Source organism: Myotis yumanensis, unplaced genomic scaffold, assembly GCF_028538775.1.
Source record: "Myotis yumanensis isolate MYYU_CA2020_CCGP unplaced genomic scaffold, mMyoYum1.0.hap1 SCAF_4, whole genome shotgun sequence".
Lineage (NCBI taxonomy): Eukaryota > Metazoa > Chordata > Mammalia > Chiroptera > Vespertilionidae > Myotis > Myotis yumanensis.
Window position 1 is genome coordinate 55,975,650 of NW_027223755.1, and position 62,127 is coordinate 56,037,776.

Sequence of the window (62,127 nt, forward strand, 5' to 3'; positions counted from 1 at the left end):
TAGAATAATAGATACAAACGATGTGGAAGAGTAGTACTGGACATGTACTGATCAAGGCAAATATTCTAAGTTGATTTTTAAGTTTTACTCCCTAATATCAGCTTTGTTGATTTAATTCTTTCTCAGAAAAAAAGACAGTTACATTTTAAAACTCTCATTCATTAAGAATTCTGACTAAAGTCAGTATCTTATTATAAAAAAACTCTAAGCAAGATTAAGCCTGCACTATTTTAGTTCCATTGTACTTAAATGATATTGTAATATATTAAAACAAGTATAATTAATTAGACAGTATTTATACAGGCTCCTAAACTTAAGCAGAAGTTAGCTATAGATATTTCTTATGCTATAAAGTAAAAACTATTCTATGAAAAATAATATTAACAATGAACCAGCCAATTTTTTCAAAAAGAGTATATCCAATAGAAAATATTATGTAGCAAAGTATATGTGACATCTAGATCATTTCTAGTTAGAATTTTTAGTATTCAGGGCATTACATAATTTTACTCATGTCAACACATAATTGGAAAATTTATTTCTCATGTTGTAGAAAGATAACAAGAAAGCCTTAGTTAACATTTGGAATCAAAGTTTAAATACATCTTCTAATACCACTGGTCCTGCTCTAGATCTTGCTCTTTTTTCCCTTTATATGTTCACTAGAGGCCTGGTGCACGACATTTGTGCACTGGGGGTGGGAGGAAGGGTTCCTCAGCCTGGCCTGCGCCCTCTCGCAGTCCGGGACCTCTCAGGGGGATGTTCGCCTGTCGGCAGTCAGACATCCCCTGAGGGGTCCTTAGCACTGCTGCCACCACCGCTGTGCTCACCACCCGGTAGTCCAGCTTCTGGCTGAGCGGCGCTTCCCCTGTGGGAGCACACGGACCACCAGAGGACAGCTCCTGCGTTGAGTGTCTGACCCCTGGTGGTCAGTGTTCATCATAGCGACCAGTCATTCTGCCATTTGGTCCTTCTGCCATTCTGCGATTTGCATATTAGCCTTTTATTATATAGGAGGATAACTCAGCTTGATCTCAGATTGTCTTGAAATCAACAACTTCTGCACAATCAGAAGCAAAATTGGGCCTTTGATCATTGGTATTCATTCTCACAACAGGAGCGACTAAAAGAAAAGCAAGATCTCACAGCTCTCAGAGGGAAAAGAATTTTTAAATTCCAAAAAATATGTTTTTAAAAATTGAAATAAAACAAAACAGTTTGATTCTTTTTTTTAGACTCATAGTTATCATTGTCAGATCATTACTGAAAAAGTACTGAACCAAAGTATTTTTAATGCATTTTTATTGTTAATTCATATTGAACCACCCAGGAGAAAAATCCTCAGAAAGTTCTCCTTTCCTGCTTGCTCAGGAAATACCTGGTTGAAGAAAAATCAACTTCATCAATAAACATATATGTGCATGTGGCAACATAAAGGTGGCAAACTATTAGATTCTCTCAAATCTGTACAAAAACAACAGAGTTAGCAACACACTGAGCCTCCTAGCAGTCTGAGTTTTCCCCACTGGGGTTCTTTTACTGACAAGAAGCTATGATTTGTGTTACCAAAAAATGTCAGGTCCTAATTTGGATGAAGCTGAGATGAATTATACATAGATCATTAGAAACAGTGTGGTCCACAGTGAATGAGGGATCTCAACAAAATTCAACCACTGATGTGCTGAGTGCTTTGAATAAGTCAATCATCATCCATCTGCTCAATTTAAGCATTCAAAATATGCGGGTGTGCAGAGAACTAATTATTAATGTATGCCTATAAATTATTTTGAAATTCTATTTTAAAACATGGAACAAAGAGAAAATATTCCTGTTTATCTATAATTATCATCATTTCTATTGTCTATAAGTATCATTATTTTGTTTTCTTTCGGGCCTACATTTTTCCTGGCTCCTTGAGTCCTGTTGCCCAGCTGTTTCTGCCTGATTTATTTTCTAAATGATCATTTCTAATGATTTTCTGGTCATCTCTTATAGGAGAATTTTTAAAAAGAAGCTGGGGGCAGGGGGTGTTTACAGGTGTGTTTGCATCATTATAACATGTATGTCAAGCAGTGGGAAAGTTCCAGTTAAGGAAGGTACAATTACCTCTCTTTCCTGGCGTGAGCTGAGCAAGTTGGCAAATGAAAGACTTCAGATGTTCTCATTCTCAATGGGAGATAGGTGGATTATTTAATATTCATATTGTATTTGACAGCCATGTTTTTAACACTGAATATTTTAAACATATCTTTTTATGCAGTAAGTATTGCAACCGTACCCTGAAAATACACCTTAGAATAAGTTGAGTTCAATAAAAAAAATTGCTGAGCCTGATTGGTGGAAAAGAATTGGGCTTGTTCCCTGATCCTAACTGGGAGCTACATGGCTACAATTGAAATTAAATTCCGATAAGCTCTCAATATGTGAATTCTTATACTCTTATAAACAAATTTGGGCACAGGCTAGGACTTGGACTAGGAATTTTTTTAAATGACATAGAGCAATTTAAAACCAAGAGATAGCCCAGCCCGTGTGGCTCAGAGGTTGAGCATCAACCTATGAACCAGGAGGTCACAGTTCAATTCCCTGTCAGGGCACATGCCTGGGTTACAGGGTCAATCTCCAGTAGGGAGATGCAGTAGGCAGCCCATTGATGATTCTCATTATTAATGTTTCCATCTCTCTCTCCCTCTCTCTTGCTCTCTCTGAAACCAATAAAAACATATTTAAAAAATAAAACCATGAGTTAGACAGTGGTAGATAGTTTAGCTAAGAATAACCAAGTATTACAGAGTTCTTTTTTAAATATATTTTTTATTGATTTCAGAGAGGAAGGAAGAGGGGAGAAAGAGAGAGATGGAAACATCAATGATGAGATAGAATCATTAATTGGCTGACTCCTGCATGCCCCCTACTGGGGATCGAACCCACAACCCGGGCATGTGCCCTTGACTGGAATCAAACCTGAAGGCTGATGCTCTATCTACTGAACCAAATCAGCTAGGGCAAGTATTACAGCGTTCTTAAGTTCTAAGTGCAGGAACCACTGAGCATTTCAAAAAGAAGGAAAGATGTTTGTTTTTCAGCTAGTGTAAACTAGTGTATTGTTCACCAGAGCTCAACTATACAGTCTTTATTTTTAGTGTGCAAATACACAAATTGAAAAGAACATCTTAATTATATGAATAGTCTTCACTATGTTATGTTGAGTGGCAAATTTAATTCATTAGTTTAAATCATTTCAGATTTAAATGGTTCTATTCACACGTACTCATCATAAAATAACAAAAAAAATAATTGAATTTTTTTATTGGATTTAGTTTGCTTTTTTTTCCAATCAAATTTAATGTGGGTCAAGTGCTTATAGGTGCTATTGTGAATCTAAAAATGTTTATCTTAATGATTATCCCTATTATATTTAAGAAAATAAAGAACCCTGGGAATGATGTATCTCCTTTTTCTATTCCTCCAAGCAGTATTGAGAAGAAGGAAGTCTCAAACATATAAAAAACAATCTCACTGATACTCTCCAGTCTGAAGGATGTGGTCTGGTGAGGAGGAAAGTAAGATTATAAGGCAGAGGATGTAGAATTTCCTTCCAGATTTGAAATTCCTCACTGCCACAATAGAGAGATCATAACACATCAGAAGCCAAAAACCTCCTAAATCACCAATTTGTTTCTGTCTCACTTAAAGGGAAGAGAAACCCAGTAGTGACTTTCCAAAAATAATTGTACCCACTGCAAATGCTCCACAAAATTGAATAAGGGTTAAAATAAAAACACACTAAAAGATTAACCAACCTGGTGAAAAAATATTAGAAAACCTTATGTGAATATCATCTGATTTTTTGCACTTAAATAGCACCAGAATTATCAGGAAGAATTTCTAAATTTACTTTTCCACTTCCACAGACAAAGGAAGAAAAGCATAGAAACAACTGGGAAGAGAGAGGTAGATGAGGGCTATGGACATGAAGGCCTGGCAGGACAAATTCTGGAATCCAATGACATCTTTCAAGGGGTTGGGATAGATATTTGATGCCAATGATCTCCCTGGGGTACATTGAAGGGATAGAGAGATAGATAGATAGGTAGATAGATAGATAGATAGATAGATAGATATAGATATAGATATAGATATAGATATAGATATAGATATAGATATATATCATGGCCCTGTACACTTCCCTGACCCAGGATCTTCTGCTGGATTTCTTTTGTACCAACACTCAATCCCATTGTGCTGGATCCTGAGAAAACTCAAGCCTAACTATCTTTTCCATGTGCCCATTTGGTCTGCAGGAACACTCATGAATGTTTGACTCCCACCAGATTAACGGAGTACAGCTTAACCAACTGCTAGCTCAATCCTTGCCTCACCAGCAAAGGAAACAGCCTAATTCCTGCCTGCAGAGCTTTCCAGACAAGAGGTAAGCACAGAGTTCAAGACAAGAGGTAAGCTCATTTTGAAAACAGCTTTTAATTTTCTCGATGGTTCTTTTGAGCACCTCCTCACTTGGCTTGAGGAAAAGGGAATGGACTAATTTCCCCTATCCTCCACTTTCTTTCCCCTGGGTGAAAGGAAAAGAAATGCCATAGTATTCTCTACTCCCAAAAATTCTCTTCAAACAATCCACTTTGGAAATCTCCAGTCCCCTCTAATGTAGACTAAAGTTGAGTGATGGTCACAGATTTGTATGGTTGCCTGTAGTGCATGCTGCAAAGATATATCTAACATATCTATTTAGATCATGAAGTACTTGTCCATTGATCTCAACTTTGAGGTTCAGCCAATGTTCTGAACTATCAAGAAAAATATTATATGTTTTATAATATTTGAAATACTTTGTTTTAACATTTGTTTGTGGCCACATATTTTGGGTTGGTCTAACTCACATTTGCTAAACTAGAATGCCTTGCTTTTCTTTGAAGACTTGGAAAAATAAAGCATCTATCTACACTTTATTATCACAGAGGGGCCATGATTTGAATCTTTTGTTTTAATGGTTCACTGAAATGTCAAACAAGAAGTTCTCTATTTTTGTTAGTTAAAACAGCCAATTATTACTAACTTCAATTTTAATATGATGTAAATTATATCTCCCATTTTTCCAGATTTTCTTTTAAAATGCCAAATGAAGTAAGATATGGTTAGGCCTGTTAAATGTATCTTCTAAATGCCGTACTTTCCTTTTAAATCCAAATTAAAAAGTCAGCCCTTATGTCTGAGAGTATGGATGCTCAATTTCATAGACTTGCAAATAGCTTAGGAGGCAAAAATTAAGTACATCATTGTAGGGAGAACTTGTACTCTAAGCTGTGTACAGCTTTTGTGTGACCTTTAACAAGGCACCCAATTTCTCTAGACCTTATTCTCTTAAGTACATAGCAGATATGCCAGATGCCTCTCAGAACATATGTTTAACTTTTCTTTCTAGTTATACAACTATTAGGAGCCCAGCGCCACCCACCCACCTGCAGCCCTGCCTTGACACACAAACCTGTCCATGCAGAGCTCCAGCGTGCCTGGCCCAGCCCCCAAACCCTCTGGCCTTCTCTGGCCGCTTCAAGCCCCACCCTCAGTCCCTCCAGTTGCCTCAGACTGGTCCCTCCTTCTCTGGGTGCCTCCAGCTTCCACCCTGTCTCCGGAGCAACACAGTGGCTCCGCCCCGTCACTGCCAGAGGAGAGCATGGAAGCCTCCTGCCTGCTGCGCTGTGCTCCTTCCCCTGGCAGGTGGGCCACGGGGCACTCAGATTGCCAACGGTGGGTGGCGAAGGACTGGTGAGGGGGGCACTATGGGCTCTCACCCCTGCCCTCCCCTGCACAGGATGGTCCTGCGCCCAACCTGGTCGTTACCCATTACGGCATATCGACCATTAGCATATTAGCTCTTTATTAGTATAGATACTATATTTCCCAGCCTCCCATCAGTAAATGTGGCCATGTGGCTGAGTTCTAGTCAATAGAATGTGAGCAGAAGTAATGTTTATCTTGGAGGCCTATCTCATAAAAACCTCCCAGATGGTCTCCCCTCTGTTCTATCTTTCTCTGGCTGGCCAAGAGGAGAAGACCCTCAGAGAGACTTTGACAGCCCTGCTTATTGGACACAATCCTATGTACCATCTCAAAATGCCTCATTGCTTCATTCTTTCCAAAAATACCAATCACTGCCTGGACCACTCCACAGCTGCCTTTACTGGTACCATTGACTAGTTCCCCACATTTGCTCAAGTCCCAGGTGAATCCCCATGCCTGCCTGGCCCTCATGGCCCACTCATGCCTCATACTGCTCTGTGATTCTCTCCACTTCCACATTTGCATGAAATGTTACACTGAATCTGTAATGGCTGGCTTTCTGAGTGGCCGCTGCAGGGAAGACCACATAGCCTAGAAGTGCCCTGTAACATGAAACTTGACCACTGAGAAACATGAATTAGGAAGAGTTACCTTGGTTGGGGAAATGGCTCCACATTTAGAGAAGCCCTCTCTGCTGGGCTCCTTTTCTTCTAGCATGTGAGGCAAAGGTCCAAAGGGGGATTTTCTACTTCATCCCTTCCCTCTCCTGAACCCAGCTGTCTTATGCCTTTTCTACTTACCCATTGTATTTAATATCCATTACTCTATTTTTTATGTTATTAAACTCCTGCCTTATCATATGGGCTACTTCTATTCCAGAGTGGAGATACTTCAACTCGTGTATATTTTAGGGAGAAAGTTTTCATCATGGAGGCAAGTATATCACAAGGTATTATATATTAGTTTTCATGAGTTAGCTCTTTCCCTTTGTTTGAAGAATCAATCTGGTTAGCAGTAAAATAATGGATAATATATTTATCTTACTACCCAAACTATTTGAAGTAGGAAGAATGTGATGACAACTCTGGGTCAATAACTTTAAAAACATGACCTTTAAATGAACAAAAATTTCCCCTGTTGTGAGAGGGGAACAAATTTAGTAAAAAGAACAAGGACAGCGATAATTGTACACACCTGATCCTGCAAAAGAAGAGACCGAACTTTCCAACAGGACTCCATGCAGGTTTGATTCCTCTCAAGTGCTGTACCCTCTGCTTCCTTCCTAGGCCCTCTTATGCCATGCTTTTGTCTTTATTTTGAGCCCAATTATAGCAACCATCTACACTTACTAACCATATCATTTTTGGCAAATAACATAAATTGTTTTGAGTTTAAACTTTTCACCATAAAATGTGAGTACTATTTACTTCCATAAGTTGTTGGACAGATCAAATATGATAATGTACTTAAAACAGTCACATGGTAGAATTCAGTAATATGTTGGATCCCTTCCTTTCCTTGATCATCATCTCTCTGTAGAAAATTGAAAGTGTGAGTCAACGCTGAGCCTGGAAAGGTAGACCACATCTGATTGCAAGTAAGAAAGTTAAACTATTCTTGCCATTTGTGAGGGAGGGTCCTGAGGCAAGAGCGATGGCTATCAAGAATAAATGGACTGCTTACAAATGTCTGCTTCGATAAGTCCCAGGCTTCTATTAGAAAATCAAATCCTGCATTAATGGGTTTGCCCTCTTTCTAGGTCACATAGGGGAAGTATAGAATCTGGCCTGAAAGTTTCTCTATTCCTTTAATAATTGCAAATTTTTTCACTTATCTTTCAAAGACAACGCAAAATGCATTAAGGGAAGTCAGGCGAGCAGAAAATAAACTGTACTGCAGGATGCTTTCTCTTTATTGACAACTGAATGGAGATTGAAATAAAGCAGGGAGGTAGACAATTTAGTTAAATGATGAGTGTGATTAATGTTCTAAGCAATTTCTAACCAAGTCAAACCTTGTATTTTACTATTTTTTAACAGCCCCTATGGCCCTTGATCCAGTTAGTTTTGACAGGCTCTAACCAGAATGCTTAAGAATAAACAAAAAGCCACTTTCTAAGCTGGAAACAAAGGAGTTAGCTAAATAATAAGGGAAAACGAGATCTATAAAATGAGATCTTACAGTTATATTACTGAAAGGAGCTCCCAAAGACTCTTCTGTGTGTGATCCTGCCTCCCAATGGATCAAAAGTCCCAAACAGGCCCGGCCGGTGTGGCCCAGTGGCTGAGCATCAACCTATGAACCAGGAGGTCACAGTCGATTTCTGGTCCGGCCATAAGCTCCGGTTGTAGGTTCAATCCCCAGTGTGGGGCATGCAGGAGGCAGACAATCAATGATTCTCTCTCATCACTGATGTTTCTATCTCTCTCTCCCCCCCTTCTTCCCTCTCTCAAATCAATAAAAATACATATCTTTTAAAAAGAAGAAAAAGTCCTAAATAAACTAGTATCTAATCCGTTCACATAGCTAACACTTCATTGGTCACCCAGTCTTGTATCTAATAATCCAAATAGCAGCAAATAAACAAAAAAAATAGTTTCATAGTAATGGGCATTTACTTAAAGTAATATATTTGTAGGTCAGGTGGTTCTAAATTGTACATTTCAGGTTTAACCAACCTCATTAGAACACGGAGGGCAGCTGCATCCGCATATTTTGATTACATGATTATTTCTTTGCCCATTCTTCTTTCTTTTCGTTCTGACTAACCTCTTTCAGATATGGTCCAAAGTAGAATTTATCCTCCTCATATTGTGTCCACTGCTCTTCAGGCAAGATCTGCTGCCTCTTGGAAAGGCCCAGTGCTCTCTTAATGCTAAACACCCTGTCATTATACAGGTTCTCAGGAAACTTTCTTACAGCTTCTTTAAGAAAAGAATGCATCGCCAAAACCGGTTTGGCTCAGTGGATAGAGCGTCGGCCTGCGGACTGAAAGGTCCCAGGTTCGATTCCGGTCAAGGGCATGTACCTGGGTTGCGGGCACATCCCCAGTAGGGGGTGTGCAGGAGGCAGCTGATTGGTGTTTCTCTCTCATCGATGTTTCTAACTCTCTATCCCTCTCCCTTCCTCTCTGTAAAAAATCAATAAACTATATTTAAAAAAAAAAAAAAAAAAAAAAACAAGAAAAGAATGCATCTTCCACATGCATGGTATTATCTCACATCTACCCCCGTGTATTGGGCCCTGCAGCATTGTAATACCATTTTTGGACACTCTCCAGCCACCGGGCTGCTGCAATGGCTCACCATTTTGACCTGAGATTGAAGTGTTTCCAAATAATTTGTTTTGTTTTAATCCATATATTGTATTCACTTCAATTTATGTCAACGAATATTTATTGCTTATACTTTTGACCATGTGCAGACAAGAGCATTAGGTGCTGCATTGAGTTTATTCAGGTCAAGCTTAGTGCTAAGGAGGCCACATTTATAAAATCAAGCTTCCAAATGGTCTAGTTAATGTAGCTTTATTATCTATATTATATCCCAGAGTGTTTTTCTAATCCTGGAACCATAAAATTAAAGACATCCATTCCTTGGAGAAAAGAAAGACCAAGCAAGAGATTATGGCTCCATTAGACAAAAGAAGGCACAAACCCTACAGAGTGAGCTAGTACCCACTAAGGGAAAGACACCAGTCATTCCATCAGGTTATTTCCTTCCACATTCCTGGTAGAGAAATGCTGATCACTCATTAGGTGCCTATAAACCTGAGTTTTTTAAAGCTTTAGTCAGATTAAAAATTCTTCTATTTTTTAAAATATATTTTATTTATTTTTTACAGAGAGGAAGGGATAGGGATAGAGAGTTGGAAACAACTGTGAGAGAGAAACATCTATCAGCTGCCTCCTGCACACCCCCTACTGGGAATGTACCTGCAACCAAGGTACATGCCCTTGACTGGAATCGAGCCTGGGACCCTTGAATCTGCAGGCCAATGCTCTATCCACTGAGCCAAACCGGTTAGGGCTCTTCTATTTTTTAAGACATGTTTTTATTGATTTCAGAGAGGAAGGGAGAGGGAGAGAGAGATAAAAACATCAATGATGAGAGAGGATCATTGATTGGCTGCCTCCTGCACGTCCCACACTGGCAATGGAGCCCCAACCGGGCATGGGGGAATTGAACCACGACCTCCTGGTTCATAGGTTGATGCTCAACCATTGAGCCACATCGGCTGGGCAAAAGTTCTTCCATTTACTACCACATTCAGACAGCTGCCCATGCACAGGACCAAGGCGCTTCATTAAAATGCAGTCACTATCCAATGGTCTTGTGCTTACTCTTTTGCTGACAGTGTATAAAGAGGCCTCATTACATCCTTCTGTGCAGCTTACCCTACTGATACCACATGTGTTTTTTAAATAAGTCTTACCTGATGTAAATAATATTTATTGGATGAATCATGGTTGCCCAAGAATAATAAAAGGGAAGGAGTGATGGAGGTGCCAAAACAGTTGATAGACTGTGGTTGCCAAAGTTTGGAAAAACATAATTCTTTTTCTGAAGATACCTAAAATTATCTTTTTTATCACTAATGTCTCTAAATTGTTTTTTGATATAATGTTACATTTTTGTTCCATTCAATGTAGTCTGAATTGTTGAGTTAGGGAACTGTTTGACTTACTTTGAAATTGAGGGTATGAAGGAAGAATCTTTAATAATTGCAAATTTTATGTACTCTGTTAGTAGTTACTGTAGTTTCATAGATGTTTTAAGTGCTCAGATTTTAAAAGCAATTGGGACTTTTGGAAATATAGAGTGAAATTGATTTTAATGGATCAAATTACTCCAAATCTTTCTACAATTTTTACTCAGAAAGAACTCATAGAGCTATAAACTACTGAGCTTTACATTTTTTTTGAAATTTGTTCCATCAATTTTCTGAAGTAGATGCATATTTTGCATGAAAGCAAAACCTCTAAAAGAAGCCGAGTTGCTAGTCTTTTTTCTCTAACCATGTTTTAAATAGAAGTATATAATTAAAAATCATATTCTAATTTTTCATTTGTAATATTAGAAATGGAATTGAAGATTTTACTCTGGCTGCCAAGTCCTAGGCACATACTGATGCAGTCAGTCCTCATTATTTATGGATTCCATACTTGAAAATTCATCTACATGCTAAAAGTTTTGTAACCCCCCCAAATTAACATTTGCTATGCTCTCACAGTCATTCACAGACCTGCACAGAGCAGCAAGAAATTTGTCATCCAATGGCCACATTCCCAGCTGAGGTGGAACAAGGAGACATTCTGCCTTCTTGTCTCCGCTCCTATTATAAACAAGTGTCCCTTTTGTGGTCTATTTAGTGCCACATTTTTCACATTTTGTGCTTTTTGTTGGTTATTTTTGCTGTTTAAAATAGCCCCCAAGTGAAGTAATAATGTTCTATCTAGTGTTCCTAAGTACAAGAAGGCTTGATGTGACATACAGAGGAAATATACATGTTAGATAAGCTTCCATCAGACATGAGTTTTAGTACTGGTGGCCATGAGTTCAGTGTTAACGAATCAACATTATACACTAAATAAGGTATCTTTAAACAGAAACACACATAAAAGAAGGTTATATATTCACCAATCACAACACTGATCAATGTTGTGATCAGAGGCCCACAGAGATCTCATCCTGCTTTCCCCTGGTTCAGCATTCATTAACTCAGTGTTTAAGGCAACTTTAAAGAATACCAGTTCTGTGAATAATGAGAATCTACTGTAAATACTGTAGTCAGAATTAGTCTACAGATGATCAGACAATGGGTATACCCTCAAGCTGCATGTCAGTATGATTCCACAGATGCCTAAAGTTGATCTTTTACCTCCTCCCACTTAAACAAGAGCTTAGCTCATTTTTTCTCCCACCCCCACCTTATTTTTTAACCACTTGTTAATTTGGGGTCTCCTAATTAATATCATAGGCTCAAATCCCTCTAGAAATCTGAAGCCCTGCTTGGGATTTCTACAAATACCCAAGGATTGTATGTTTTCTTCATCACTCTGTCTCATTCTACCAGTTCTGATTATTTCATTCAGTCTATGGACTGCCTCACCAACCCATTTCTATTAAAAACAATAATAAACACAAAAATCTCACACTAGCCACTGACAAGTTTAGTGATATGGACTGAAGTTTTGGGGCTATGGAAACAGAACAGAATCATAGTTCAGGAAAATAAGCTATTTGACAGTGAACATTATGCATTTTATTCTTTGTGCCCTTCAGCCACACCATCTCTGAAGAATTTTCAGTGCTTAGTCCCCCTTCATCATATCTTGACCTCACACCACCATGTTCCTTAGAGAAGTAAAAAAAAAAAAAAAAAGTAATGAGAATGTGATATAGAACTATAGTTACAGGAGGTTAAAAAAAAAAGGCCAAGTTTAGGAGATGACATAAAATAAAAATAAATTTTGGCAAAGGACTAAATAGATGGAATGAAGAACACAGATAATTAAATGTAACAGAAGATTTGAGGACTAAGAGAGACCACTGATGATTCCATCATGACCCAGAGGACTTCTTAATGTTAATTAGTTAAGAAGTCCTCCTCCAAAGTTCTAACAATGTAAATGGTGGTAGCAAGGATAAACTATAACTGAACTGCTGTGAACACATTGATTAGTCAGATTCTAATTCTCTGTTAGGGCCTCCATCAACCATTCCAGTAGTTAATTGCCCAAATTAGCTGTAAGCATTGAGCTCATTGATAAACAATTTAATGATAACACAGCATATAGAAACAACAACAAAAAAAAACAGCTGAATATCCAAAGTGAGGTAGAGCTACCTTATAGAAATTATTTGAGTATTTAGTTGGTACAGTTCTCTCACTAGTTACTTAAGGCCCCAGGCCTTCCTATGGAATTTCCACTCAACCCTTCTGATGAAATATGCTAATTGGAAACCTCAGGAATAAATCTAAATATCAAATGAAGTGCAGGTTAAAATATCTGTTCAATACATGGATACTCTACAGGTCAATGAGTGAAATCTCTTAGTCCACTAATCTCTTTCTCATTACTAGGAAAGACTTAAGCTTACTTATATCAATGCATTTCCACTGATGGCATGAACAGTGCCAATAAGGCCAATGAGATTATATGTAGATTATCTACAGTATTAATTACATTTCCATTCATTCGATATGAATCCATGTACACACATTTAGACAAAGAGTATAGTTATGGAACCCTTGACTATGGAACCCTTGGTGAATGGATACTTCTAAATCACTTACTTGCCTGACTCCTGAAACAAAAAATATTAATGACTCATTTATCATTAAAAATAACAATTATTAAAGCCTGAAATACCTGAAAACCCTTTAAACTAATATTTTTATTATTGGAATTTACTTTATCATAAAGGTACATAAAGATTTTACTATAAGGATATTCATATACAATTGGTTTCATAAATGATTACTTACATAATATATACTCAAAAGTCATTAAAATAAATATGCAGCATTTACAATATTTTTCCAAAAATAAAAAAATGACAGTGAATATGTCACACTTTTAAGAATGAAAAATATAAATGTTACTATAGAAATATTAATTGTGATATTGTGCAATGATACAGTGGTGACCTTAAGACCTACTGATGAGTGTAGAGCTGTTTGCTCTAACACACACATACAAAAAAGCAGGCTCCATTGTTCTTTTCCCGTCTTGTCCTAACCTTTTGAAATGTTTCTGTCCTCCATTGCTGTATGTCTGTCTGCTCTTTCTTCTCATTATTGACAGTGCACCTGTCCTTAGCAGCCCTCCCTCATTTTCATTCTCTTAGAGTCATGAGATTGAATAGGACGTTAGTGACCATTAAAACAAAATGCCTTCAAATGCTCAAGTCCACTCACTGCCAACTCTGCCAAATGCCATCCAGCTCAATCTTGTACCTATCCACTTATGACAAGTTGCTTCTTCCTGTTACTGCCTATGGCTCCTTTCAATTTTATGAAGTTCTTATCTATGTTCCCCTTTTGATTTTAGTGATAGCCCCTGAGGCCATTCCAATCTACACTCCTTTCCAGTTACAGTTCTTTAAATACTTGAAAATAACTATTATGATATCTAAAGTCTTCTCTTTTCCTTCATTTTTCATTCATTCAATGAGTCATCATTTACTCCTTACTTTGTCCTGGGCACTGCTCTAGACACTGGGAATATGATCCCTGTCCTCATTAAAGTCACATTAAATGAGAAAGAGAGAACTCAAAGTAGCACTTTCCTGTGGAGTATATACATAACAGTGTGCCTAGATGAAATTCAGGGGACAATAAAAAGATATGAAAAGCTTTCTGGGTAATGAAAGTCAAAATTAGAAAGTCTGTGCTGCAAACATCAGAGACTACAGTTCATGTGTTTCCTCCTCATTGGAGAGCCCCGTGGATCTCAAAGTGTGGTCCCTAGACCCGCAACATCAGCAAACTCTGAGAGCTTGTTAGAAATGCACATTCTCGAGCCCCACCTTAGATCTATTGAATAAGAATCTCTGAGGGTGGAGTCCAGCAACATGTGTTTAACAAGCTTTCCAGGCAATTCTGGCACATGTGATTCAAATTTGGAGACTAATCCCTCCTGGTTCTTAAACCAGAAGCAGAGGTATCTGGTTTACCTGGAAGTTATTAAGAAATTCAGATTCTTGGGCCCTGCCCCAGACCCATGGAATCAGAATATTCATTTTAACAAGATCCTTAGATGATCGTCTGCACCTTAAAGTTTTGGAAACACAGGGCTTGCCATTCTGCCATGGTTTTCAGCTTTGGGTAACCTAGTGAAACCACCTGGGGATATTTAAAAGACTACCTCCAAAAATTCTGAGCTTACTGGTCTGGGCTGTTGTCTGGACTCCAGGGATTTTTTCAAAGCTCACCAGGTGACTCGAATGGGCAAGCAGTTGAGAACTACTGTTTTAAGCGCTCAGAGTTTACTTACTTTCATTTCTAACAGGCTTCTTCATATGATTTCCAACCTTGCAGGAAATCTTAATCTTCAGCTACATTAATAGAAGAAGACCATCCCAGGTGAGAGAGGTCATTATTTCACTTTCTTGTAAAATGACGAGATCACGCTCAAAACACCACCTTCAGCTCTGGGCTGCCTTCTGGAGAAGAATGTAGAAAAACTAGAGCATGTTTAGAGGGGCTGGGATTCAGGGAAGCAATGCAATTCATTCCTGTTAGAAATGGTTACAGGAATTTGTAATGTTTAGGCAGCCAGAATGATCTTTTAAAACATAAATCAGATTTTATCACTGTGATGCCTGTCACTTGCATTTGGAAAGAAATCTAAGTCTTTTACCAAGTCCCCACATGATCTGGTGCTGCATACATCTCCCACCTCAACTCCTATCCTTTGCTCCTCTCATTCCTCACCCTCTCCAGCCACCATTGCCCCTTTGTGTTCTCTGATCACTGAGAGTTTTCTTATTAGAGTGAATTCACCCTCTATTCTTTCTGCCTGTAGTGCTTTTCCCTTGGCTCTTTTCCATGAGTGAAGCTTCAACTCTCATGTCTCAACTCAGAAAAGGTGCCTTCCCTATCCGAGTACCTATCTGGAACAAAAGCCTACAGTACTTAGTAGGTATCTTCCTGATACCTACCGTAATTTGTAATTATCTTCTTCACTTGTCTAGTTTTTAAAGAAATTCAGATTCTTGGGCCCTGCAAGATTCTTATCTTCCCTATAACGTAAACTAATAAAAATACATGCTACTAAAGTGAGGAGAGTTGAGTACTATGTAGAGAAAATAAAGTGAATTGTTCTTCCAGCACCAAGTATTTCTCAATAGCATTTTTCTGAAAAAAAAATTTTCCTTCAGGCTCATCTACATACCAACAAGTTGACAGATACATTACACTTCATCAGTTACATATATTTCTGATGTGATATTATTTATTTCCTGTTTATATGTATCATTTGAGAAATGATTATTTAAGAAGTTTGATGGTAAATATTTAAAATATTAAACCAGAAAGTCTCCATTTTCCCTATATAAATACTTGTTTATTCAATACATAAAATTTTTGTTGATGTCAAGGAACTAAAAAGTAATATATTATTAATTGTCTATAATGTAGATATTAAAAACTACCAAACATAGCACTCTTCTCTGAATCATTTAAGAATTAATGCAGTTCTGATATAATCAAAAGTATTTTTTTTAAATCCTAAAACAATTGTGGCACAACTCACTTCAAAATAGCATGTATTCTTACAGCTCTAAATTATAATATGAAGATGCAAACTGTATTCTTTTCAAACCAGACATGGGAGGGTGGATGATTGGAAAGCTCCAAGTGTTCTAGCAATTACCTGTTATTCTCAGAACAAAGGACAGTAATAAAAGGTACATAACAGGTTTCTTTCTCCTTTTCCATTTAAAATGTCAGATTACTTTATTTTTTAATCATCCTTATTAGAAACATTCTTTTAAGGGTAACAAAAAAAAAAAAAGAAAGGAAAGAAAATTCTTCTTTCAAGCTCCATTTTATTGAGTTATTTTTAAGAATCAGAAGAAAAAGATTGACTTGAGGACTTACTCATAATAAGTCTATTCTGGCAGAAACCCAAACAGAAACTAGAAGTTTCACATTGGGAAATGGGATTTGATTGACATCTTGCTTGACAGCAGTCTTGACAATTTAAGGACATCAGTGGGTTAACATGGAGTGCCATGCAAAGAAGTATAGAAAAATCAAAGGACATATCAAGATTTGGGCAGTGAATTCAATGATATGCTAAATTTTGAATTGTCTTTTTCTCAAAGATTTAGCTCTAGCATGCAACCAGCTTCATAATTTCTTTATTGACTAATTTGCTGAATTATTCAGTATTGACCAGCTACAGGATCCATGGCTGGAACTGCATTCCTGGAGTCACCAGGTTATTAGTAATGCAGGTGCACACAGTGTTATTTTTTCAAAGTGAGTGAGCTCTTGCAGGCAACCCTGGGGGGCAATTAGAATTTTGGCAGCTGGGAAGTCAAAATGACCAAAAGCACCTGTAACCAAAATAGCTCTACCTAGGAATTATTATTCAAGCCAATACTGAGTGTGTGTAATTTCTTCTGTGAAAAGAGATGGGAGAAACTAAAATTAAATTATTGGTCAGACAACATTGCTTTATAAAAAAAATGCCATTTGGGGAAAAAAATCAAGCCAAGAAATTAAATTAAAAGTGTAAGATATCCTGATTAGAAGAAAATACTAGTTATAATGCTACAGAAGTCCTTTAGAAGCCAGTGTCATTCAACTTTTTGATTAAAAGTTTGGAGTGAAGGTTATAATATTAATCAAATTTGTAAATCATTAGGAGAATTACAATGTTTTTGAAAATTAGGATTAAAATAAAATATGAGCCTGAGAAGTTGGGAAAGTGAGTTAAAAACAATAAAAATAGTTCATTCAATAAAGGAAAAATGTGAAGTGGCTCACATAGAAAACAATAAGTACTGTAAAACGCTAATGAGAACAGAACACCAAAGAGCATGAAAAGAAATGAAAGGTGTCAATAATGTGGTACTAATACAAAAATTTTATAATACATTTTATTCATTAAATACAGTATTTAACACAATTGAGTGAATTTCATTTTATTGTTTTCATTTAGTATCAAATGAAGTTCATTCTAGCAGTATTATGTAATAAAAGAGACAAACTATATCTTTCAGAAGAGAAGAATAAATAAAAGGTTAAGAAAGAAATCCCTTCACTGCAAAAGTTACAGGGAAACAAAAGAGGGCAAAGTAAAAATGATGGAATGTGGGGAAGCACCGGACTTGGTTAGAAAGTCTTTAAGGAGGGTTCTCCAAAAGTTCAGGGGCCTCTAGGGGGACCTTGCCGAAGATGGCAGCCCCTGCCTTGATTTTTCCAAACAAGTCTGAGCCCCCAGGGGTTTTACTGGAATCTCTATGTTTACTCTTTAGACACAACCTTATAGAAGCATGTGCTTTCTCAAGGATACTTACCCTGCTGATAGTATCTAATAGTTAATTTTAGTTCAAGCTGTTGTTATAATAAAAGCCTAAGAAAGCAGGCTAATGAGGCTGTTTCGTTGCTATAGCCAAGCAACCCCTTAGCCCTCTCTTTCACAGAAACATGTGTCAGTAATCCATTTATCTGTTGCTCAGGGCTTGCTGTTCAGTCCTATCAATGGAACTCTTGTATAATACCTACATATATAAAATCCTAATATGCAAATAGACCGAACGGCAGAACAACTGAACAACCGGTCACCAGGGGGTGCTCCAGAACATGACAGGCATTAAAGCACAGAACATGGTGGGCATCAGCCACTGCGGGATGGTGGAGCAGGTGAGTGGGGGCGCCAGACCAAGGCAGGGTGCCGGTCGCTATATTGGGATGAGCCTCTGGTGGTTACTGAAAATTATTTGTTCCTGCACACTGCAGTCCTGCCTGGCGCTCACACCTGCTGCTGGCACCGGCCCTGCTCGCACCCACTGCTGGCGCCAGGCACTGGCCCCGATCGCTCAGCACTGTCAGTGGGTGTGAGTGGTGGCTGCTGGCCTTGATCACCCCTGAGGGCTTCTCCACCTCTCCCGGCTCCTGAGAGGTGATTGGGGCAGCAGCCGCTGCTCGCACCCGCTGCTGGTGCCAGCCCCAATTGCTCTGCGCCGTCAGTGGGTGCGAACGGGGCCAGCACCATCAGTGTGTGGGAGCAGTGGTGGCGAGAGCAGGGCTGCCACTCCTGGGGACTGGGGCCACAGCAGGAGAGGCTGGGTGGGGGCATGGAGGATGGGCCGAGATCCACCCCTGTGCCCACAGCAGCCTCAGGGCCCACAGTTCCTTTCAAGGTGCACGAATTCATGCACTGGGCCCCTAGTATAAATGGAAAGTATGAGGTGTAATGGTTGAGACTTCAGAGTTATAGACCTGGGTTTAAATCCTACTTCTTCAACTTTCTTCTGTCCACAAAAAAAAAAAAAAAAAAGACTTGATAAGGTATCTCACCTTCTAAATTTCCTCATATGCATAATTCAGAAAATAATGATATCTAGGATTATAGTTTTAGGCAAATTTACTAAAGAAAGGTATGGCTTTTCTAATTCACTGGACTTCTTCATGCCTAAAGGAGAATGATACATACGGGTAGGTGTGCATGTGAAATCAATCATGGCCCACACCCAGCAGTCTGTCATGAATCCTCAATCCTATCATGGAGACATGGACTATCTGAAGTGTCAGAGGAAGGAAAACCTGGCTCTGTGTTATTAAAAATAGATCATGTAGTAATATAAATGATGTTAAAAACAAAAATATTTATATAAGAAAAAAGAAAACAATCCAAACTTCATCTGCAAATAAATGAAATTGATTCTTCAAGTCATATATTTTTACATACAATGTGAGAATTTGGGGCAGGATACAGCAAACATCTTGATATCAGGCAAGGGAATGTTGAAGGGATTTTCCCTAGGAAGTTTAATAGAAATAAATCCAAACTTAAGCCTATTAAGTCCAACACTAAATTCTTGCCTTTCCCTCTAGACAAGGTTTAGCTTTATGGGAGCCCTCTGCTCCCATTAAAGAAATGGCTAGCTGCAAAGCACCAACTTGCCCTCATATACTCCAAGATAACTCACCTTCGCCATTCCTCAGTGGCTTGGGTAAGAGCTCTCTCCTTCCCTCCCTAGGAATCCCATAAGACGACCTGATGACTCCCCTGCCAACCTGCCTCCTTCCCAAGGCCCCTTCTTTTTCTTTGAGATGGTCCTCATTAATGAACATGTTCCCTATTGCAACAGACTGAATAAAATCATCTCCTTAATTGTCTGTTGCGTTTTGTCTTTCACATACCAAAAACCCGTTTTAACACTTAGCTCAATAGATGGTAATCCATCTAGATGGTGATCCATCTAGATGGTGGCTCAGGCCAAAAGCCTTCGAGTGACCTTTATCTCTTCTCCTCCCAAATATCCCCATCTGATCTATCAAGAAAACCTTTTGATTTAAATGTCAAAATATATCCAGAATCTAACCACTTCTAAGCCAATGCTACTATCATTTGTCTGAGCCACTGTAATCTCTTACATAGATTATTAATATAACCATCCCACTGGACTCTCGGTTTCCACCCTTGCCTGGCTGTAGTATATTCTCAACAAGCAACATGAGTGAACTCCTAAAATTCAGTCCCTGTCAATTCCTCTGCTCAAAATTCTCCAAAGGTTCCCAAATTCAGTCAGAATCCTTACAATGGCCTCAAAGTTCTCTGTGATCAGGAACACCATAATGTCTCTAAACTTATACATAACCTACCACTCTCCCCTGGTTACTCTGTTCTGACCAAACTGGCCTCTTTCGTCTTTCATGAATATGCCAGCCATGCTCCCACCTCAGAATCTTTGTATTGGCTGTGGCTTCTGCCTTCAACTGCCCTCCTTCAGATAGCTACAGAGATCACTCAATCAACTCCTCTAAGTGTTTGCTCAAATGTCACCTTCTCAGTGTGACATTTTAAAAATTGTACATACTTGCCCTGACCGGTTTGGCTCAGTGGATAGAGTGTCGGCCTGCGGACTCAGGGATCCCGGGTTCGATTCCAGTCAAGGGCATGTGCCTTGGTTGTGGGCACATCCCTAGTGGGGGGTGTGCAGGAGGCAGCTGATTGATGTTTCTCTCTCATCGATGTTTCTAACTCTCTATTCCTCTCCCTTCCTCTCTGTAAAAAATCAATAAAATATATTTTTAAAAAAATTGTACATACAAACCAGCATTCCACATCTCACTATCATGCTCTACCTTTCGCAGAGCACTTTATTCCTTTTAATATACTGAATATCCTCATGTTTATGTTTATTGTCTGTCTCTCCCTGTAGGAGGGAGAAAGATTTTTATTTTTATTCATTGACATATTTCTTAGTTCCTAACTCCTTTCCCTTCCGTTGATATATCCCTAGTGCCTAGAAGAGTATTGACACATAGTAGGTAGTTCAATAAATATTTGTTGAAAGGTTGATTGGCCAAATAGCAAACTGACTGACTGGATGAAACAGTGGCTATCTATTTAAAGTAATTATTAGTGCAGTAATCAAGCTGTGCACTGATTATCTGTACTATTTTCCATTCTGATTCTATTGGACTTTCTCCACATCATTACTCCCAGTTCTCTTTCCCAGCTCTGAAAGGGGTAGGAAACCACTACTATTACTGTGTACCTGGCACCATGGACACCACTTATGCATTACCATAGGCACACAGCTCTAAATAAGGAAATTGCACAATCTAAGTTGTGAAATAGGCAAGAGTATGTCCATAAGATAATTCTGCTTGTGAATTCATTAGAAACTTGGAGGCCTCCCATTGATGGAGTCTGTATCAAAACCTGTACTCCCACGATCATGCCATAGGCTACTGGGCATTTCATCAAGCCAAGAATGGCCATTCAAGTCTTGACAAGAGCTGTAGAGAGTGGCAGATAGTAACTTGATGAAATAAGATACTTCAGCTCTCTGTACCATTGAGAAGAAAGTCTTGATTAGGCTAGAAGAGGATCACAGATTTAATTTAAAATTTCTAAAAATAATTCTTAATTTTTTTTCCAACCAGTTCATTTTCAATTCCCTTATTAATCACACTCATTTTATTTATCAGTGACTCAAACCTGTATGATGACTCTCTGTGCATTTTAAGGCCAGAATTTTCCAATAAATGAAATAGAGCAATGAAGACTAAGAAACAACTGGACTTTCCAATCAGAAAGACTGTTCAAATCCTGTGCCAACCATTTCTTATGTATCTTTGAGCAGGTTTTTAAATCTTTCAACCTAAATTTTATTCTCTATAAAAAGAGAATAATCTGTGCTTCAGGGAAAAGTTGTGAGAGTGAAGTTAGATCTCCATTCCCACCCCTCCCCCCACCCCCGCCCTTCTCTGAGCTGGACACCAGGTGTCACTCCTGATAGTAATTAAATAAATGCTACTTCCTTTTCTTGCCTTTCTGAGGTTTGGAAACAACCAAGAAGTCTCCTTCATTCAAATGCCAACTGGGAATTAAAGAACTGCCTTAGATTGCTACAAATGCATGCAGCAGGTGCTTTTTGCCAGAGTTTTTTCAGTTCCTTGAACACTCAAATACTATTTGTACTGTTAAAAACAAACATAAATGAAAACCAGACTTGAAAATTCCCTCAACAGAAAAAACAGTTTAGTCATACAAACAAAGCTTAATTTAGCTTATTTTGCAAGACAAGGGAAGCTAACCTGACCTGGGTCATTTCTTACGCCTCTGAAAATCATAAGCTGAAATTTAAATTGTTCCCCAAAATTGACATAAGGTAAACCACTAACCAATTCTACTTCATATAAGAAAATTCTAATATTGTAACCAATCACTGTAAAGAATAAACAGTCACTGCCATCTTACTATATAAGCTGCTTAAAAACAATATACCTCTGAGCCTCGATAGTTCTCTGTTTTTGTTTGAGTGTTCTTGGTTTGCCAACTGTCTTCTAAAAATTTATGCACAATAAATTTTTACCAATTATTACTTCAGTGATCATTGATTTTATTTCTTTTCTTTTTTCTGAACTGTTGACAATACCTTGAAACCTTGATCTCTACCTGCAACCTTTTCTCCATTTCACAGGCCTTAGCATATCTTGGAAAGTCCTTCCCATTAATGGTGTTTCTTCTCATCTTAAACTTTGTAGCATTATTACAGTTATTTTGTTTATTGACCTGTTGATTCTCCCACCACCAGAATGTACATTCTTAAAAGTCTTTGTCTGATTGTTTACAGTATCCCCAGGACTTAGAAGATTGCCAGGCTCATTAGTGGGTGCTCAAAAATTTGCTAATGAAAGAATTAAAACAAAGCATTTGTATTTGAGAATGGGTCAATATCAGATTCTGTCACAAGGAGTAAGTATCCTGGATGATGATTGCTTACCAGGGGACCTGAGAGGCATACCCCCATGTCCCTCAAGGGGCCCCCCACAGGGGACAAGGGAAAAGGAAACTTCATCTATTTCACATAGAGCCCTGCACTAGTCAGGCATTCTTCACATTCTTTGTTGATGGACAGTCCCAACTGGGACAGCTGAAGAGCACATTAACAATTCAACATCAAGAGCCTGACCTCTGAGAATACTTTCCTATGCTTATGCTATATTACTCTTCTTTTGAAACAAGTCCTACTCTCAAATTCAGCTGGATTTGTTTCATTCAAACTTCTGATGAACATGCACTGTTATCATTCTGGGTCCATTCTCAGGCTTGAATCTAACCTTGCTTCTGGCATAAACATTACCTGAGCCTCTGTATGTGGCTTGGACAATTTGAAATGATAGGATGATGAAACATGAGAAGATAAGAAAAAGGAGAATACTTATTATTTTTGTACTAGTGATTATCTGGACACTGATTTCTTTGGTCCCATTATTGTTTCAATTTATTAAAATGAGTTAAAATATATCTCCTTGGAATTTTATCTAATACTGGTAAGATAAAAACATACATCACCTATATATTATAATACACTTTGTTTTTTATTATTTAAACTCTTAATTGGTACTATTGGCTATTAGAATTGAGGGTATCCAATTTCCCAAATATCTTAGATTTCATGGAATTTTAAAGATGGTGGTGTATGTATTGCATTCTGTCATGTTTTAATAATGTTCTTTTCACTGTGTTTACAGATGACTATGAGGAAAGAGATTTTGCCTCCAAGAGAAACTATAAATTGTCTCACAGAAGAGTAACTTTACAGTTATTTACCTCTCTAAAGAAGTTCTTTTCCACTTTCTTGAAGTTTATTTTTTATAGAGCAAATGTAATGTAAAAGAATGACTATTTTAGGGATGCATATTTTGCCTTTTAAAACTTATAGCACAGATATAGAAAAGATAATGTGTGTGTGTGTGTGTGTGTGTGTGTGTGTAAAATGGCTACAATTGAAATAATCAACAAATACAATAGAGAAACTTTTGGGATTTCTTTCTTAACATTTTATTTATTCTTCTCTTCTGATGTTTCATGTTCTACTATTTTATACTGTCCTGAACGCCTAAAAGAATCATGACAAGAGCTTCTCTAGTAGCAAGCAGACAAAACAAGAGCTTTTCTCCTGGCACTTCAAGGAGATTGTTATCTATTTTCTTTTTTAGCACATATTTTTTTCATATTAACTTTATTAATTTAATATGCATTCACTCACCTATTTTATTATGTACATGTGTAGAAATACTTTAGAATTGCAAGGTCTCTCTAGAAAATCAGGCTTTCATTGCTGATGGAATGTAATAATTTTCATTTGCTAAAGAATATTTAATTATCCTTGTTATTAGCTATCCAGAGGTATCATTTTTAAAATTTAAAATTTACCAGAATTATTTACCTTAACCATCATGTGATCTGATGGTTCAAGACAGCTGTCTTACATCTATGTACAGAGGGAAAGAAAGCCAAACAAATTCTCACCATTTTAAAAGTAGAAGTAGATCTTAGATCCTTTATATTTTTACTCAACTTAAACACTGATTCTATAAAACAAAAAAAGAAAGTAGCATTTTCTCATAGTATTATTTTTAAATAGTACTACTAATAGTTAAAATAGTGTAATTTGGCTCAGCTGGCGTGGCTCAGTAGTTGAGTATCGACCTATGAAACAGGAGGTCCCAGTTCGATACCCAGTTGGGGCACATGCCCAGCTAGTGGGCTCAATACCCCATGTGGAGCATGTAGGAGGTAGCCAGTCAATGATTCTCTCTCATCATTGATGTTTCTATCTCTCTCTCCCTTCCTCTCTGAAATCAATAAAAATATATTTTTTTAAAAAGAAAAAATAGTGTAATTAGAATAATAATTCTCTGACAATATGAGTAAATAAAAGAATTATTAAATTGGGCATCAATCTGAAACTAGATAAGAATTTCAACAGAACATGCAAGAAAGCCGAAATAAGAAATACTAGAAATCAGATTCATATGCTGCTAGATAATTGAGTTGACTCCCCCAATTTACAAAAGGAGAAACAGAAACATCAAAAGTAAGCAAACTATGACTTTGACAACTGGAGAGTTGGATGTATACATTAGCTGAACATTTTAAAAGCTGAAGTTCCTATCACCTTTACGTGGAAATTCAGAAGATGGTGTAAATACACATTGTGTCATCAGAAGGTTTCTTTGCAGTCAATAGAGAAACGCTAAGTCAATTTTACTAAAGAGTGATTTCTTGTTCCCTTTCTATCCCCATCTTTGGTTTATTTTGGTTGATATGAGAAAAAAAGAAAGATTAAAATGAGATAAGAGAAAATTTGGGAAGCATTGAACAAGATAAAGAATTTTGGGAGGAAAAATTAAGCACATCTTTTTACAAATGGAACACCCAGGGCTTAATTAGAAATATAAACGTTTTGAGCATTTATCAATGGCATAGTGTGTGTGTGAGTGAATGTGTGTGTGTGTGTGTGTGTGTGTGTGTGTGTGTGTTGGGAGGGGGGTGCAGATTAATATAAATGAAAGCAATAGAATTAGACAAGCTCAAATATTTTTGACCACTATTGTTTGAAGAAAATTTTTCCCCCAATAAAAGTATACTTAAGAATACTCTTTAATAGACAATTTTTAAGTAAGCATGGCTGTGAAGCTAAGCATTTCTGAAATTCTTGTTTTGAAAGTGAAGAAGAGATTTGTAGCTTAAAAATTAATAATTCATTATGAAATATCAATCATTTTTGCCTTGGTTTCAAAAAAGATTCCACAGAAAACAGAGGTTTCCCCGAGGGAGAACTAAGGCTCCAGGTTCCACAGTGAGAAAGTGAGTAGTGAATCAAAAACCCTGGAAAGTATCATAATGCTAAGGAAAAATTAAACCTATTGATTTGATGAACTCATTTACGTGATGACTGACAAATTATCCTCCAGGTTCCACTGCCCAATTTTTATGGGGAGGAGGGAGAAAGGAGACTCTGGTAGCTTGGCCTACTGTTTATGTGCTGCCCAAAGCCAGCGTAGCAAGGGAGTGGTGAAGGACTAGGGCTGCGTTAGAAAACATCCTCTGGGCTGGCTCTCTAGCTTGCTTTGAACTCTTGTTCATTGTTGTTTTATGTGGCAGCTTGTCTTTGTGTTGGTGGGAGGGAGAAGAAAAACAAGACTGCCTTTAGGTTCTAAACCAACTTGCTGCACTGCAGATTGCTGGAGAGGCTTTTCAAAGGCAAAGCAAGTAGGGACTTTACAATTCTTTGTCTCTGTGGACTAGGAACTGAGGGGTTTGTTTTTTTTTTGGAGGGGGGTAAATTCTCAGTAGCAAAAAGAGCTTTTTTTTTTAACATATCTTACATTCTTCCTAAAATATCCTCAGTATTATTTTTTTCAATTTGACTGGCAGTTGGAGAAAAGTAGGAATCTACAAAGGGTGCGAGGAGGCCTCCCTTGTCATAGAATTTCATAACCGGAAGAAACCTGGCCATTACCCCTAACACACTCTTTCTTGTTTGTGACCTCAGGGTCCAAAGACATTAAATCAGTTGCTTAAGACTCCAACTCAAAGTCTGTAGACCCTCCTTGCTGGAGCCCCACTGCACCTTCTTTACATTGCCCTATGCTGCCTCTAGCGCTAGGCTGAGAAACTGCAAGAAAGAGCGGGGGCGAGAGAAAGCGAAGAAAAGCTGGAGAGGGTCAGAGATACTGCTAAGAGGGCAAAAAGTAAAATACCTAAGTCAGGATGCTTGAACATCTGCTTGGACGAAGAAAAGCAGCCTGCTCGTCCCAGGCAGTGTGCGCATGGATTAACAGCTACCACTGAACATCTGTGATGCTTATTTTCAGCTTTGGAAGATCAACCTAGGGAAGAAAGCTCATCTCTTTCCTCTGGCTCTCCACGCCTTCTACTTTTATCCAAGTCACTCTTTCCTCGGACATTTCGTGGGCTTGTTCCTTATAACACACTTCCTCACCTGTGTCTTAGGTGTTTTTCAGTCTTCTCTCCCCTCATATTTCCCAAGTTGTTATCCTGGGCTTTCTTCTTCTTTTTTTTTTTTAATATATTTGTATTGATTTCAGAGAGGAAGGGAGGGAGAGAGAGATAGAAATATCAATGATGAGAGATAATCATTGATTGGTTGCCTCCTGCATGCCCCCTACTGGGGATCAAGCCCACAACCCAGGCATGAGCCCTTGACTAGAATGAACTCCGGACCCTTCAGTCCGCAGGCTGATTCTCCATCCATTGAGCCAAACCAGTTAGGGATATCCTGGGCTTTCTTAAACTGTAAACTCAAGCTGGCACCTTAGGTGGATTCCTTATTTCGGGGAAAGTCCAGAGGACCATGCCTGCCACCCGCCTACCCTCGTTTAGACCCAGAAGGAAGACCCGCAAAGAGCATTTATGGAGAAGAAAGGGTGTATGTTGTGGCCGCTGGTGGGCAGCTAGAGAAAGTGGTAGAAACGGGGCAGGGGGCGCATCTGTGCCGGTGCGGAGGCGCGGAGTGGCGACAGCCTGCGTGCGCCCGCCCGGTGCCTTCCTGCCCTGGCGAAGGCTGGCACAATCACCGACCGGGAATCGGTGGTGCCGCGGGCGGACAAAGGCAACCGGCAGGCCTGGCGGGCGGCGCAGAGGGTGGCGCTGGCAGCGTGAAAGGTGTCTTTGTGCAGGACTTGGTGGGGTGAAGGGGTGGTGAGAGAGGCCTGAGCCAGGACCTGAAGGCTGGGGTTCTGGGACTCCGTTACTTGCCACTCCTTAGTCGCGCTGGAAAGATCCGGGTAGTGCCGGCAGGGGGCGGCGTGGTGCAGACGGGGGTGGGCGGGAGGCCCCAGGGTTTGGTCTTTTTTTTGACACTGAAGGGCGAGAAAGCAGGATGGAATAGAGGGATTTGCCTCCCCGCCCCCTCCCCTAGGTGTCAGCGAGTTCGCGCTGATTGCAAGGGTGCAGCCTCTCACCCGGCGCTCACTCGGTGTCCGGGAGCGGGGAGAGCGGTCCCCAAGGCGGAGCCTCCCTCCGGGCCCCCGAGTACCAGTGCCCCCACCGAGAGCCGGGAGGCGGGCACCGCGCTGCCCTCCCTCTGCGCCCCGGCCGCGTGGCTTGCGGCTTATTTTCCCAGCTGGCAAGCGTCGCGCTGCAGACAAGGGAATGCCTGTGGTGAGTTGTTTATTTTGTTGAAGTTTGCGGTGGGCCCGGGGACGTGGGGGGCGAGCGGCAGGCAGCGGCCGGGACTGTTGTGTTTAGGTCTCCGTCCACCTGTGTGGTATAAATCTGCCAGCCTCGGGACGGCAGGGGGCCAGGGCGAGAAAACCCCAGCTGCTCCGAAAGGCCCCCCTTTGCCACATGCAGATCTAGAACCACATTTGATTCTCCACTCCTGGGATCCGCTAGATCCTAGCTTACACTCCCGCTCTCCCCAAGTCCCGGATCAGGGCTTCCAGCACCCGCGGCGCACAGGACTGGCGCTCCTCGGGGCAGGCGGCAGCCGCGACCCGGCAGCCATGGAAGTTCCTCCCCTAGAGGACAAGGGAGCTGAGGTTGTGATCTGAGGAGCGCTCGTGGAATTAGCGGGAACTTGTTGGGGCGGCTTGTGGCGTGAAGTCCATTCAGGGTCTGCCCAGGACTACAAAACAGGGATCCGGGTTGGCCAGAGTTTCCCAGACTTGAGGCTGCGGGGAGGTCTGCGGTTGGCTCCCGGGGGAACCCAGAGGCACCCCGGGGGCTGATGGCAGTCACGGCCGTGGCTGCGTTTGCCTGGAAGAAAAGCCTAAACACATTAGCGAGCTGGTAAAGCTTTTAAGGCCTTTTCGGGAGCGAGTGGCTGGCTAATGAGAGGTTAATTTTGTTTCGAAGGGAAGGCTGCGCTGGTTTCCTGAGATAAATGGACAGGAAGCGCATTACCTCCGCGCGCTGGCAAGCGGCTCCCAAATGCTTTTTGCACCTGCCGCTTTGAGCAGCGCGAACAGTGGCGGAGCCCGCGGGGATCGCGGGGGCCCGTGGGGTACGCCCGGGTGATGCGCTTCACGCACGCCCCGGGCCCTCTCCTTCCGGGGGCGCAGCGCTCATGCTGGGCTCTGGGGCCCTTCTCTCACACCCAGGTCCTGCGTGTTCCCGAGCTCGGCGGCTCCCTGATCCCGCCAAGCCCCCTCCAGGAGCGGAAGGGTTAAAAATGATGTAAGTACAACCCAGGAGCTGCTTGCCACTGGGCAGTCTGACTCCCGGGCTATTTCAGCCCTGCTTTTCGTACACTGTGGACTGGGGATGGGGGGTTGGGGGGGGGGGTTGGCTCACTCTAGAATGGGTTGCACAAATCGCAACCCCGGGTCTGAGTCCTGGTTCCTCTGCCCCAGTTGATCTGTTAAGCAGACAGCGACCCTCGTGTTAGATTTCTGGAAATGGAGATATATTAACTGGGGAACAGAAGAAGAAACCGCATCTTGTTTAGAACCCATTGATGTTGCTGGCATGCGTTTTAATTCTAGCCACTTTCCACTTGCACATTCATGCCGTTGCTCTGCTGAGTCCCCTATTTGTACTGTTTTGGCTTCATCTTTCCTTCTTGAAAACAAAGAAGGGAGAGAGAGTACACGTGGCAAGAATCGGGGAGGATTTATGAGTTGTACAAGCTGTCACTTCACGGTATTTTTTCTTATTAAAATGTAAAACTTTCATAAGTCATCAATTTTATGTCTGTGTCCCAGCTCCCTCCCTAGATTTTTCTTTGTGGAGTCTTAATGTCCTGCTTAGCTTGCAGCATTGGAGCTGGAGGAGTGGATGCTCTATAGGCGACCATTCACCACGCTCTTGCTTTCCAAGAGGATTCGGGATCTTGCTAGCAGGCCGAATTTACCCAGCGAGTGTGTCAACTGACCTAAAGTTTTGAAAATAGGAACCAACTTGCGGTTTAATTGTGAAAATTAACATTTTCCTTTAGCCGGCTGAACACTTATGCAGCAATTAAAAAAAGTGAATTGTTAGGCTTATAAATCTTGAGCTTGTCAAATTTTACAACAGAGGAGCAATAAAGCACCTTAGAAGAAATGAAGTTTTTCCTCTAGAGCAGTTCCATTTCACACCAGGATTTGCAGTGACTGGAGGGCGCCCTCTATTGATAAGAAAATCAAGAGCACTCATGTACTTAAGGAACAGGATGGTGTCCGGGTGGGGGGAGGGAATAAGAGTAAGGGGGTAAGTCATAGAAATCACGGGTGAAAAGACACAAACTAAACTGAATTTGATCCTTATCTCTTGGTTGTGTGTTTTTGAAGCATGTTCGATTAAGTGGGATGCTTCTTTATAGCGGTGGGATTAAATCTTGTGTTAAAGAAAAAGAAACATTTTACTCTTAATTTTTTTAGCAAAATACTTTGAAAAACAGTGTTCACATTTTATTACTTTTAAAAGACGTTTACCAATATTTCATTAATTTTATTTCATTAATAATACGTAGTAATTCCAAGAGAGTAAATTTTTGGCCTAATAGTATTTACTCCATAGTATTATCTAAAAATTATAATAGCTACCCCCCCCAAAAAAAAGTCATTTCTCCAGTCAACACTGAAAGAATTATTTAGCATATTGTGGATGTATGCAAGGCTTGGATTATATCATGGGCAATGAAAGGTGTGTTTACCACTTGTGTCATCATAGTATGTAATAGGTAATGAAAAGTTACAGTAAAAAGATAGGCATCCTTCATTAGGGATCTAGTGGTTTGTACAATTCGTAATGTGTCTAATAAGTAAGCTGGGCTCAATTATCCTGGACCATTGATTTGCACATTGTTACGTGTGGAATATTTACATGTCCACGGTTGATAGGCAATCCCTAATTAGAGATTCTGAGTAATGTATCGGGTAGAGTTGCCTACTGCGATTTGGATATACTGTAAGTGAATTTAAAATGGCAACCTTGAGCTATTTGGGGAAAGGCAAAGGCGAGGACAGTAGGAAGTGGCTCCCAGACTTTGAGGCCATTCTAGAGATTAGATACCACTTCACACCTACTAAGTTAGAGCCTATTATAACCTGTTCTGATAATTAGCTTTTCTCCTCATTTCTTGATCCATCCAATTGCAAAAGTAGAAACTGAACTGTCATTGAATTAATCTGCTATTAGATTATGAATGTGTGGAAAAGCCACTCAGCAACAAATGATGGCGTAATTACTCTACACTGCGTTAAAAGCTGCCTCTCCTCATTAATCTAATTACACTGTAACCGAACACGGTGAAGTTCTCCAGCTCTCAGACCCCTCCCAGCCGCTTTCAGGAAGGGAAATGTCAAAGGAGCCAAGAATACCGGAGCCACGCACAGCTGCCTGCGAATTTCGCTGGGAGCTGACGGGTACCTTCCCAGTCTGCCCGATCCGTTCCGCACCGCGGGTCACTTTCTGATTTCCAAAGTGGCTGGATGCTAGCTTTACCCGCAATAGGTTCGAAACGCGGTTCTGCAGAGGTGCTTAGATGCGAAGGAATTTGCCACGTGGCGCTGGATAAAAGCGCCCGCTTCCTCCAAAGAGCTGGAGGTGGAGGCGCCGTGTGGGGTGATTAAAAAAAACAAAAAACAAAAAACTAGGAGGGAAGTTGAACCCAATAACATTAATTCAAGGAGCGGTCAAAGGCCGGTTCCTTTGTAACGGCGGCCAGAGAGAGCGGCTGACACCTCTTTCTATTTGATTCGAGGAAACAGGACATCGCGGCAGGGGTGGATGGGAGAGAAGAGAGAGTGAGCCAGAGGCTGGGCCGGGCGCGGTAGACAGGACCCGCAGCGGGCGGACGCGGAACTCACGTTACACTAAACCGCAGGAGGCAGGAGGCGGCGTGGAGGGGCCGGCGCTTTGGGCCCAGCTAGCGGCGGGCTGGGTCCAAGCGGCTTGAGCTCGCAGCCAATGGGATGGGAGCGCGGGGGTGGAGACGACGCCGATTGGCGGGCGGAGGGCGGGCGGGGCAGCAGTGCGGGGCTGAGATTGATTGATCCGGGGCCGCCGCGTAGAGAGATCCGGGCGGCAGGCCGCTGCTCGCCTGGGCTGGGTGCGCCTCCTGTGGGTCCACGCCCGCGCTCCACGCCCGCAGAGCCCACGCTGGCCCGGGCCGGGCGCTCGCGCACTCGGGGCCGCACTCCGCACTCGCTCACGGTCTTTGTGTCTTCTCTCCCGCCTCCCCTCCCTCCGGCCGCTGCGATGCTGCTGCGCCCCGTTGCCGTCGCCGTCGCCGACTCGCTCCGCCCGCGGCGCGCTGCTCGCTGCGGCGGTGGCGGCGGCCCGTCTCCGACGCGGGCCTGAAGGAGGAAGAGGAGGAAGCGAGGCGCGTCCCCCGGCCCATGCCGCAGCCACGGCCCCGGACCCGCCACGGCGCCCGCACCGCCGCCCTCGCCGGAGCCCACGAGACCTGCATGGACGGGCATGGGCTTGAGAGCAGCACCTTCCTGCGCCGCCGCCGCCGCCTCCGCCGCCGTCTCCGGGGCTGAGCAGCGCCGCCACCCCCGGCTCTGCCCGCCTCCCCTGGCACTGCTGCTGCTCCTGCTGCTCAGCCTCGGACTGCTCCACGCAGGTACGAGGCGCGTGCGCGCGGGGGCCCGCCCAGGGCCAAGCGCTTTGTTCCCAAACCCCCCGGTTCCGCGGGCGCCGGCCGGGGCGGGAGGGCGGCGTGGCGGGACGGGAAGGGCCTCTCGAGCCCCTGACATGCACCTTAGCCGGGCTCGCGGCGCAGCAGCGAGAACACACCCGGGACGCCGGGGAGGCCTCCTCCCCCCTTCCCCCCTCCCTCCCCCTGGCCTTCCCGGCCTGAGGCTGGGACCGTTGATAAATCTCCCCTCTAACAGCCGCTTATCAAAGATTTCGGGGGCGGGGGTGGCGGGGCTGCGCGCCCGAGACAAATGTTCCGGATGCTTTATTGCCCCGTGCGTTGGTGTTTACTGAAAGTCGGGCTGGGATCAGGTTTCCGCCGCCGCCGCCTCCGACGGGAGACAAGGAGCCTTGTGCTGCTGCCCTGCAGCTGGGGGTGGCGGCGAGACGGAGAAATCGCGCCAGATGGAAAGATTTTCACCAGAGTTTGCAAACTGGGAGGTTAATTTCGAAGTAACTTAGACTTCTTAAAAACGGGTTTCTTTCGTGTTTGCGAAAGCTGCTTCTAATTCAGCTTTCAGCCTCTTTGGAAAAGCTCGTGCTTCCTGGCCAGCTGCACGTTCAGGAGGGGCTGACAGATAGGCTGCTTTCTGGAGCTCGGCGCTTCCCCAATGGAAGCAGCAGTGAGGAGTCTGTTCTAGCCGGTGATACTATAATTCTGTTTAAAATCCTCTCCCTAACACAATGTTAAATCTCAGACTTTCCCAATAAAACTGTGTGTGTGTTGGGGGGGGGGGGGTGAATATCTAGGATGCTCTTTGCAAACAAGACCACTTCTAGGAGTTTGTCTAGACAAGTTTTTAAGTGCGAAATGGAAATTATTGTTTAGTTTGAGAACAACTTGGGCGTTAGATCATTTTTTTCTTCCACACCTTTTTGCCCTGTATTTGTATGATAACAGTCAACAATGCTCTGATCTGGAGAATCCTGAACTTTAAAGCCACCCAAATGTGTGTGTGTGCGCGCGCGGGAGGGGGGGGGGGCGTTAATTTTTACTTATTAAGTCATACTAGCCCGTGCTAACAACCCTGGAGGTCTTCTAAGTAATGGGGGGGGGGGGGGGGGGGGGAGGATGTGGCCTTTGAGGAGAGGGCTGAATTTACTTTGTGTAACTTTGCATTGTGATGTAACAGCAGTTGCATTTTAAGTGTCACTTGGGAAAACAAACTGAAATCTTACTGAAGAATGTAGTGATGAAGGCTTTCAATTAGTGACTTTAGAACCTTGGGAAGCAATGTCAATCTGCTTAACAGTTACATGGAAAAATTTTCATGACATGTCACACGATATATTCAGGGTTGTTTTGTGTGAAAATATGTGTCTGTAATGTCCAAGCGTGGGTTTCTTGAAATGGAAATTGAAGTGCTAGGTGGGACTGTGTCCCTCTTGACCAGTGGGATATTGTTTCCCTTATCCCTCAGTTGCTGTAGGTTCCCGTGACAGGATTGGAATGTGGTCTTTGAAGATTTCTTTGCTGGCCCATGAAAGACCTAAGAAGTTGGTTTAAAGGTTTAGAAAATTATGGTGCCTTAGTTCAAGAACTTGGAATGTGAAACTCGTCTCAGTATCTTAATATGCCCTCACTAGAGTCACCATCAGCTTCTACCCAGAATTGCTGTGGTGAGTGATTTCTGTGGACAGCTTGTCGGAGTGGAGCAATTAATCTGGCTATAGAAAGGAGGGCTCCTTTTGAGAGATTTCTTTGAAGAGCGGTGCTATTGAAATGCAGGGGCTGTTTCTCAGAGCAGGGAGCCTAGCAAAGTGCTCTCTGCAGATGGGCTACCATATGTTTTATGCCTGGATCCATATAATTTGCCTCAGCACCCCATATGGCTCCATATTTCACTTAATTCAGCCTCAGCGTATCTTGTTTCTTTTATTATAAGCTGGTGATTGTGCTGCAGATTCACACGTGCAGTCCTGGCATTGAGGAAGCTGTTTTTAAATGATGAGGTCTTTATGTCTGAATCATTAAGGAAAGCTCTACACCTGAAAATCCTTTAGCACTTTCATTAACTAGAAGGAAAATACTGTCACACTGATCACAGATGATCTGACTCAAAGAAACAGATATCTGTAACTGCAGATTTTGAACTCTGCCCTTGAGAAATGAAAAAGAGTACTTTTATTTGCCTTTTCTTCTCTTAAGCAAACCTCTGCAGTTCCTGACTGGCGATCCAATATAGGAGTTACTTGCTTACTCATACACTTCATGGCCTTCTTCGCCACATCCTTGAGATTGTTTCTGCTCCGCATTGTCTTGGCATTTTGACAGGAGGCTTACTTTACCGCCTGCAACAGGCAAAGTGTGCATTGTCATTATAAATTCATGAAGCCTGGATATTTCTGGGTGTATGCTGCAAATTAGTCATTCTACAGGAGCCTGCGATGAGGCTCAAACTGCTGACCCAAATGCACTTTCACTCTCATTAGCTTTTCTCCCTCCAATCATCTCTACCCCAAAAGGCTGTTAGAAACCTCATCCAAACAAAAGAGCTCAAGGAGTTCTGTGTTATGTGAGATTTCTCAAAGGAATCAGCACCTGCCTGCTATAAAGAAGGAATGAGGAAGGAACGGAAAGAGGAGCTGGCATCTAAATTCTGCTTCTTTCCCCTTCTGAACAATTGCATCTGCATTGCCATGCTGTTCTGACTTCTGATATTTTATGACTATTTGAAATAATTATAAGTAAATGTACGCTCAGATATATTTTATAGACCATAAAAAGAACAAATAGGCACTGCAAGTTTAGCGGAAAGTTCTTGTGCTGTCATTTATTTGTAGTCTGAGGGCTCTTCATTACTGAGTGATTTTGGCCCAGTTTTTATTTCCTTGCTTTCTGCTTGCTGTGAATCTGATTTAAAAGGGAAAAATGTGCTACAGTAGTTACTTACACCTTTTTTTTTTAAAGCTATCAAGTACCATTTTGAGAGTCAGGAATTTAGGGGACATGGTGTGTAGAGGAAGGAAAATGGATTGGAGGAAAGGCCCACCTCCTGGGCTTCATACAGCTGTGTATGATCTGCCAGGACAAGGCCTTAAAATCCCTTGGCCTTGGTTTTTCCCATCTGCTAAATGGCTTTAATGACTTTGGGGTGGTTTTTTTGTTTGTTTGATTTTTTTAAAATTTTGCTTTTGTTTTGTTGAGTAAAAGTAGTTGAAAATGACTTGATCTACTTTGGAGAGAGGAATTCTATAAATAATAGCTGCTTTTGGTAACTTTGCAATGAGCAAACATAAAATAGGCCAGACACAAGATGTCTTTGTGATTAATATTTTAATCTCTTTTACTCAAGTTAAAGTGACTATCCAATCAAGACTATAACATTTTTCCCTTTTTGGACTTAGAAATGTAAGAAAATGGTTGGGGAGATACCTTGAAGTGGTCATCTCCTACCCTTTTCTCCCCAGCTGAAGCCAAACACAGATTACAGGCTATTTAATTTAGATGTAAAGGCAGTTTACTGAAAAGATTAAAATACCTTTTTAAATAATCTTTATTTAAAAAACATTTTTAATAAGTCTTTATCAGATGAAGTCCTAAATCTTGATATTATCCTGAACTTTGTTATGCTCATATCTTTAAATAATTACATATCTAATAGCACACTGACTGTTTTCTCCCACCTAGAATAAGATATTTTATGCCTGAAAAAGGTCACAAAGTTCATTTTAGAGCAACCTCCTCATTTCTCAGATGAGGAATGTTAGACTTGAAGAGATTGAGACTTGCTCCATTGTTCAGAGGCCTATAAAGAATGTGTAACACAAATACATGTTGCAGTTCATGTCTGTAAAGTTTGAGGTGGATGGTAAAGGAAAGAATTTCTCTTTTCAGTAATTCTAGTGTCCCACTTTATGGAGCAGAATTAAAAAAAAAAAACTGATGCACATGACTGACCTGGCATTGGCAATTCTTAGGATTTTTGTGCTTTAAGAGGTTTTATAAATTTTTATGTGAGGAGCTAGTGGCAAAACATCATTTGAAAATTAACTTTTTAAAATAGTAGGGCAGTAATACTTGGTTTTCCATTACTTCATTTCATCACTTTGCTTTAACCATTAAGTATATATGAATTGTTGATTTAAGGGGAAAATCATTCAGATAACTCTAAAAATTCTGTTGTGTTTCTGAAAAAACATAATTGGAAACATCAGTTTCTGCAGTGTGATTTCAGTGTCCTTTTTTGTTTAGTGTACTTTTCCTGGTGAAACTGTTTGGGAGCTGGGATCTCAGGGTGATGGGTATCAAGGGAGAAGTGAATACATAGCTTGGTCAAATGTATCACTATTTTTTTTAAGAGAACATTTATACTTTGTAAAAACCAGGAGATTAAGTGACAGTTTATATACAATTTATTGATAAACATCTATCAGGAAATGCAGAATAATTTAGTGCTTGGATTTTTTTTTCTTGTTATTCTTTCTCTGTTAGCTTTACTAGAATAAGGTAAAGGTGTTTTAGCCAATCATGCTATAATTTAGGGGTTTCCCCTACCTGAGTTGTGGAAGTTTTAATTGTGGTTTTGTGCATAGACAGTGCTTTCCAAAGCAAATTACTTATGCAGTTTTCAAAATCAAAACAAAGTTCACATCTTTTGCTTGGCCTTAGAGCAAAGGAATCTTTCTCAAAATCCATAAACAATAGCAAAGTTGGTAAAATTGTCATTTACAATGGCCCATGCTATAAAGTTTTAAGTTAACTAACTGCATGCAGTTTTTCTCCCAGTGGCTTAATTTGTGAGAGACACAGAAGCACAATGCAACCCTATTTCTGAAGGCCTTCTTAAAATAGGAGGATATGAAATAGAACAAACAGTCCCCAGAGGAGAATGTCATTTTCTCATGTAGCTCAGGAAGTTATGAAGCGTTTAAAAAAATGTGTGGTCTTATCTTCTTTCCCATAGGTGACTGCCAACAACCAGCCCAGTGTCGAATCCAGAAATGTACCACAGACTTTGTGTCCCTGACTTCACACCTGAACTCTGCCATTGACGGCTTTGACTCTGAGTTCTGCAAGGCCCTGCGTGCCTATGCTGGCTGCACCCAGCGAACTTCAAAAGCCTGCCGTGGCAACCTGGTATACCATTCTGCTGTACTGGGTATCAGTGACCTCATGAGCCAGAGGAACTGTTCCAAGGATGGACCCACATCCTCTACCAACCCTGAAGTGACCCATGACCCTTGTAACTATCACAGCCATGCGGGAGTCAGAGAACTCAGGGGAGGGGACCAGAACCCTCCTAATTACCTTTTCTGTGGCTTGTTTGGAGATCCCCACCTTAGAACTTTCAAGGATCACTTCCAGACGTGCAAAGTGGAAGGAGCCTGGCCACTCATAGACAATAATTACCTTTCGGTTCAAGTGACGAATGTGCCCGTGGTCCTTGGATCCAGTGCTACTGCTACAAATAAGGCAAGAATACTTTTTTTTTCCTTCTTCTTACTTATACCTTTTAGGTGTCTGACTCTTAAGACAACCTGGGAAAATTGAAATGAAAGACCTAGTTTAAAAAGAACTTTGCTTGGTCTTTTTGGCAAGCAGTGTTAGCAGGGTGGATGAAGGATTAAATGAAAATTAGTAAGGAATTTCTTGGTGGAATTCTAGGGCTTATGAGAAATGTGTGTGTAAATTTAAATAGGCAATGATACAAAAAATAAAAAGTGAACAGTAAAGTTGGGTTCTCTTGGGAAAAGGCAGGCCTGTTTAACGAAAAACTGCTTTTTTCAGTGATGTCTTTTTTGAGTGCATATGTGTATGACTCGAGGAAATCCGTGTTTAGATTTATCATATTTGACTGATGTAGGTTTTCTGAATAAAGAAAGCTGTGAAGCCTGAGGACAATAACACATCAGGAAATATATTTTATTGGAAATTAGGAAGCTATGGTAAAAGGTAATGGCTATAAGCCAACTTCCCAATGGCAAACCTAAAAGTCTGTTAGTTACTGTCCTGTGGTGACCAAGGAAATAAGAATTGGATATTGTAGAACAGTGATGTATAATCTCAGGCTAACAATTTAAGTGAGAAGCCGAGGGGAAAACTGGCAAAATTAAGTTAAGCTTGCCCTGCCTAGCTGCCAGTATTTCGGTTCTTGTTGCTTGGTTGGTTTTAAAGAAACTAATACTGAATCCTCTAAATCAACTTTAAGGCACCGATATCTTGGTGCAACGATTTTCAACCTTTTTCATCTCGTGGCACACAAAGTAATTACTAAAATTCTGTAGCACACCTTGCCAATCTGAAAAAAAAAAAAAAGATATAATTTTGATTCATTTACACCCAATGGCTGTTTGGTTGGCTGGTGTCATTTTTTTTGACAATCTAAGGGAAAAGAGGTCAGTGCCCCTGACTAAAGAGTCAGGTATTGCATGTTTTAAAAATTCTTGCCCTGGCTGGTGTGGCTCAGTTGGTTGAGTGTCATCCCATGCATTGAAAGGTCGCAGGTTTGATTCCAGGTCAGGGTACATACCCAGGTTGCAGGTTCGGTCTCTTGTCGGGGTGCTTATGGGAAGCAGCCGAGCGATGTTCCACTCTCACATTGTTGTTTCTCTCTCTCTCTAACTCTCGTAAATAAAAAAATTTTGCTGTATAAGTGCAAGTAGTACATGCTAGGGACTGGGTTTTCAATTGCCAGTCAGCACTACTTCATTCACTAGTAAATAAAGAAGTCGCAAGGGTTTTCCATAGTAATAGTGTCCCAAGTAAGCAGCTCCTTCCCTTTGTTTCCAACCACTAAATCACACATGTAGACAATCTCATTTTGCTTAATTTTCTTTGTTTATTTTGTCTATTCATCAGTTGGCTTAGACTGAAATATAATTGACAAGGATCAATCTTCTGTAATACTGATGACTCTTCTTTGATTTCAGGACCCCTCCCTTGCCTCAAAACCTGTGTGGTATATTTTTAAAGTGAATTTAAGTTATTTTACTTGGCATTTTGTGGAGGGAGTTTATAACACCTCCAGAGATATCTGGAGACACCAGTGGTATCACAAATCTAAGATGAGACGTCATTGCTCTGAACAAAGACTATTACAGTGGTGCAGACATCTTAGAGGAGCTGAAAATGTTTACACTTCAGTCCCAGTACAAGCCCAAGCTGGCCTTTCCAAATCCTACATCTCAAATAAACTTTCCTTTTCTGACTTTTATAAGTATGCACATAATTTTTTCTATCTGAACATTAAAATATGTACTGGCTATGTTATGATGTAAAGTTATATAATTATGAAGTTTTAGGACCAGCTATGGCCAAAAATCCATCATTGAAGCAGTCAGGTCACAGAATCTGAGATTAGTCTTTGGGAAAACATAACACTGGAAATTCAAGAAGGCAGTTCCATTGGGAATGGAGAAAATCAGCATCAATTGTGCAAATAATTGAGGGCTTAGAGAGGTGATCTTTAAACACTACTATCAAGATTAGTAAGTGCTATGTGCATGGGAAAATGTTGGTTCAGCACTGAAGTACTTTATTTAGATCATTTCATTTCAGTTGTGGTTGAGTCTATCATAGTTTTTAGCAAATAAGCAAATAAAAGGTATGCCGTTTTTTCTCTTTTACTTTGTTTAAGGATCAAAGGTTTTACCCATTCTAAAGAAAGGAGGTTGGGGGTCTTGTCTTGACATAAATTCAGGCCAATGATGAAAATGCTTGGTCTTTAATTGCACTATTGGAAAGTATTTCCCCACATCTGGTCACCATGCTGTTCAGCAACAAATTACTCTATGGCTTCATGACCTCTAGTAGTTGTTTTTTTCCTTTTTGTTGTAACTCTCTCCAAAGCCCCCAGAAGCATCTGGAAGGTTACTGTTAAAGGTCTCTCAATGCTGGTATGACCTCTGCTGATGAAACTAAGAGAAAACCTAAAATTTTGCAATACAATTTCCTTTTATCTACCCAGGGACAAAATAAAACCTGTAAAAAAATCCTAAGCAATGAAAAAATGATGGTAATAAAAGTAAAAACAGTATGAGGCAAAAAGTACTTACGAAATAAGTTCAAAAAAGAATCTGATTTTTTTCCCCTTGACGTCTATGCAATAGTATAAAAACACCTTTCAGAAGATTTTTTACTGAAGCTTTGGACACATACGTAGACCAGCTATTGGATAACCTAGCACTGCATTTTGCAGATACTGTGCCATCCTTGTGATGAAGCGTTTTTAATGACCCATGTGCTCAGTGTTACTAGCTTTAAGACTGACCGATGGTATTGACGAGACTGATCAGCTGTGATACTGAAATCATATTTAAGCATCTACAGTGGGGCCTTGACTTACGAGTGTCCTGACTAACGAGTTTTTCGAGATAGGAGCCATCTCGGCCGATTTTTTGCTTTGAGTTGCGAGCTAAAATTCGGGTTACGAGCCAGCTTCAGATATCCCACCGCTAGTTGGCACAGCGAACGTCACAGTGAACGCCACAACATCAGCCCAGCATCACGTGTCTCACTCGTTCACTTCAAGATTTGACATACGAGTAATTTGATTTACGAGCTCCGTCACAGAACGAATTAAACTCGTAAGTCAAGGCCCCACTGTATTAATTTGCCTGCTTTCAGCACTGAACTCAAGCACTAGACCTGGGTATTTTGGCAGTAAGGTCCCTAAAACAATTCTTCATCCTGGGAACCTGGCTTCTTGAGCAAGCACTTTCAAGCTTAGCTTTGTGAGCTCTACCTGACCTTCATTGCCCACTTTTCCTCATCACAAAATTACAAAATTTAGTGGAGAGATATGTAAACAACAAAATGAAAAGTGAAGTCATCTGTACTCCAGGGACCATTTACTAGCCACGCCTTCCCCTTTTTCCACATGCAGGCAGTGAGGTCAGGGCAGGTAGGCCTGCAGTGCTGGACAGTGTGGCCCCGTCCCCCCATTTGTCATGGTGAGCGCAGGTGTGCTTCCTCAGGGCCTCCAGGGTTTTATGTCCTCTGCCAGCCTGCTAGGCTGCCTCTCTGGAGCAGTCTGTGTGGTTGGCCATCTTGCCAGGTAGGTGTGTTCCGAGGCCAGGGCTGGTTTTTCATCTCTCCACCCCTTGGGGCTGCAGGGGTTTCTGGCACAGCTACGCACCTGGGCTGAGATCCACATCAGCTCTGGGCCATCTTCCCCACCTTTGGCTGTGAGAGGCGCTTCAGACCTGCAGGCACTGGGGGAGAGATGAGAGGACAGGCTCAGAACTGGCAGGGTTGGTTACTTGGGAAAGAAAAGCAGTTTTTGTTTGGGGGAGGAGTAGTGCACACTAGGCTCCAGGCGGACACAAGTCAATAACTCTCCTGGGCCTCTCCAGCGAATAAACGGATCATCTGTGGCAGTACTTGACTTCTGTACCTTCTCTTCCACATTCCCCTTGCCAGTCCCTCAGTCTCAGCTCCTGTGTTCTTCTGTGTATCTTTGGATCTCTGTTTAAGTGGACTCAATAAAGATTTGTATATGCTGTGATTGTAGAAAGTGATTTTGATAAATTATTTTATGAAAGGATTCTGTACTTTGCAAATATGCTATATTCCTAATAGACTATAGCAGTGATGGTGAACCTTTTGAGCTCGGCATGTCAGCATTTTGAAAAACCCTAACTTAACTCTGGTGCCTTATCACATCTAGAAATTTTTTGATATTTGCAACCATAGTAAAACAAAGACTTATATTTTTGATATTTATTTTATATATTTAAATGCCATTTAACAAAGAAAAATCAACCAAAAAAAAATGAGTTCGCATGTCACCTCTGACACACATGTCATAGATTCGCCATCACTGGCCTATAGTATTAAAAAATCAGTTCCTGAGGTGCATTTAAAATTATTCCTTTTCCAAAAAATTTCAGGTATGCATTTATTGCACACCTAAACAATGATATTTTTTAAATTATTTTTTACAAGTAATTTAGATACTTTTGCTTTACTTTTTATTTTATTTTAATGCATGTCCTTTCCCATCACTGTAGCTTTCTTATCCTCCAGTCTCAGTGAGACAAAATTACAAATGTGGGGGGTGGTAAGCAGGGGCTGACAGATTTTCCTGTGCTTCATCCTTTAGTGGGAAGGTGGTTTACCTTAAGGCAGTTTGCATTTGGGAAAGAGGTGTTCTTTGTGCTTGACCAAGCCTGGTGATTTTTGGCCAGGTGAGTGGACACTGAGGTGCCTCATATGTTCTTGCTGCCACCATGGGCCACCGGCTCCAGGTTATCCCATGGGCAGTAGCACCCAACTACCCAAAGCATAGGAAGAGGTCCTTACCCTTCAAGTTTCTCTCTCTATATATTTAAAAGTTCCTAATTATCCCTAATTCTTAAACTCTTTCTAGAAATTCTGAAAATTTTCACTGGGATGATGATGGAAGGTGAAGAATTAGTTTGTTTGGTTCATTCTTGCTTACTATGTTCTTCAAACTGTAGACCCAACGTGTTCCTTATTTGCTTGTAGGGTCCTAGAGCATGCATTAGGTCCTCTTTCTTTGTGGTGCCTCTTCGCATGTAGCTGTTGTTCCACAACAGTATATGGCATGTAAACCTGTTGTGGATCATTCTGTTGGTTACAAAATCAGAGAGCTATGTGCCTGCATTGCGAAGCCTTTCCACTGTCATTTTAAGCATATCTCTGGATCAAGGTTTGGAAATCTGTTCACTCTTGACCCCAGGCCTAGGGCATTGTTTTTGGAGCCAAGTTTCTGTAACCCATATGTTTTTTGTATCTTTACTGATAGATGAGCTACACTGTGGACTAAGGTAGCTGCTGCATCCTCCCATCAGCAGGAGTGTATTTTAAATATATGAACACTGTTCTTGCATGCAAGGGGACATTTTCTTTCCTTCCAGAGAACACAACTGCTTTGCAGAAATATTGCAACCAATCTTTAAAATCTGAGATTGCTCTTTATTTTGTTATGACTTATCTGTTATGCAGGTAATTCTTGCCATCTCGTTAAGATTTGCTCCTTGTCCTGGTCCTCCTTGTTTTGCAGAAATTACCAGAGTTGCTAGACTAGTTGAGGTATATTGGGGAGCAGGAGGGAAGGAAGTTTGCAGTTGTAGCTCCCTGCTTAGTATAATAATTTATCTGATAAAATTTATGATTTAGTTCTGAGTTTCAACCAGCAAGCATCAAAGGACCTACTGTGTGGGGGAGGTGCGGGATGAATGCAGGCTCTGCCTCATTCTAAGCACATAAGTGAAATTTGCAGCAGTCAATGGAGAATTGTGGGATGTGTAAAACCAACCATTTTCAGGGTGTTTTTTTTTTGAACATTGGTGGCCCGCATTCATAAGCTGGTTCCACGTGCTGCTACTTAGCAAGTTGTTGCAGCTGTCAAGAAGGGCCAGAGAGCCCTGGCTGGTTTGGCTCAGTGGATAGAGCATTGGCCTGTGGACTGAAGAGTCCCGAGTTTGATTCCGGCCAAGGGCACATGTCCAGGTTGCAGGCTTGATCCCCAGTAGGGGCTGTGCAGGAGGCAGCCAGTCAATGATTTTCTCACATCATTGATGTTTCTAGCTCTCTGTCCCTTCCTTTCTGAAATCAACAAAAATACATAAAAAATAATAAAGTAAAATTGCTAAAAAAAAAAAAAAGAAGGGCCAGAGAGATGGGTTGCTGAACCCAGAGCATACTCCTCCACCCTGGTCACTTGTCTCAGGTCATTTTTTTTACTTCTGGAGTTTGGCAGTCTCCCTTTCCATCCAGCCACTGTCAGAGTCGCCCCTTATTTACACCCACATTTCCTCACACTCCTACAACCTAGTAGGGTCTAAAGCCTCGGCTGCCACTTTTGAAAGGTTGTTGGTCTTTGATTTAGTCCAAAAAGCTTTCCAGAATTTGACTATCAGTCTTCAGTTTTTAAATTCATTTTTCAGGATCCCATCTCACTTTTAAAACTCATGAAACCGTGTCTTAGATATCCTTATCTGCCTTGAATTTATTTATTGTAGAAACTATTGAAACATTGAAGAGTTTTGAGAAGAGCAGAAATCAGCTATAATTCCAGGCGGTAGTGCTCTTATTTGTCCTTTTCTGTTTCCTGCATAGCCCTTGTGTGTACTGGATTATCACGTTTTAGGCCCAGGAACTACTCAACTTTGCTTTATATACTGGTAGTTTCAGCAAATTGCCTGGAGGTAAAAGGATTTCCAAATGCCTGTGGGAAAGAAAGCAGAGAAAGGAGAAGGAATTATTAGCTGTATGGTGTAAGTATAAGTAGAAAAGATCACTTTGTAACATGAATGGGCCTACCTTGGTTATTCTTTGTGCAGTATTTTCCAAACAAGGTTCACCTTTATATTGTCTATACACATTAAAACATTCTGGCTAATGAGTCCTTTTACCATCTTTCTATTCTTTGGAATGAAGAGAGACAGTAGATGTTAGTAGAAACTGTCTAAAGTTGTACCAGGTTTGTATCAGCCTCTTTGAAGGCCTGCATTTTGAATCTCCTGGACTATGTGCCACTCTGTCCTAGATGTGGTTTAGGAGGAGGAGAGGACCTTCCAAATCCCCCACTTGTAAGTGAAGTTAACCCAGGGCCTGCCCTGCCCTAGCCAGGCAGGATTCCATGTGTCCCGTGGGCCCCTGCTGCTTTAAAACAGACCCACACTCCTCCGTAGTTTAAACCAGCGGCAGGAGGCCAAGTCTGATGCACAGCTGAGAGTTAGAACTTGTTTTTCTGTCACATTTCCAAGTGTCTCTCTCTGCCCTGTTAAATTTTCTTTGAGTCAACATTTTGAGAGGAAGGGGCGAGAGGGAAACATTGGGTGGTTGGTACTTTTTTTGTTGGCTTCAACTAATGCTAACCAAACAGTTTCTGCCTGTGCGGAATGTGGCATGCAAAAAGACTTACCTACAGTGTGGAACAATGAAAAATGCTACCTTACCCATTTTGTCTTTATTTGTTTTGACTGCAGTAGAACTTGCTCTTCCACTGTTTTGAATTTTGCGTTCTTGTGGGTGGGGTAACTTAAGGACTTTTTAAACTGCTCAGCCTGCCAGTGCGTGGTAACTAACAAGAATAGCAACACACTTCTAAGATGCAGAATTTAACCGACAGCCTTGCCCTGAAAGCACGGTGCTGTTGGGTCTAGAAAGAACTTCAGGTGAGACTGGTTCTGTGGAGAGAGGAGTTTTTTATGTTCTGGTTAGCTGGTTATTTTTAGAGTTGGAGTCAAAAGAACATTTGGCTAATTCTGTTGGGGTTCTCTCAGTGTTGGAATATAGTATGTGTACTGTGGATAGAACTGATACGACAGCATTTCAACACTCACTTTCATAAGCCCTGAAATGGGGTCAGGGTTCAATCTTTGCATTTTAGGATGTGTGAATACGCACAGATGTGCACACATGAGCTTAGCGGTGTTGTCTTCCTCTCCCTGCCTCAGGAAAATGAAGACAGAAGGATATTGTTTCTGTAGCATTCCTGGTAACTGACTTCTTGAAATATATGGTCAGGGCCTCTAACTACCTTGTGGGCTTTTTTTTTTTTTTTCAATAACCCTGAGAACTTGAACCTAGAAGTGACAAAGTATGAGTGTAGTATTGGTGAAGACCTTCAAGCCCTTTTATACCTTTTTAATCACCTCCCAAAACTGAAGGAAAAAAAAAAGATTAAAGAGGCTGTGATTTCTTAATCCCCAACGGTTTGGGAAATAGCTGTGCTAAACCTAAGCCCAGAGCATTTGCCCACAGACCCTCTGGGGCCTGGAATGTGTGGCCCTGCCCCCACATCCCTTGAGGAGTGAGCTCCCTGAAGGGGAGGGCCAGACCTGCTAGGGCAGATTCTTACCCCTAGAGTTATGCTTCGGGCCCTGGCTCTCACCTTTCAAAATATTTTTAGCCTCTGGTCTGAAGCACAGTGGCAGCCTGGGCCTGTAATACTGTCCACACATGCCTAACTTCACATCTAGAAGCACAGTGAGTCCCTACATTTGCTGAGCTCCCTGTATGCAAAGTGTGAGCACAGCCAACAAACAAGAAGTTCCTGTGGAGTTCTCGGAGTGGCTGAGACTTTAAGGACCAGAGGCCTTTTCCTCGTGGCTCCGCACAGCCTTGCTCTGGACTGTACGAGGAAGCTAGCCAATTTCCCTGTCTCTGAGCCTATTTATACTTCCAGCCTTCCTTGTTTTAAGTGTATAGAAATTTTGCTCTTTGGCAGTGGACGTTTTTGTGCCTGTCCCTTTTATGTGTCATCCCTGGGCCTGCTTCCCTTTCACTCTGGCATGCTCTTTGCAGCCTCCGAGCCCAGTGCTTCTGCCCTGGACCACCCTAGCAGCCTCAGCTGTGGGTGTCCTTCCCTCTGGTTTGGTTTCTTCTTTCTCCGTCTGCTGCCAAGAACCCCTCCATCAGCCAAGGCGGCCCTTGTTCCTGCATGTATTACCTGGGGCAACAGTGAAGAATAAATAAGCTGATCCATTCCATTTCCCTGGATTCCTGTAAGTGTTCCTAGAACAGAGCTCTGTGGAAAGAGACTCTGAGGGGAGAGAAACCTGTTTTGATATTTCTCTTAAAGGTAGCTGATTCTTAGTCTCATTCAAGCCCTAAAAGGAGTCAAGGGTAAGATTTTTGAAGCCTCCACCCTTCTTTTAAACATGTATACTGTCTTGTCCTAGTCCAACACAATCATTTAACAAAACAAACTTTTGTAAGTCTTACATTCAGTCTTCCTGTAGTAGATAGTTGATATAGAGGCTGAGTAGTGATTGTAAAAGTTGACTCTAGTTCACTGAGATCACACCTTCTTGGCAAATGTTTTTCCTTTAATTTTAAGGAAAATTGTAAGTGACATCAGTAATTAATCAACCCAACTTTTGTTCAAACAATGTTATTCTAAATGAATATGCTCTTTTTCTCCCCTGCTCCTACAAATGGAAGAGACACAGAGTTCTCCCGTCTTACAACCAAAGGCAGGCACCTGCCTCCCAGCCTAGATGGGTGACTCAGCTCCACCCAAATCGACATTTCCCGGCTTCTCTGTCCGGGTGGGGTGAGGCTGGGGGTGACCAGGGAAAACACTGGAAGGAAGGAGCCTTCACAGCCTCTACTTCCTTTTGGTGCTTCCAAGTGTCCTAGGCTTTGACTTGAGAAGTAGAGAGGAGGTGTTTAAGAGCTGGAGATAGAGCATGTGTGTGTCTTGGAAGCATGTGCTCTTGTTGGAATGGTTTCTTTTCTGCTCACTCACAGGACTGAAGGTAGAGGCTCTATGCCACTTACCTGGGAAAGGGGCTATGAGCACATGGTCTCTTATCCTCCCTCAGAGTCACCTATTTTTTCAACCTGTGATGCATCCAGAGAATTTGATGAAGGGGACATATTAACTAATCATATGAAATAAAATTCACTTAGGTTCCTTTAACACAAGCAGAATTTTAACCAGGTCCATATCAAAATTGTTTCCCCGTGTTCCAAGCTAATTTCTGTGACAATTTCACTTTAGTTTGCTGGCCCATTAATCCAAGAAATGTGAGTCCCTTGACCGAGAAGTCCAGTTCTGGTATTGGAGGATTCCCGGAAGGTCCTGCACTTGCCGTGCCAAATGGCCTGATTAAACACTGATAAATGTTTCTTCCAAAAGGCAACGAGCACAAATAGTTAAGTGCACAACCTTTGGGGAATTCTGTTTGAAAACCTGTGCACAGCACTTTACAAGGCTATTGAGCTTGGGAAAGATACTGTATCTTGGCAAGACAGTGCCTGAGTTTTCCTTTTTGTTGGCTACCTCATTTTTTTTTAAATGCATCCTCCCTGTCCCCCATGTGCCCCCCCCCATGCCTCTAAATTTTGATATTTCACAGCAAACCTTAAGTCTTTCTTGCTTTCATGTGTGGAAAGGTTGATTTGTAGCTGCTATCTTTCTCTTCCTGATAGACCTTGTGGGTGGTAAAGATCTCAGGGAGTGAATATTAAAAATGAATGAGGAGAACTGGAGTAGGTTGTCTGAGGTGGGGTTTGAGAGGAACTGGGTGGGGGAGGTTTAACAAAAGGCATTGATGTTTTAAATGCACAGAAATGCCATCCATCAATAATAAATGGTGTGGCATAGAACAGATGTGCCAAATTGAGTTATTACAGCATATGGATCTCTTCATAGAGGGAGAAAAGAAAGCAGCATAGCTGGTGTTTTAAAATTATCTGAGAGCTTTAGAATATGATTTTGAATACCCTGTTTTTACAAAGCTCTGATAACTGCTAGTTGGAAATACAAAAGGTTTGGAATTTCCAAATTTTTTAATTAAATTTTAAATGTTTTAAAAGAGTTATTAATGTTTTTTCTGAAGAGGGAGACAGAATCTGAAAATGAATTTCTGGCCCTTTATGGCTGAGTGCTTGCTGTTTAAGAGCTTGTATTGTAATTATATGAGGAATGAAATTGCATTACAAAACTTAAGTCACGTGAAAGTATTACCTAGTGTTTTCTACATTTACATGGATGGTATCTCTAGGTACGTATTTAAACTACAGAGGACAACTTAGGAAACCCCCTCATGCTTTGAGATCGATGCATCACCCTCAGTATTTTGATTCATGAGTTAAATTGTATACATAGGCTCTGTGAGTATTTCACCCCACAGAGAAATATCAGCTTCAGTGTCTCAGAGAATATCACTCCGAAGGAATTGGACAGATAAAAATCTTTTAGATAAGCTGGAATATTTTGTAAGTGTAGATACTTGTGCAGAAGTCAAGCTTCGAGTTTTACTTGATCTTCTCAAGGTGTGTCACAGGCATAGCAGGGCATACGTGTGAGAGTTTGAAATGAGCCCTGGGTAGGATGGGTGTGCTCAGTGAAAACAGCAGATCCCTGGGAAGACATGTGGAAGGACTCCACTCATCTTAATATTGACCCATGCTTGCCTTTTTGGAAACTCCCGTGGAACTGGACCTCTCCTCTGTTTTCCTAACAAAACTAATTCCTCTTTGTTTTTTCTTAGGTGAACAAAAAGTACTTAATTCTTGCAAATAACAAGTCGGTTTAAATTTGAGGTTTGTTAGACTCAAAAAACATTATTACTTAGCTGTTGCAGAAGAGTTTATGGAATCTTTGGGAATGTTCTCATTGAAAGCGAGGATACTGATTATATGAAAAGTCTATTACTAACTCTTATTTTAGCCATTTATATTAACTTTGAATCTCTCAGGTGCAGAATTTACTTGAGTTAATCTTTTCACCTGCAAGGGATCCTGGCTTGTCTTAGAAAAAAAAACACACAAAAAAACTTGTCAAACTGTCTTTAGAGCCACCAAATAAATCTGTTTTATAGTCCCATTAGATACCTAGCTCAAAATCCCATTCACTCTGGAAGGTCCGGTGGTTGGATGCACAACAAATTTCCTGAACTCATCTCTGGTCCACCTCCTTTGGGTTGTTCAGAAGGTGTTGAAATGTGAGAAGTCTGGTAGTGAAATTAAATTGTGGCTCAGGGTAATTAGAAAGGGAGAAATCCAAGCATTTCATAGCACATTGTCTGGCCTTAGTTGCAGCTGCAAACAACGGATATGAATTTAACCAGTTGCTACAGTGCAGCTGGTTCAGATCTGGCTTTACAACTGGCTGAAGTAAAATGAAATGGCTGGAAAATTCCAGTCAAGTAACACCAGTGGGAACATGTGGGATTAAATAGTGTGAGCAAATGCTGGCTGAGTTCAGGAAAAAAACTTCAGACATAAACTTGAGGGTGGTGGTGAGGACTCGTAGAGAGAGGGGCGGGAGGGGGCCAGGGCCTTTTCTGGCCTTTTTAACAAGGGTCTATTGTTTTGATTAGTTTCCTTGCAGGAGGTGGTTTCCTCCATCCAGAGTAATTTGTAGTGTGTTGGCCTGTCTACCTTCCTCCTTGACTGAAGTCACCTGATACTTTTTTTTTTCCCTCCCAGAAGAAAGAAAAATAAGCTGTTACCTCAGTGACTGACAACACAAATCTCAAAATGTAGTCCTTTTTTCTTCGGGACCGTTTTCCCACCTTGTGAGACCAGGAGGTCCTGTCTCTTCCTTTCACCACCTGCACGGGAGAGGTTGGGAGTGTTAGAGGCCTAGGTGCTCAAAGGTTCAGTTGTTTTTTTTTTAAATAATTGTTCTCACTAAGGAAAGAAAGTGAGTTCACTGAAGGGAAGCTTTTGTATTGTCGAGGGTTTTTTCTCTCCATGAATTGTCTGCTTAATTTGGAGAATTGAGAGTTGGCTGGGAGAATTCTGAGAGGCTGCAGGGCCGTGTGCTATTTGGGGAAAACATTTGCTGTAACTAGGTTTAGGGTATTTATTCTCTGCCAGTGCTTGGGAGCTGTATTTGCCAAGTGATTTTCCTGTTGCAGGGATTAGCCAGTCATGTGAAACATTTGATTAAGAGACTTAGAGAAATCTTTCCTGAGGCCCTTGCTTGGTAGCTGTGTGGTAGCTGCCGCTGGGATGACCCCTCAACTCTCTGCTACGTCCCCAGTGGTCACCAAGTAAGTTTGTAGTGTTTAGTCATGGGATATTTTTTTTACAGTCCAATGAAGAAACCTTTTAGGAATCAAAGTTTCGGTAGGTATATTGTTAATTGCCTAATTTAGAAAGGAATCTTTTTTTCTCAGAACTATACCACTCATCTGCTTTTGGAAAGAGACCAGATATAAACGATCAATAAAAACTGCCTATATCCCAACAGCAACATTGTTCTGACTCAGTAAAGAGACATTTTCCTCGTGCACATCCCTGGACTTGTGTTAAATGTTCATTCTAAACACACAGGACTTCTTAATTTTTCCTCACAGCAACCTTCTTCTTGGTGAGGGGCTGAATGTGGAGGTTCTTTCTCTAGCTATTCAACTCCAGAGTGAGGAAAGCCTTGCTACAGAGGGATGCACCGTCCTTTTCCCTCCTGTTGTGTTAAACTGTGCATGTTCCTCCTTCCCACAGATCACGATCATCTTCAAAGCCCACCGTGAGTGTACAGATCAGAAAGTATACCAAGCTGTGACCGATGACCTGCCGGCTGCCTTTGTGGATGGCAGCACCAGCGGTGGGGACGGTGACGTCAAGAGCCTGCGAATCGTGGAAAGGGAGAGTGGCCGCTACGTGGAGATGCACGCCCGCTACATAGGGACGACGGTGTTTGTGCGGCAGCTGGGTCGCTACCTGACCCTCGCCATCCGCATGCCCGAAGACCTGGCCATGTCCTACGAGGAAAGCCAGGACCTGCAGCTGTGTGTGAATGGCTGCCCCCTGAGCGAGCGCATCGACGACGGGCAGGGCCAGGTGTCTGCCATCCTGGGGCACACCCTGCCTCACACCTCTCTGGCACAGGCCTGGCCTGGCTACACACTGGAGACTGCCAACGCTCAATGCCACGAGAAGATGCCAGTGAAGGACATCTATTTCCAGTCCTGTGTCTTCGACCTGCTCACCACTGGTGACGCCAACTTCACCGCAGCTGCCCACAGCGCCTTGGAGGACGTGGAGGCGCTGCACCCCAGGAAGGAACGCTGGCACATTTTCCCAAGCAGTGGGCACGAGACGCCCCGAGGAGGCAGCCATCGGTCTCTCAGTGTAGGACTCACGTGCTTGATCCTTGTTGTGTTTTTGTAGGGGTTGTCTTTTATTTTTTTGTCTATAACAAAATTTTAAATATATATTGTCATAATATATTGAGTAAAAGAGTATATATGTATATACCATGTATATGACAGGATGTTTGTCCTGGGACACCCACCAGATTGTACATACTGTGTTTGACTGTTCTCACGTATGTTGGATGTAGTGTTCTTTGATTGTATCGATTTTATTTTGCAGTTTTGTGAAATGTTTTATAATGTCCCTGCCTGGGGACCTGTTAGAAAGCACTTTATTTTTTATATATTAAATATTTATGTGTGTACCTGGTTAGTATGTATAGTACATATACAGAGACACCGTACCCAGCGACCCTTTGAGTATGACCAGTGATGACGTGTGTAGCTGTTCTTGGCCGCCCCCTTCTGCCCTTTCCCATTGCTACTGATTCCCACAGCGTGCAGCCTCCTGTTCCTTTGAGCTCCTCACCTCTTCTGTCCTCATTTGATTGGAAGGATGGTTAACTCCTCCTTACAGGTGCTTTTTGGCAGTTAAACACCGATGTTGAGGAAGCCCTCACCCTCTCACAGCTGTCACTTCCCCAGGGGGCAGGGAGAATATTACTATGACCTTTATTAAACTAGGATTGTTATGTGTGAGAACTTATGGCATGTTAAGTTGAACCATATGAAACTGCTGTTTTTATAGGTCAGAAGGGGCAATTTCATCAAATAACCAGGCATTTTGCTAGACTCCCATAGCTCTCAGCCTTTCTCATCCCCTGTCCCTTTTTAAACTATAGTTTTTTTCCCCCTCTTTCAACTCTATTTTGCATTGAACAAACAAAAGGCCAAAAAAAAAACTCAAACAAACTTAGTGATGCTGCCTTGCTGTAGAATTAATGTGAGGCCACTTTCTTAGCCTTCTTTACTGAGGCCCAGATCCCATCACAAAGTTTCCTACTCTTCCGTGTCCTCCACACTGTGTTCTTCGCCACAGTCTGACCTGTTTGTCTGCATGATGGAATGGACTGGGTGTCAATGACAAGCTTCCTTGGCCTGACTCAGTGCTACTTAATCTAGACATTCTCATTAAGCAGCATTTCTTCCCAGGTGGTCCCTTTCTAATCACATATTCTCGTAACAGTTGTAGGTGAATATTATTCAGTCAGTTGCTCATGTAACTTGGTAAAATCCCCATAAAATATAAAAACTCCTACCTCTTCAATTCCATTGTCAGCACCCCCCTGCAAAAGGAAAATAACAGGCAAGCACAGTAACTGAGAAAAGTAAACACAATAGGTAGGTTTATATAGTCCCAACGGTTCTCAACCTGTGGGTCGAGACCCCTTTGGTGGTCGAACGACCCTTTCACAGGGGTTGCCTAAGACCATCCTGCATATCAGATATTTATGATTCATAACAGTAGCAACATTACAGTTATGAAGTAGCAATGAAAACAATTTTATGGTTGGGTCACAACATGAGGAACTGTATTTAAAGGGCCAGAAGGTTGAGAACCACTGATATAGTCATATCTCAAATGTGTTTGAATCCAAGAAAAAGTGATAGAATTTGTGCTTTACCTTAAGTTTCCATTAATGTAAGCAACAGTTAATAAACTTTAAATACCATAGCAATTTGGGTCAAGACTGTGCTAAATTTCAGTTGGCCAGGTAACGTCTCCCCTTCACCATGCTCCGTTGATTAGCACTGCCAGAGGCTCAAACTGGCAGGAAAAGAAGATGTCATTTTTCTGAAGTTCTTTTTCTTAGTGAACCGATCTATCATCATCCAGTCCCAGGATGGAACTATGGGTTCACCCAGAAGTGGCAAACGTCCTCTCTTACGGCAAACGAGAGAATAATCAGGCCAGTCTGGGGGAAAATGAGGACATCCTGCTGCTTAACAAACATTCAACACCAGAAAGTTGAAACTCAACCTGTCATCCTTTTATAAAAACTAGTGGCCTACCTACTACCATTAGCTCCGAACTGTGGCTGCTGCTGTTCACTTAGGGAACCATGTCCCAGGGTCAGACGCTATAGCTAGTTAGTAGTTTTGTTTTGGAATTGAGAAGAAAGGAGAGGAAATGGGGTACTTCTAACCACTATGTTTGTGCAAATAGTATAAAAGTGAAGTAAAAACGAGTAGACAATTCTAATATCTGGGTTTGGAGTGTGTATGATTAATATATCTTTGTCTTTTTGTAGGGAAAGCAAAACAAGCATCTCTACTAATAGTTGGGAAAAGAAAATTGAACCGTTTTGCCATATTTAACTGGAAAGGATGCTTAGAAGCATCCTACATCACTAGGATTAGCACCAGTGTACTTAGCTATTCCCTCTTAATCACCAGTGTCCCTGTACAACATTTACAATCCTCAGAGATAATTGTTGCAGAAACACCGGTGTTTCTCTAGAGAAGGGCCAGCTTTATTTCTCCTGTTTCTTTTCTGGGATTTCTAGAGAAAATGCAACTTGCACATGTTGGTTCTTGAAATTCTCCTTAACCAGACGAGTTCGGGTGACACCAACATGTGGACAGGCTGTAGCTGTTCCAAGGTCTCCTGGGGAGCCTCAGACTTGGAGGGAAACACTGGCTTTCACAGATGCCCCCCATGGCTATCTTTTAAAAGACTCAAAACATTTTTGTCCCCTTTTTATGCTTGGAAACCCCACAGTGTGTCCGGTCTTTAGATGTGGTTCATAGGTATATGAATAAGTATCTGTGTAAAACAGTGAGTGTGCAGTGTGTAAATACTTTAAATTATTATGCTAGAAAAATAAAGTTAACATACCAAGCTGTGGAATGTTTGTTCTGTGGTTATAGTGACACCTGCTGGAAGAGCTGAGAAACAGCAAAAGAAAGGAAGTGAGGGTGTTTGTGCAAAATCCTTTATGCTTACTGACAGCAAGTTGTACCACCTGCCCATGAACTGACTTATTTTCTGAACTGTATCACTACAGTAGTTTTTCCTTTTTTAATTTTAAGCAATTTCAAATAAATACCTGCTAGATTGCTCCACTGGTGTTACCCCGGGGACCTGTCCTGAGTTATAGTTTTGGTCCCTCGCAGACATGGGACTTGCACTTTGGTTCTTGAAGGCAGTATGCACTGAAGGGACTTAATCCCGGTGGGGAAGATCTTGGGGGCAGGACTTTCTAGCTTTGCAACTTTTAAAATCCCTGCTTCTTGGGTATTCTAAAAAGAGACATCACAAGATTACACGTTTAAGGAACATGCCAAAGAGTAAAGAAGTTTGAAGAAGAATTAACCCAAAGAAACAGGAAAGCACTGTTACTGCTACTAGGTAGAATGGTACATGAAGCAAATGTTGATTGAGGGGAACAGACACGTAATCGTCGCTTAAGTGAAAAGCTATGTAGACCACCAGTTCAGAACAAATAAATTGTCAGTTGAACCACACAAAGATGACAGCGATCTAGCCACTGAGTACCTAGTACATAGGTCTGTACCAAGTGAACACTAAGAAATAATCTACAGCACAATGAAGTCTATGCTTAAAAGGCAAAAATTCTTTTAACATACTCTATGGCCAGACCCTCCAACTTTTCAAAAATTGAAACTTGAGCAACTGTCCAAAAACCCAAAAGGGAGGCACTTGGCAGCATTCTGTTGCCTGGAGGCAGCTATAATAACAGTCTTGCATTGCTTCTGTCCTTTCTGAGCAAAGATACCTTGAACAGTTTTCCCTCCTGTTCCCTTAAATTTGCACGTGAACCAAGGAGCATCTCCCCCACCATTGAAGAAAGAGGAACCACTTCAGTGATTTCACTGCCTTGCTCATCATAGTGCTGCTGCTTCCATGTATTTTCTATATGTCTTCCAAATGGACAACTCATACTCATACTATCATTATTTAGACTAGAGGCCCGGTCCCTAGGCCTGGCCTGCAATCAGGGCCATCTTCCCCAACTACCAACAGCCAGCCCCACCCCCCCGCTGCCACCCACTTCCGATTCCCTGTTCCCCATCAGCGATCAGAGCCTGCAGGCCAGGGGGGAGGGACTGAGAGGTTGGCCAGCAGTCCCCAAATGGGCGATTGAGGCTTGTGGGCTGGGGGCAGCTCCTGTGTTGAGCATCTGCCCCCCGGTGGTCAGTGCACGTCATAGTGACTGGTGGTTCCACTGTTTGGTCGATTTGCATATTACCGTTTTATTATGTAGGATTATTATATAGGATGGTATTTTCCTTTGAATTTCCTGCTCTTCTTCCCTTAAGTACCCCTAGTAAGCAAGATGTTTGACATCACCGAATAGAATATACAGTCCTTTATACCCAACATGTGATGTCTGTGAGGTATGTGCAGGTGAACAGGGAGAGTGGGGCCTCCAGTGCCCAGGGGGATACACTCACAGATCCTACTGAGACGGGATGTACACCCTTGGCCTCATTAGAATGAGGCTCAAACCAAATGAACAAACCAGTCCTATCAACTAGAATATATTAAAATCAGTCCATCCAACTCCAGCAAGAAGAAAGCAACAGGGCAGTTTCCTAATTGAGAGTCCCTCATGTGGGACAGTTCCATGACCCATTTTTTATTTCAACTTAAGAAAAAATTGCTAGCATTTTGCTACCAGATTGAATATACATGATCAACCACATGCAAATTAACCAAATAGAAATTGCATCTGCCATAAGTGACATTTAAAAAACAATAACAACAACACAGGATTACCTCCATGATGCTATTGGATGGCGCCAAGGACTTCCAAAGCCTTCCAAGGGGAAGCAGTAAGGCAGGAGTCACTGAACGTGAGGGTGAGGGAGGACAATAAATTTATTTTCCAGCAAGACTGTCTTGTGAGCTGACTAAGATGTAGCACTCAATAAACAGCCCACAAGCCCCTATGTGCATTCTAGAATTTAGAGCTGAGCCAAAGATCTCTAGGCATCTGAAGTTAGACATATCCATGAGAGGGATGAACTACAACAGGGCTCTTAGGAGAACAGGCAAGAACAAATGCAAAAGCTGCACACCAGGCACCTCCCGCCTGCCTCCTCATGCAGCCACCCCAGGAATCTCAGCATAAACTTTCTAAGATCCCTGCAAAGAGAGTAACCCTGACTTGTGAGCAACCATTTGTCCCAGATAGAAGTTCATGGATTATGGGTGGCCTGGGAACAGGAAGAACTCTAAAGAAAAGCCGCCACTGGTGAAATTATTGCTAGAGATTTCTGGTCATGTATTATACACCTCAGCAAACAGGAGTCCCAATGGAGAGAGAGACAACTTTGGGAAAGGACACTGAAATGCTTGCATAGGTTGGGTTGCATACAAAAGGTTTGGAAACAAGGCCTCCAGTGCTCCCATCATAACCTTAACTCTTATCCATAGATCCCTGGGTGTTCACACTAGGCCAGTTACAGCATTCCTATCCTATCAGAATTGCTTGTAGCAGGAAATGGAGAAAGTAAAGAGGAGAGCTTACCATGGCCGCTGAAAGACTCCGATTTGCTCAATGGAGCAAAATCCTTCTGCGCTGTGATCTTAGGATTTTTTCCAATGTAAGAAGTGAGAGGAGAGGAGTTGTGAGAAATTGTCACAGGCACTCAATAGAAAGGCATCATGGACAGAAAGTTAATGAAAAGAAAAGATGTTGAAAAAAGACTACAAAAATAATAGAAATGAGAAAGAGAGAACTAAAAGGTGAAGGATGTTTGAGAAAAGTTATACATACAGCTAATTAACACAGAATAGAGACACAAAAATGCAGGCAGTGCTCCAGGTATTTATGGAGAAAAGTAGTGGCATGGAGGAATCAGATTATTCTCTGGTTCTTCAGTGAAACAGAACCAACAGAATATGGATATAACCATATTTATACATGGTTGGCAAAAGTAGGTTTACAGTTGTTCTTATGGAAAAATACAAATCAATAAATAATATAAGAATAAACTCTGTTTCATGTATTCACAAATGTAAACCTACTTTGTCCACCCCTGTATGTATGTGTGTGTGTATATATATATATTTATATTTCAGTGTGCATAACCATGTGAGCAAAGCCTATAAGAAGACTTGTTACAGGCAGCTGGTTTAAGTTCCAGAGGTTGAAGGTCCAAGAACGAGGAGCTGAGGATCAAAAATGGATGTCTGGGCTCAAGAAGAGAGAGAGAATGTGCTCTTCCAACTCTTTGTTTCATTCAGACCCCTAATTGATTGGGTGATGCCCACCCACCTCACCCACATCAGTGAGGGGGAGCTCTTTACTCAGTCTACTGAATCAAATGCTAATCTCTTCAGAAACACTCTCATAGACACACCCAGAAATAATGTATAACCAGCTATCTGGGCATCCCTTAGCCCACTCAGTTTGACCCTAAAATTAACCTTCACATTCTCCTTTTATATATATTTAAAAGTTATTATACATTTCTCAGGCATTAAAGGGGCAATAACTGGTCAAGACTTTTTTTTATTTCACCAAGTACAATTTGAACTACCTCAACACAAAGAGGGAAAGATTTACTGAAAGGTTCCAGAGGTATCTTAATGGAATCCAAGGGCAGAAATGGAGCCACACCCACAAGGCTAGAAACAGGATCTGGGAGGCTGTTAGGGTCTCATCGCTGTTTCTGACTGTACAGCACTTTCTTCTCTCTCACTTTGCAAGCTGATTTCTCTACCTCACAAGTAGTCTTGGTGGAATATGGCCACCTCACAGAGTTATGGTTCCATCCACCTACAGAGAGTTCACATTCCTGGTGGGGCTGGGAGGATTTCTTTGTGATAAGTGAGCATAACACAAGATGGGCAGTGGGCATCTTTCGCACTTTGCCACAGGCCTTTGTGACATTTTGGCTCTTTGGAGCTCCAGGGTATTGGTGTAGAGGTCCACTTTAATCACTCGGTGAGAGGCCCACCATTACCATCCTACCTAAAATGAAATCCCCTCCCTCACCTTCTGCTTCCAAACCCTACTTTATTTGTTTCTTCACAATCTTACAATATACTGCATTTCATGTTTATGTGTTTAGTGTCCTTGCTAGGATGTAAACTCCATAAGAACAAAGATGTACTAGTTACTGTTTTGTCTCCAGAGAATACAATGGTGACCGCTATGTATCAACAGTATTTGTGGATAGGAAAGAAGGAAAGAAGGAAGGAAGGAAGGAAGGAAGGAAGGAAGGAAGGAAGGAAGGAAGGAAGGAAAGAAGACTGAAATTGAACTTAGGGATGTCTAAGTAATAGGACAAAGACTGAAATGGAAAAAAAAGAGAGAGTCAAGAATTAGCTGACAGGTGTGATGATCATAATCAGGAAGACTTCAAGCTTAGGGTAACCACTTTCTGTTAGCACTATCCAGATGGATGCTATGTGAAAGGGAACCAGCTGATTCTAGAACTAGACTGACCCTGCATTCAACAGAGGGGAAGCAAAGAGATCTAATATTTGTTGATCATCTACTATGTCCTAGACCAGTGATGGCAAACCTTTTGAGCTCGGCATGTCAGCATTTTGAAAAACCCTAACTTAACTCTGGTGCCGTGTCACATATAGAAATTTTTTTATATTTGCAACCATAGTAAAACAAAGATTTATATTTTTGATATTTATTTTATATATTTAAATGCCATTTAACAAAGAAAAATCAACCAAAAAAAAATGAGTTCGCATGTCACATCTGACACGCGTGTCATAGGTTCGCCATCACTGTCCTAGACATAACGCAAGCCTTGCAAACTTTATGAGATTTGAGAAAATTGAGCAGAGAGGTTGAGTAATTAGACTGTGATCACTCAGCAATGAGGAGTAGTACTTACACTGAAATCCAGACTCACTGGAACTGTAAAACCCATGTTTGCCATGTGAAATCATGTTCTAGCTCTGTAATGTTTTACTATTGCTCTATGATTTACATTAAACTTTAATAACTCCTTGAAAGAAAATGCTAACAAAGTCTGGATAAATAGCCCTATTAAACAGACTTTCATTTATAGATAAGTAAATACAAGTTACCATTTTAATTTTTACTAATAGGCAAGTAAAATATTTGAGAATATTATCATAAGGAGATAAATAGCAAATCTATAATCTTGCTTATCAAATACTTAGTTTAGACATAAAAATGAACTTCCCTCTGTATATTTCAAACCCCTTGAGTCAATGGGGTCAAAAATAATGTTTAGCCTGTTTTATGTATAAATACCTATATAAACTCATATGTATATTTATGTAACATTAATAACATTTTATATAAGTTTTAACATTACTAATAACACATCCAAATATGTGTTGAAACTTGTCATCTTATCAGAACCACATTCTTTGGCAATCATGGGATAAAATTATGACTTCAATTTATAAAATAACTCATTGCAGTTGAGCAAGGATTTCAATGAGTAGGAAAATTGGATTGAGTGTAATGTGAAAGGGAAGAGGTATTCATTTAACAACCATTTATTGAATATCTACTAAGTACAAAACATTGTTAAATGCTCAAGATTCAAAGCCGAATGGTCATATTTCCTTACCTGGAGGAATTTATAGTCTAGGAATAGGAATGTTATGTTTAGCCCTCTGAGCTCAACTTTAAAAGAAAATGTTTTTAAATGGGACAATATAGTTTTCATGTATCAAATGTAGTTCATTTCTATAAAGTCCATCCACAATTTCAATAAGGTAACATACTTTCTCATGGTTCTGTGGATTGGGTGGGCTCAGCTGGGTGGTTCTTTCTTGGACTATTTTATGCAGTGGTTAGAGGTCACCTGGGAACGCAGTGCTCTGAAGGGTCCATTGAGCTGGACTTCTAAGATGGCCCACTCAAATGCTGACAGTCAATGGTGACAGCTGGGAGGTCAGCTAGAGCTGTGAACTAGAGTACCAGCACATGGCTTTCCATGCGACTTTGGCTTGGTCTTCTCATATATAGCATAGCAGCTCTGGGAAGCATGTCAAAAGTAAACATAGTGCAGGCCCTGGCCGGGTAGCTCAGTTGGTTAAAGCATCATCCCAATACCATGGTTGTGGGTTGATCCCCTGTCAGGGCACATACAAGAATAATCCAATGAAGGTTCCAGTCAAGATGGTGGTGTAGGTAAACATGGTACATGCTGCCTCCCACAACCACATCAAAATTACAACTAAAATATAGAACAACCATCATTCAGAACCACCTGAAATCTAGCTGAATGGAAGTTCTACAACTGGGGAATTAAAGAAGAAGCACATCGAGACTATTGGGAGGGATGAAGACATGAGGCAGAGTCAAGGAACCAACTGGTTCCACACCAATATGTGGTGATTTAAAAATCAGGAGGGATATCTTGGCTATGGAGGTTTTGTTGAGGAGTGAGGGGTCCCAGCCCCACATCAGGCCCCCCACCCCCTCCAAGGCCAACACAGGCAGCAACCATCTGCAGATTGCTTTGTGGCCTTGGGAAGGGTACAAGCAGTGGTTCACTTTGCACCTCCCAGGAGGCTCCAGAGCCAGTGCGTCCAGTGGTTAACTTAAACCACACTGGATTACAACCCTACCACCTCCACTAGTGACACACTCAAGGGGCGGACTTGGTGAGCACCAAAGCCCCACTAAAGCAAGTCCTGCTCCATAGAGCTGGCTCCTGCAAGGAGCTCTTCTCTTGGAGTCACAGCCAGTCCTCCCAACCAATTGTCCTCGGGTCAATCCCTCCCAGGGACACCAACATTAACCAAGGTTCAACCACAACAGGACAGTGTACACATCTCACACAGGGCACACCTGGAGTGTCCAGCTCAGGTGACTGGGGAGGCTGAGCCTTTGGGTCCCACAGGACATCAACTACACAAGGCCACTCTACCAAGGCTGGGAAACATAATAGATCTACCTAATTCATAGAAACGAACACAGGGAAACAGCCAAAATACGGAAACAAAGAAACATGTCACAAATGAAAGAACAGGACAAATCTCCAGAAAAAGAACTAATTGAAATGGAAGCAAGAAAACTACCAGATACAGAGTTCAAAACAATGGGTATAAGGATGTTCAAGGAACTTACTCAGAATTTTAAAGAACTTAATGAGAATATCAACAACATAAAAAAGGACCAGTCAGAAATGAAGGCTACACTATTGAAATAAAGAACAATTTACAGAAAATCAATAGTAGAGGACACCGATAATCAAATCAAGAATTTGGAATATAAGGAAGCAAAAAATACCCAATC

The 62,127-nt window shown here is 41.4% G+C and overlaps 1 protein-coding gene across 1 annotated transcript; it reads left to right on the forward strand.

The window, feature by feature from the left end:
- Positions 1-27,748: 27,748 nt before the first annotated feature.
- Positions 27,749-54,758, forward strand: RGMB (repulsive guidance molecule BMP co-receptor b). Its single transcript, XM_070412379.1, has 5 exons — positions 27,749-27,970; positions 28,912-28,987; positions 32,098-32,363; positions 37,345-37,853; positions 51,315-54,758. Exons 2-5 carry the CDS (start codon positions 28,983-28,985, stop codon positions 51,981-51,983), a joined length of 1,449 nt encoding a protein of 482 aa, XP_070268480.1. The 5' UTR covers positions 27,749-27,970; positions 28,912-28,982; the 3' UTR covers positions 51,984-54,758.
- Positions 54,759-62,127: the final 7,369 nt, after the last annotated feature.

Coding starts and splice junctions, on each gene's coding strand:
- RGMB (XM_070412379.1), top strand. Junction 32,364..37,344: donor CCTCGGACTGCTCCACGCAG/GTACGAGGCGCG, acceptor TCTTTCCCATAG/GTGACTGCCAACAACCAGCC. Junction 37,854..51,314: donor GTGCTACTGCTACAAATAAG/GCAAGAATACTT, acceptor TCCTTCCCACAG/ATCACGATCATCTTCAAAGC.